The sequence below is a fragment of the Gossypium hirsutum genome, chromosome A08 (genome assembly GCF_007990345.1).
Source record: "Gossypium hirsutum isolate 1008001.06 chromosome A08, Gossypium_hirsutum_v2.1, whole genome shotgun sequence".
Taxonomy (NCBI): domain Eukaryota; kingdom Viridiplantae; phylum Streptophyta; class Magnoliopsida; order Malvales; family Malvaceae; genus Gossypium; species Gossypium hirsutum.
This window is the reverse complement of record NC_053431.1, coordinates 12,718,597-12,789,250: the sequence shown is the minus strand read 5'-3', so window position 1 is coordinate 12,789,250 and position 70,654 is coordinate 12,718,597. Positions and strand designations below refer to the sequence as shown.

Here is a 70,654-nt window from a genome sequence, read left to right as displayed (position 1 = left end):
GTAAATCGAAATATTTTATTAAAATGATCAAATTATTAGATGATCCGATCACACCTCAAAAAATCAGTGGCGACTCCATTTTCATTTTTAAATAAAAGTTGACAACCTCTTTTCAAAATATAAGGTTTCCACAGCTTAGCGACTCTATTGGGGAAATTTGAGAGTCAAGCCATAAATTGATTAATTTTTATCTTTTTGTTGAAATTGAAAATCTATTTTAAATTCGCGATTGCTCCATTGCATTTTATCCATCACTTTCGTGGTTTTTATCATAATATGCTTGCTTTAGTAGTTTAAATCTTTTGATGTATCTTTGCATATTACATCTCATAAGTTGGTTGATTTTACCCTTTTAAGTGGGAGTGAGAAACTATTCCTTCGTGAGGTCTTCACCTCCGTATAGGATAGTGGATTGCTTTCGGAATAGATCCGAACCTACGTCTTCGTGAGATTTTCATCTCCGTATAGCCGTAGGGAAATGTATTCCCCTAAACTAAACTCGGTCCGTATGAGCTTATAATGGGTGAGGATCGAGGAATCTGCTGGTTCAGGTACCTTTACTTTAGAACCAAACCACATGTAATGAGCCCTAAGAGCCTACCCTAGGTATAACCACGCCAAACCCTAGTGGTTACCCGAATACGTTTTTGATTATTACCTGTTTGCTTTGAGTTCTATTTTTTGTACATAATACTAACTTGTTGTGTTTTGCTGTTATTGCATGGCATTCCATCATAAAAAGATGTTGATTCATTTTTGGTTACTAAATAGAGAGCTTAGCATGGAAAAGAGGTTTCTTGATAGAGTGGAGGATAATGGGGCCGTCTGAATATGGTCCGAGAGGACGCAGCAAGAAAAGGTGATAGTCTGACCGAGGGATACGTATTAGAGTTGTGGGATTTCACCCGCATCAGTACGACTCAAAATAACCTGCAAGAATTAAAAGAGATATGAGACCAATGGGACGACGAGATCAAGCAGCTATTTCACTGTAATTACGGCGACTTGCTCTATCTACTCGATTTAAAGGTGGACAAACATTTGTTCTGAGCCCTCATCCAATTTTAGAATCCCGCCTACAATTGCTTCACTTTTGAGAGAGTCGATTTGGTACCCACTGTGGAAGAGTACATGGCCTTACTTCGTTGCTCGAAGATTCAAGTCGACAAAGCATATTCGCGAGCCGCTAATGTCCCAGCCTTTTTGAAGAAATTAATGAGCATTACAGGGATGAGTGAACTGTGGGTTGTATCCTAGATCAAGCAAAAAAGAGATAGTAAGTGCATCCCTTGGAAGAAATTGAGAGATTTAATTCTAGCACATCCGGATATGAAGAAAAGGGTTGACGTTTTCGCTTTAAGCATCTACGGTTTGGTCATCTTCCCCAAGGCATTAGGGCACGTAGATGAAGTAGTCTCAGACCTATTTGATCGACTTGACAAATGGGTCACACTCGTCCCTACGATTTTAGCTGAAACTTTTAGGTCTTTAAACGCGTGCCGGAAAGAGGGAGAGGGCAAATTTATAGGGTGTGCACAGCTGTTGTTAACATGGTTCCATAGCCATTTTTGGAAGGTAGAAAAAGTTTCTTATCGAGTTTTTACCTAGAACTACTCCCCGTTGAAGGAAGTAGTGGCTACACTGAGGCGAGACGACATTTCAGAAAAGAAATGGATGGCGATTCTCCAGAATCTACAAGTCGAAGATGTCGAATGGAAGACTCCATGGATGATCCCTGATGAGATCTTGTATCGCTATGGAGATTTTGATTGGGTTCTCCTACTTGGGATATGGGGAGCCGTTAGATATGTTCCACTTCTCGTGTTAAGGCAGCATCGATCAAAGCAGTTCATACTAGCGACACAAGTGTTGGCTCAATGCGAGTTCACTTACAAGGGAGATAATTATAGAAAGAAGGTTCATGAAATATTGAACGCTTGGAACCAAACCCGTAAAATAAAAGGATTCGTCGCAGGTCCGATGACGACCCTTGAGTATGATTGGTGGTGGGGTACAAGAATCAAGAACATCTCAATTCCAAGTCAAGAAAGCGCTCGCCCAATAGAGAAGCACTTACAAGTAATCCCGTCTGAATTAGAGATCATCAAGCAAGATTTTGAGAAAAGGAGTTGGGAATTAGAAAAGAAAATAGAGCAGTTAGAGAAGGAAAAGATACGGCTAGGACTAGACGTCGACATCCACAAGCTAGAGGCCGAGAAATTAAGAAAAGGCAAAAACAAGGCCGAAGAATATTTGGATATTTTGAAGCCGGATTACAAGAAGCTGCGTATGTCAATAAGAACTGTTGGTTTGGGTAAAACATTAGAGCAATGGTGGCAAGAAATCAAGGAAGAAAAGACTAGAGCTGATCAATTGGAGAAGAAGTTTCAAGATGCTCGAGTACAAGAGGATACTCTCAAAAAGAGTCTATTGGAAAGCCAAAATAAAAAGAGAGGCTAGGAGCTCGGGTAGTAGAGTTAGAAAAGTCACTACATCAGCATCGTAGTCGCAATTCTGTAATCGAATTAAAGGCTAGCCTAAACAAGATTAAGAAGTTGAAAGGAAGGATAGAAAATCTTGAGACCGTACTGCGAAATGGTGAAGTTCGAGTTGAACTTCTTGAGGCAAACAATGAACATTGGAAAAAACAGCTCCACCGCTCTCAAGATCAGATCAGAGATAGAGATTATATCATGGGCGAGGCTGTGGCTCAAGTGCGAGAGGTGTCTGACCATCTGCAAAACTTGGCAGTTTAGGCTGATGTACTAAGTGTAAAATATGAGTCGAAATCAGATCGGTGTCGAGAGTTAGCTTGGCTTCTTAGGAAAGTTAAGGCTTTGGGTATTAGGGCGAAGTCGCATATGTAATCTATTTTTTGTAACGAAATTTATTTTCTAGCAGAGTTATTCTAATGAAATTGAATCAGAATCAACACTTTTCTTTGCATTCATTCATCTGTATGACATTTCATCATATGTATTAAGTTTCATGAAAAGACCCTAATTAATTAAAATTATGACAGTTACCCTGGAAACCAACGAAAATCCACCAACTAAATATCACTACCGTACCCACCGCAAGACGAAAATAATGGTTCAAATAATGGAAAGATTAGAACAGTTGCAAAGAAATATGCAAGATCAACTGCAGGCATAGATGTAAGAACAACTAGCCAACATTCAACAAGATATGAGGGATCATATGTTAGAATCTCAAAGATGTTTGATAAGCCAATTAAAGCAGTTATTGGCTGTAGGGCATGATAAAGGGAAGAACCCTATGGTCAGTTCTGGAGATGATCATGAAGACCTCGCTTATCCTCCAGGCTTCGCCCCGACAAACGCCCAAACGTAACCAGATTTGTACCCACAAAGGGTACCTGTTACCGTCAGATCCCAATATCAGGCTGGTGTCTCAGCACAGATGAACTTTCCAATAGGCTTAGGTTCTAATCCGGGGGATAATCCAACTAACCTCATCGTCCCTGATCTTAATGATGTGGCAGAAATGGAAAAGACAAAAGTAGATCTGCCAGAATAACTTGAGGACCAGTGCAAATGGCTAGAAGAGAAGTTCAAGGTAATGAAAAATGCTGACTACCATTGCGGGGTTGACGCCAAGGACTTGAGCTTAGTCCTAGACCTAGTACTCCCACCAAAGTTCAAAACTCTGGAGTTTGAGAAATACAATGGGACTAGCTGCCTGCAGCTCACACTACGATGTTCTGTCGTAGGATGACAGGATACATCAATAATGATCAACTATTAATTCACTGATTTCAAGACAATCTGATCGAGTCTGCAGAAAAATGGTACAACCAGTTAAGCCGTGCCCAAATGAATTCGTGGAAGGATTTGGCATAGGCTTTCATGAAGCAATATGTCCATGTGGCAAACATAGCGCCCGATAGAATCATACTACAAAATATAGAAAAAGGTCAAGTGAGAGCTTTAGGCAGTATGCCCAGAAGTGGAGAGGGGTAGTAACACAAGCCCAGCCACCTCTTCTAGAGAAGGAAACGACTATGCTTTTTACCAATACTTTGAAGGCTCCATTCATCAACCACATGTTGAGAAGTACTACTAAAAGCTTTTCAAACATAGTGATGTTTGGAGAAATGATAAAAAATGCAATAAGATGCGGGAATATAGAAGCAGAGGAAAGCGCCAAAAGACCAGCCCCAAGAAAGAAGGAGCACGGAGTAAATAATGCAAGTATATATAAAAAAAAGGCTATTTTAAACCAATCACGGTAGGTCAACCAAGGACAGTAACCACTAGCCATCAGGGCCCTTCAAAGCAAGAATCCAATGCAAGGCCAAATATGGAAAGGCTCCAGTTTTTGCCCATCCCAATGACGTTTGGGGAGCTATACCAGAATCTATTCAATGCACATGTGGTATCCCTATTCTATCTAAAACCCATACAACCCCCGTTCCTAAAATGGTATGACGCAAATGCCCAATGTAAATACCATGCGGAGATAGCAAGGCACTCGATCGAGAACTGCACTGCGTTTAAAAAGTTGATCGAAAGATTCATTAAGATGGGGATCATAAAGTTCGATGACCCATCAAGACCTAACATAGTAGGAAATCTGTTACCCAATCATTCTAATAAAGGGCTAAACATGATAATCGAGAGTGGGGGCAAAAGAATCAAAGTTGACATAGTTGAAGTAAAAAGTCCACTGAGATAGGTTTGGGAACAAATGGTAAATGGAGGTTTAATCACATAAGATTCAAAGGAAAGGCCCAAAAGAGTAGGAAAATACTATGAGTTCCGTGCCAATGAGGGTCATAACATTCAAGAATGCTCCAAGTTCAGATCCACAGTGCAAAATCTAATGGACAATAAAGAGATGAATTTTATGAAGAGATTAAATGATCAGAAGAAGGAGAGGTTTATGCCTTGGAGGAGGGATCAACAGAAAGGGTCCAAAAAGTTAATTACCCGGTAGTAATCATTTCGTGACTAAAGAACAATGAAGCAGGAATACGAAGGTACCGAGAATGATAATCGAAAAACCTGTATCCTTTCCCTACAAGAATAGCAAAAGGGTTCCTTGGAACTATGACTGCAACGTGACAATCCCAAAGGAGGAAAACCTGGTTAGTGCTTCAGAAGAGGGCAAAGATGTAGGCTTCTACACGCGTAGTGGGAAACACTACGATCCAGCAAGTTCAAGAGAAAAATCCATAAAAGAAAAGGCATTAGCGGTGGAACAAGAAAAAGAAAAGACGGCTAAAATTGAATCACTTATTAATGAGCCGGTAAATGAGAAAGAAGCTAAGGAATTCTTGAAATTCCTTAAGCACAGCGAGTATAACATCGTAGAATAACTACACAAACAGCAGGCTCACATATCGATACTGGCTTTACTCTTGAGTTCAGAAACATATTGTACCGCACTGATGAAAGTGTTAAACGAAACCTATGTCGTTGATGATATCTCCGTGAACAAGCTAGATCGTCTTGTCAACAACATAAGTGCCGACAATTTCATTTTCTTTAATGACAATGAGATACCGTCAGGGGGTATGAGATCAACTAAAGCTCTACAAATCACCACCCACTCCAAGGGGTATACACTGCCAGGGGTATTAATTGATAATGGATCGGCCCTAAATGTCTTACCCTTATCTACACAGAACAAGTTGTCCGTAGATAGCTCTCACATGAAGACATGTCAAAACATAGTAAGGACATTTGATGGCACCGAAAGGAGAGTAATTGGAATAATCGAAATACCCCTTCTGATCGGCCCAAACACGTACAAGGTGGACTTCTTTGTGATGGACATTAAGCCCTCTTACAATTGCTTGTTGGGGAGGCCTTAGATTCACTCAGCGGGAGTAGTGCCATCGTCATTACACCAAAATTTAAAATCGGTAATTGAGGGTAGACTGGTAATGATAAACGCAGAGGAATGCATTATTGCATCCGTTACCAGCGACGCACTATACATAAGGGCGGACGACGAAGCGATAGAATGCTCCTTTCAATTACTGGAATTTATCAACACAACATTCATTGTCGAAGGGAATAGGATCCCAATGCCCAAAATATCCAATACTACAAAGATGGGTCTGCGATTAACAATTGGAAAGGGAGCCTTGTCGGGAAGAAGACTCGAAAGATATCTCCAAGGAAGGTCGAGGCACCGATGTTGAAAGATAAACGAGACCATTTTGGCTTAAGATTCAAGCCAGATGCAAGGTAAAAGAAAAAAAAAGCAAGAGAAGAAACAGGAAATGAGAAGAGTGCGTTTAAGTGCGGGAGAGGTCAAATGGGAGCCAATGACTTTTCCTCATATATCTAGAAAGTTTGTGTCAAGAGGAATAATCTACCCCGAATAGAAGATTACAATAAAGGAGTCTGCCGAATAAATGTTAGAAAATTTGAACATTAACACCATATCTGAGGAAGAAATAAAAGAAGAAAATCTATCAGCATTTGCCCATATGTACCTGGGAGCGTTTTGAATAATTGGACCGCGGAGGAGATCCCTGTAACTTTTGCAATTAATTCAGAGTAATGTTCAAAACAAGCTTATTACTCTAAGCCTAGGGGTAATAAAAATCCTTTTGTTAAATAGGCATATGTCCAAATATCTTTATTTCAATAAAATGCGTCTTGGTGTCTCATTCTGAGCAAGTATTCTTTTATTCTTTTCATTTCATTCATAACCAAAATATTCTTTTATTCTTTCTATTTCATTCATAACCAATCATATGGATATTTATTCTTAAATTCTTTTGTTCTTTGGGTCTTCTTTCATATCTATAACAGGCTCCTAAATATCAATGATATAAGCGATGCTGCTACTGACTCAGAGTCTCCTTTTGAGCAAGATGTAGGTATGGAGGATTCTCAGGATTATGAAGATGATCAAGACTGTAACCTATATCCTGATTTGATAAGGATGGTAGGGAAAGATGAGAAACAAATCCTACCTCACAAAGAGTTAGTAGAAATTGTGAGCTTAGGAGAGGGAAAAGAGGTGAAGATTGGAGCTTGTATCATCCTAGAGACAAAACGAGGCCTTATTGAGTTACTCCAAGAATTCAAGGATATCTTCGCATGGTCATATCAAGATATGCCCTGGTTAAATACTGATATCGTGGTACATCAACTCCCCAAAAAGGAAGAGTGTAAGCCAGTTCAACAGAAACTCCGAAGGATGAGGCCCGACATTTTGTTGAAAATAAAAAAAAAGGAGGTCAATAAGAAACTCGGTGCTAGTTTTTTACAAGTGGTTAAGTACTCAAAATGGGTAGCTAATATTGTCCCCGTTCCAAAAAAAGATGAGGAAGTACGAATGTGCGTAGACTATCGGGATTTGAACGAAGCCAGCCCAAAAGACAATTTCCCATTGCCTCACATTGATACCTTAGTGGATAACACGGCAGGTTACTCAGTTTTCTCCTTCATGGACGGTTTCTCAGGATACAACCAAATAAAGATGTATCTTGAAGACATGGAAAAGGCCACATTCATAACCATGTGGGGAACATTTTGCTATAAGGTGATGCCATTTAGGCTAAAAAATGTAGGAGCGACATATTAGAGGGCCATGATAACCCTCTTCCATGATATGATGCACAAAGAAATTGAAGTTTATGTCGATGATATGATCACAAAGTCCTGAATAGAAAATGAGCATGTGCAAGTTCTGAAAAACTGTTCTTAAGGTTAAAAAAGTACCAGTTAAAGCTTAACCCAGCAAAATGCACCTTCGGGGCTAGGTCAAGGAAGCTGCTAGGATTCGTAGTCAGTGAAAAGGGGATAGAGATTAAACCAGACAAAGTCAAGGCTATATAAGAATTACCTGCACCGCGCATTCAAAAAGAAGTTCAAGGTTTCCTAAGAAGACTAAATTACATTACCCGGTTCATTTCACAACTAACTAAGAAATGTGACCCCATATTTCGTCTCCTTAAGAAACACAATCCAGGTGTATGACCTGAGGAGTACCAGAAAACTTTTGATAAGGTCAAGCATTACTTGTCCAATGTCCCAGTGGTAATGTCACCTTGCCTAGATAAGCCACTGATACTATACTTGGCAGTATTCGAAAATTCTAAGGGGTTCATGCTAGGCCAACATGATAAGTCGGGAAGAAAAGAAAGAGCAATATACTATCTCAGCAAGAAGTTCACTAAATGTGAGACAAGATATTTGCCAATTGAGAAGTTGTGTTGCGCCTTGATTTGGATGACCCAAAAACTGAGACAGTACATGTTGTACCATACAACTTGGCTCATTTCGAAACTAGACCCTCTGAAGTCAACTGCTTTGAATAGAAGAATGGCTCGATGGTAAATTTTGCTTTTTGAATTTGACATAGTCTACGTGAACCAGACAGCTGTAAAAGGGAGTGCAATAGCAAATTTTCTAGCCAGTATAGCTCTAGAAGATTACGAGCCTTTGAGCTTTCATTTCCCGAATGAAGATCTAATGTATGTTGCAATCACTAAAGAAGACTCTCAAGAAGGCCATCCTTGGAAACTAAACTTCAACGGAGCCTCAAACACTGTGGGCAACGAAATCGGGGTAGTTTTGGTATACCCAAATGGAGATCATTACCCCTTTACTAGTAAATTGGATTTTGATTGCACAAACAACATGGCGGAATACGAAACATGCATCATGGGTATCCATGCAGCCATTGAACGCAAAATTAAAGTGCTAGAAGTATATAGGGATTCTACACTAGTGATCATTAGACGTTATGAATTCAGACTCAGTCAAAAAATACTTCACCTAAAAAAAAAGGAGAGGCTAAGGCGAAAACCCGCAAAAGGCGCTTTGAAATCAAAGAGGTTTTGAGTTGAAAACCCAAAAATGGGCAATTCAAATTTTGATCAAAGGTGGGGCATGCGGTAGTCTCGCTATTCTTGAATTAACAAGAAGGAAGGATGCTACATTTAAGGGCATCAACGAAGTACTCTGGATCTTTTAAGCACGCGTCAAATTCAAAGGGTCCTCAAAGCGTTTGTGTAGAGAAGCTCATACTACGATCTTTGGGGCACTTATTTTTATTTTTTGTATCTTAGAAAAATTTGCTATCTTGATTAACTTATTTCGAGCTTTGATATCAATAAAATTTCATCTTGTCTATTATGATAGTGTTTTTCAAGCATGTTTCATTGAAATAACGATTAGTGGACTAATAATATTCAAGCAAAAGGAGTTTTTCATATTACTCTGGAAAGTTTAAAATAGTACAAGGACCTGACGCAGGACCACTAGTCAGAACTAACCAAATCCGAGAGTTGGAAACATTGGGGAAAGAATAGCCCAAATTGTGATTATTCTTCGAGTTCTTTGTTAGAGATATCAGAAGAAGACAAAGTAAAACGTCAGTGATAAAACCTTGATGAACAATGAGAAATGGCAACCCAAACATTAAGACGGGATCATTCTCATGACATTCTACATTCATGCAAATATCATTCATACACATCTAGTTAGAAGCATTTGATTCATTCTGATCATAACATCCAAATCACTCGGCATAAAGATAGGCCCATGAAATGGATTCTACAGGTCATGTTCCCCAAAGAATGACGTAACAGACCAGAGAAACCAAAAATCTTATACCCTTGAGAATGTAGTGGGATTGATTGAAATCACCATGGCGAATCTTATTTCTCTGAAGTTGCAGTGGAGCATATTGAAGCCACTAATCTTATCTCCCTAGAGTTGCAGGGAGCAAATTGAAGCCACTAATCTTATCTCCCTAAAGTTGCAGTGGAGTAAATTGAAGTTACTGGTCTTATCCCCCTAGAGTTGCAGTGGAGTAGATTGAAGATAGTAAACCTTATCTCCCTGAAGTTGCAGTGGGGCAAGTTGAAGTCAAGAGTCTTATCTCCCTAGAGTTGTAGTGGAGTAGATTGAAGTTACAGATCTGATCCCCCTGGAGCTGCAGTGGAGTAGATCGAAGATAGCAAACCTTATCCCCCTAAAGTTGCAGTGGGACAGGTTGAAGTTAAGAGTCTTATCTCCCTGTAGTTGCAGTGGAGCAGACTGAAGATAGCAAATCTTATCTTCCTGAAGTTGCATTGGAGTAGATTAAAGCAACAAATCCTATACCTCTGAAGTTGAAAAAGGTCGGATTAAATCTACCATAGCAAGTCTTATCTCCCTGAAGTTGCAGTGGAGTGGATCAAAGCAACAATTCCTATACCCTTGAAGATGTAGTAGGATGGAATAAGGCTACTTAAAGAAAAGAAGCACCAAAAAGTCAAGATTCAACAAAACCAAGAAAAATTGACCCTTGTTAAAGTCTTTGCTCCAATCACGCTACACGTCAACGAGCAAAGAGGGGTAGTTGTAATAGGCCAATTTTGGCTAGGGCTAGATTACAAAAACCAAACCAAATAAATAAAAAGAGTCCAAAATTAATGGTCCATTTACAAACCAAGTAACCTAAACTAAGACCAAAGTCCAAGCAGATGACCCAAACTAAAACCCAAACCAAACTAAACCAACCCAAAGTTAAAACCCAATTACAAACCCAATAACCTAGAAACCCTAGCCCACGACAAATAAAAAAAAACAACAACAAGAAAAACCCTAGTCCCCTAAGAGCTTTAGCCGTTGCGCCTCTTCACGCGCGTCACCACTGCCGTACGCCAGCCTTCGCACGCCCTTGACACCTGCAGAAAAAAATTAAATGCAATGGTAGAGAGGAACACGCAGGCAACAGTAGTAAATAGCAAAACAACAAAAATTAGAAACTAAAGAGTTGTAAAATTCGGCTATAAAAACCCAAACTCCGTCTTTGTATCTTTTTTACGAATAGACAAGATTAAATACAAAAAAGATTAAAAATCCATAAATCTTCTAAAGGTGATTTTTGTTTCATGTTTTGATATTTATTTTGCTCTAAGTTTTTTTATTTTTTGTTTCATATAAGAAAATATAAAAAGAGAAGGAAAACTTACCGGAGTCCGCGTCCTCTTCGTTGGGAGCTCCCCCTCCGGCATCTAAATCGGCCCAAAGAGAGGGTGGAGAGTCCCTTTCTCTTGATGTTCTCGGACTAGGAAAGCTTTGCTTTCAGATCCATTTTAAAAATAGCCGAAAATTTGATTTTTGCGTGGCTCAAACTACAATCCACGGTGGAGCCACGATGGTGCTGCGACGGACGCCGGGAAACCCATCGGCCTGACCTAGACCAAGGGAGGGGAGAGTTAAAGAGAGTTGAGTTTTTTTTTTAAGAGAATGGGTTAAAATAAATTTTTTAAAAAAATTTGGACTTAAATAGTGCCTTGAAACGACACCGTTTCAATTTACCCCCCAAGTGCCAAAAAGGCGTCGTTTTGGGGGGGAACCTGCGACTCGACCCGATTTGTGAGGGATGCGCATGTTTTTAAGGACCAAATAGGCTGTTTGCTATTTTAATCCTTCTGTTTTTCTTGTACATTTCAATCTGATCCCATGATAGTTTGATATTTTTGAGATTTTCCCACATAATTAATTTTTTATTGCATTTGGGTCATGTATTGAAACACTACGCACAGGGGTTGGGGAATAATTACCCAGTTAACCCCTGTTCCTTCGCACGTGTTCTATTTTAGGCCCTGTTTCTTTTTTTCTTTTTTTTTTTGATGAGGCCCATAATTTTAGCCTTTTCAATTCAATCCTTAACCCTTTAACATCAAATTGTTTTATATATTTTACTTATTATTTTATATATATAAATATTTCATTTTAACCAGTTTTACATATTATTTATTTTAAATATTTTTATATGTTATTTACTTTAAACTATTTTATATATATTATCTATTTTAAATTTTATATGTTATTTAGTCATACTGTTTTATATGTTAACTGATTTAAATTCTTTTTTATTATTTATTGTAAACCTTTTATTATTTATTTTAAGATTTCATATATTACTTATATTAAACTGTTTTATATATGTATATATATATTTATATATTATTTATTTTAAATTTATTTTTCACATATTATTTATTTTGAACTTTTTATTTGTTATTTTAAATTGTTTTATAAATTATTTATTTTAAGTTGCTCTATATATTATTTTATTATTTTGTATATTAATGATTTTAAATTGTTTTATACTATTTACTTTAAATTGCTTTTTATAGTATCCATTTTAAACTTGTTTTTCTATATATTATTCATTTAAAATTGTCTTATTATTTATTTTAAATTTGTTTTACATATTATTTATTTGAAATTGTTTTATATTATTGACTTCAAATTGTTTTATATAATATTTTGTTGCATATTCTTCGTTTGTTAGTATTGCCATTAAAATAATATACATTGTGTGAATATTATCATTACATGTTCTAGAAATTATTTATTAACATCTTCGTATCGTGGACATTCATTAACATTGCATCTAATTCGTGTATTATTATTCCATGTTCTATGTTACTTTTTTTTATTTAGTTTAAATCACATCGTGTATTAAGCTCTAACGTATTTGTCTAATATCGACCAATTTTTTTTGCTCCAAACAAAATAAACGTGCATCATTAAATGCTATACTTTGTATTATTCAAAAATAAAAAATTTTCAAAATAAAGCAATATTTCGCGTTTTGGGAATTCAAGAAATCGTACCCTAACTTACGGGGTTTTGATTTTCTTGTTAAACCTAAATAGCCAAATGTCTTTTTAGATTCCAAAATACATGAAGTTTTGGAAAATTTAAAGGCAAACTTGTTATCGAATGTTCGAACGTCACATCCTAACTTACGGGATGAGGCATTTCATTATCTCGGAACGAGTGGGCCTTTTATGTTCGTTTTAATTTAATTCAAGTTTTTTTAAAAAAAAACATACGTTAATAAAAAGGGATCGTACCTTAAAATCTTTTCAAATTTCAACTCTCGACATTAAGACATTAATTAATTAAATTTGATACCAATTTTGGGCGTGACGAGGGTGCTAATCCTTCCTCGCACGTAATTGACTCCTGAACCTGTTTCTCAAATTTCGTAGACCAAAACTGCTGTTTTAGTAAATCGAAATATTTTATTAAAATGATCAAATTATTAAGTGATCCGATCACACCTAAAAAAAATCAGTGGCGACTCCATTTTCGTTTTTAAATAAAAGTCGACGACCTCTTTTCAAAAAATAAGGTTTCGATAGAAATTATTAAATAAATTGAGTCGAAAACGGGGTACTGAGACCTCGGTTTGATAAAAACAAGTCGAAAATATTTTTATAAATATTTATGCAGTGTTAGTAATGTGGTATTAAAATTTCATTAGAAATTTTAACGTTTGGGTGGTCAATTAAATAAAAAGGACTAAATTGAAAAAGGTGTAAAAGTTGCTAGAATGATTAAATAGCTCAATTTTCAAATAAGGAAGGACCCAAAGTGTAAATAACCCCAAGGGAGATATTTTGGGCGGCACAATCAAAGAAAATCAGAAAAATTGAGGAAATAAGGGCAAAATTGGAAAATTACAAAATTAACCAAATAAAGATAAGACTAAAGTGGAAATATCTAGATTTCTCTTTATTTTCTTCATTCTCATCAGCAAAAAATGCCATAGGAGGGTTTTCTAAGCTGGTTTTTCATAATTTTTGCATCAAGTGAGTAAATTCTTGCCTTTTTTCTTGTAATTTTTGTGTTTTTAAGACTTTTACAACTAGGTCCTATTATCTAATTCATTAGTTTTTGATTCTATGGATGATTTCAGAAGTTTCCAGGGATGAGTTCTAAAATTTTATGATGAATTAGCATGAAATTGAAGCTTTAATTTGGTAGTGAGATGATTTTTTAAAGTAATTTCAATAGAAATTGATGTTTAGGACCTAATTATGAAAAATGTTGAAATTAGGGTTTGATGATTAAAATTTTGATTTCCAAAGGTTATGAAGTAGTTTAAAGTGATAGAATAAATGTTAATTGAGAAAAATCATCTCAATTGAGAGGTTAATGAAGCACAGACTAAATTGCAAAAATTGTAAAATTTGAGGTAAAAGTGTAATTTCAAAAATTGAAGGGCATAAAGCATGAATTGAATTGAGATAAATGCTAATGAGTAAATAATTTTATATTTTAGATCAAGAATCTGAAGATAAATAAGGAAAAGGAAAAGTTACTGATTAGTCCCTAAAATAGTACAACTTTTACAAATTGGCCCAGGTAAGTTCATATGGTTGAACTTGTATAATTTTTTTGTTAATTTGAGAATGATATAATGTTTTATTTCATATATTGCTATTGAATTATTAATATTGGAAATAATGTGAAAAATTGAGTTAAAAGTCAAATTGAGAAAGACGCAGGATTGAGTACGTTCGTGTTGTGACAAGTGATGAATTGACAGATAAGACCATGGCTGATCCATGGCAAAGTGTGAAACGTATGTATGGTATTTCAATAAAGAAAACCATACTGAGTTATGAAACATAGGTATGGCATTTCCCATACTGAGTTGTGAAACGTAAGTATGGCATTTCCATACTGAGTTGTGAATTGTGGCACTGAGCAAACGACGTACTCAAATTCGTAAGACGTCCCTTAATTTGACAAGTGTTGGTAAGTGATAGTTGAAATTAAGTGTTGAAATATGATAGTATATTTGATATTGAGCTTAATTGTATGGACTCATCATTTGAGATTGTATTTGGTAGGAATTGATTGTATAATATTGTTTAATGAATTGTTTGTGATTTTTTGGTAAGGTTGTTATTAAGAGCCTATGAACTTACTAAGCTTTCTCAAGCTTACTTTGTGTGTTAATTGCTTCTGTAGATTTACGTGGTATCGGTGGATCGGAAAAACACATTGGGAAGCATTATCCAGAGTTCCACTGGTAGATTTTGAATACAACTTTTGATTTATATGGCATGTATAGGACAGGGTTGAAAGATGTAGTTTTGAAATATTGATATTTGTATGTTTGAATATCTATGTTTTGAAGTTTTTTTGGTAAGGTAATGAATGAAACCTTTTTGACAAATTAGGATAAAGTAGTATTATGGTATGTTGGTAGATGAAAAACTTGTGTTTTGGGTGATTTGGTTGATTGGTTTGGACATATTTGTGTATTTGAAGGTTGTGTGCAGGTAGATTTTAAAAAGGGTAAGAAATGTGGTCTTAAAATGGCCTATTTATGTATTTGAAGGTTGTGTGCAGGTAGATTTTAAAAAGGGTAAGAAATGTGGTCTTAAAATGGCTTATTTTCGTCTACACGGGTAGACACACGAGCGTGTGTCTAGGCTGTGTGTGACACACGGTCCGCCCCATAGGCGTGTGAACCGGTCATGTGTCCCCTGTATCTTAATTTAGCAAAACAGAATGTCCAGAATTGGCCATACAGGCTGAGACACAGTCGTGTGTCTTGGCTGTGTGAGTGACACGGCCTTAGACATGGGCATGTGCCCTGGCCGTGTGAAGTTTGCATCTGATTATGAAAAATAATGAAAATAAAATCGACCACACGATCTCGCACACGGGCGTGTGACTTGGCCGTGTGGCTACTATTTGATGCTGACGTCATAAACAGAATGCACCCTAAAATTGACACGGCTTTAACACATGGGCGTGTGACATGCCACACGGGCATGTCCATTGTCCCATACGGGCGTGTGTCCCTAAAACTTCAAAATATTTCTAAGTTTCATAAAATTTTCCCAAGACCTCGGTTTAGTCCCAAACCGTTTCTAATGTATGTTTTGGGCCTTATAGGCCCAATTAAGGGACAATATGAATATTGTGAAAAATTCTTAATTTAGATGCAAGTTTTTTTTACTCGAAAATGTATGTATGTTGTGATATAAATTCGGTAATGCCTTGTACCCTGTTCTGGCGTCGAATATAGTTAGGGGTGTTGCATCATTGGTACCACAAGTATATATAGATTTATATCAAAACATAACATCAATTCAACCTTTCAATTCATTCAAGATATCACCTATCAATACCAACTCAAACATACCATATCTTAGCTACTTAACAACCAATTCATCACATACTCTTTTAACCATTCCAACAAGTATCAAATGGCCATACTAACATATATCGATAAGACACCAAAAGTACCAAAAGAAAATCAACCAAAGCAATTTGCACAACCAAATTCATACTTAACTATTTACATATCCAAAACATTAGTTTTATCGTTCAACCTATTACATGTCATGTAATCTAAAATAAACGTTTCAAAAGCTACCGAATTAAGCTGGATAGTGTGACTTAAATGCTGATCCGGTCATCCAACCTACAAGAACAAAGTTTAACACAAGTAAGCTCAATGAAGCTTAGTAAGTTTGACATATTAAATCGATAAATCTTACCGAAGTGAATACAACAATTCAAAAAGTAATATAACAACCATGAAAGTTTTCTGTCATCCACAATCCCAATTGGTAATTCATAATTAATCAATTCAAACCCCCAAGTATATATGGAAAATTCATCAAAGTTACTCAACAAGTATATGGAAGAACGACTTACGGATAGAAGTACATCATCAGTCAGTCCAGCAAAACACACCAATGCTCATAAGAGCTAATCCCACTCTCACACCAGTGCTCATAAGAGCTAAACCAACCATCACACCAATGCCCATAAAAGCTAATCCAACCAGCATACCAAACAGAAAGTATAACACGAGAGTTCGCAACAAATGTAAAACCTCAGTTTACTTGGGTAATATGCAAATATCTCCCTCAATACCATCTCCACTCCAAACCACCGTAACGTACCAAATCCCAACTGTACACTATCCCGCGTTCAAATTAAGTCGTGTATCAAGTTCAATATTAAACTTCAAATTACCATTCATCATCAACAATTAAAATAAATACATAAATTGTATCATGTTAGACTACTCAATAATTCATTTGAATGTTAAATTCTAAACCATACAACTTACCTAGACCAAATTGTAGAAGTTGCAAAAGTGTAAGGACTATTCTGTAATTTTTCCTTTTTCACGAGTATTTATAGGATCTTAATATATAATGTAAAACTCTTTATTTATCAGCATATATTTCATTTCCAAACTATTTTACAATTAATACCCTTTTATTTTTCAAAAGTACACAATTACCCTAAACTTTTACAATTTTTGTAATTTAATCCCTTAACCCTAGATTCATCAAATTAACCACTTTTCTCAAGTAAATATTTTATCCAAATATACTAGGCCCTTAAATAGTCCCTAATAATCACTAAATTAACTATTAAACCCTGAAATTTTGACATTTTCATAATTTAATCCTAAAATCAAAATCTAACAAACATCACTTTACAAATTCATCAAATAGCATAATCAAAGCTCCAAATACATGGTATTCATCAACAAAATTCAATATTCATCAATGAAAACTTCCAAAATTTTTAACAAAATAAAAAATAAATGTACGGGCTAGCTGAACTTAGTTGCAAAGATCTCAAAAACATAAAAATTATAAGAAATAAGTAGAAATTGAACTCACATGCATAAATATGAAGAAACCGGACTTAAAGCTTCCTCCTATGGTGATTTCGGCCAATGTTGAAGAAAATTGAATAGGAAACTTTAATTTTCAATTTGTTTTGTCTTAATTTCAACTAATTTACAATTTTGCCATTATAATTACCTTATTTTATCATTTTCCATTAACTTGTCGTCCCACTATATTATTTAGGGCATAATTATTACTTAAGTCCTTCCTAAACTATTAATTAAATCCGTCACCACTGAAAATCAGTTTGTTATAAGGATCATATTAGAAGAACAGATATATCCCAAAGAGAGATTAAGGATATCACACTTATGACAAGGTCATTAGACAAGTATTGACCAATTTGCTTTCTTAATGATTTGCTATTAGGGAGAGCTTAGTCACGATACTATAGTGGAATGACTTCGTGACTAAATAAGTTTATAATTGATAGGCAAAAAGCTAGAGCTTAATCATAAACCATTTGCGCCCTAATTATATATATCCACTCGGTTCCTCCGCTAGCTCGTTGAAATCGAAAATGAATTGCATGTTGAATCAAATGAACAGAAATGGATAGAAATTGTAAAGTTGGAGAAATGAGAAACATTCAAAAATGAATGTGGTTTTCTCACTAAATGGAAATGACCTGGAAAATTAATTTATGATTTTTCAAATTATTATTTAATTAATTAAATAATTGAAGTTTAAAAATAAAATTAATTTAATTGGTTATTGTGAATTCGCTAATTGTAGAAATATTAAATATATTTTTCATATATTCTTTTAGAGTAAAGTTATCATCATTTTAACGGAATTAGAATTGGATTAAGAAAATTATTTAATTGAAAAATTTATTTATTTAAACTAATTTATGATGTTTATTTTAAAAAATAGAAAAACATGCATTGGGTTGGATTACATTTATAAAGTGTTGGGTCAAAAGTCCATGAAACACTTATAACTGAACTTGATACGTGAGAGGCCTAAAAGCCCTTCATGTTAATACATGGGATGACAAACCCTACTATATTTAACTAGGGTAGTCGCCCTTTTCTCTCCTAGTTGAATTAGGATTTTGTTTTTCCTTTGAAATAAATTTCTACTAATTTAACAAGGATTTCACTTCTTTTCCAATTGAACCAGTAAGGCTAAACACACAATAAGTTTTACACAACTTTGAGATGTTGTTATTTTACTTGATAATAGTGAGAATTTATTTTTTAAGTATAAATTCTATTTTGCCGAATAAAAATTCTACTGGTTTCTATTAAAAAGAGAAATTTTCTTTCCTATTGAAAGTAAAGGAAATATTTCTAATTCTGTGTTTGATTCGAAATTGTTCGAACCCACACTTGAAGTAGTTCATGGTATGAGAATAACAGAGAAGGTCGTTCGGTTGAAATCCAGTAGCGAAAAGGATTTATCTAGTAAAAAACACATGTGTGATTTCGGTAAAGGATTTATTGCTACAAATATCACAAACCAACTTAGCTTTCAAAATTTTAATTTTTCACTCTGCAAGAAAGTCGTTTTCAAACCGAATTTTTTCCAACACTGTAGTGCATCAAATATTCACCCTTGATTAAAATGGTAAGGTTGAAAGTTTAAAAGCCACAATATTTTATGCTCAAGTCGCACCATGTGTGAGTTTTTAATGTTTTATATACAAATATAATAAGATAAAAACATTTTTATAATAATATAATTTATTTTGTAAAAAAATGAATTTTTGATAATTTCACAATTGAGTTAGTACCCAGTTGACTCATGATACAAATTTAGTTAAAAGTTTTAAGTATAGTATAGATTTAATATATATATTTTTACATTCTCTTAATTTCTATCATGTTAGTGTCGGTTGCACATCTTAAATGCAACTCCAATTGCAACTGAAAAATTATGCAACTTGCCATATGTATTGGCATTCTTTTGACAGAAAAATCTTTGACCTAATATTTCATAACTTCGAGGATTTTAAGCAACAATTGATTGGATTAAGATTTTGTTGAATATTAATTAATTAAGGACACCTTTGAAGTCTAAAAAGCTTTGGTGAATCAAATTTTACCCAAAAAATGTAAATTGGTAACAGAAAATCATTTTTAAAAGATGAGGAAGGATAGAAAAAAAATTGACACAATGATTTATAATGGTTTAGTCTCAATTTCCTACCTCTACTATTTTAGCTCATTTTGTTAAGGATTTTTCTCATTTCTCTCTTTTAAAATTGATATCTCTCAAGGAATATTAATAACGTTTTCTACTCTTTATCTTAAACAAAATCTAAGATAGAAACTTTTCCCATAATATTTTACACTCGCTGAGATAGAACCACTCTAGCATTTATGTCACAACTAGAAAGCATCCCCCTTTTACAAAGGAAATTTGGTGTAAACAAAGAAACTTCTCAAATATGGGTTTCTACAAAATGTAAGCTTTCTCAAAGAATGAATAAAACCAATAAAAAAAATAGCACTGAAAAACTCCAAGTTTATGTACATGAGAAATAATGTATGAAAATAAATATCTCTTGTATTTTTATTTCATTTTATGCTTGAATATTAATCTATTATTTCTTGGAGTATACTTGAGATGTATTTATATAAAAAAAAATCACACAATTTCTTGTGAACCTTAAAACAAATCGGGTAAATAGACAATGACTACCCTAATTCTAATTCTAATGTTATGATGAATTGTAGCACCAACTTAGTCCAACTGAAACAATAATAAAAAAATCCCCAATTTCTTATGAACCCTAAAACAAATCAGCTAAATATATGCTTACCTAAAAATCTGAGCAACAATAATACCTTATGCCTGGGTTTAGATCGCTCCACGATGTCTTTCTCGGAGCTAACTTGTTACAAAAACATATTCTTTTCTCTTCATCATAAATGAACTGTAACACCCCTAACCTTTATCCGTCGCCGGAATAGGGTTACAGAGCATTACTGAACTTTTCAGTTTAATTACGAACATTACGTATCATTTGACAAATATATTGTAAATAAATCATATAGTCCCTTCTATGAGCCCTTGAGGCCCAAAATATGTGTTAGAAACAAATTAGGACTAAACCGGGTACTCATGAATTTTTTTTGAAAACTTCAAAAATTTTCAAAGAAATAGGGGACACACGCCCGTATGTCCAGGCCGTGTAGTTCAAAATGAACCTTAAACATCAAGTTTACCATTCCTTGCAATCTTGGACACCAAGCAACTCAAAAACCAATCGTTCAACCAATTCAAAATACGATCAAATACATTTAAAACATGTCAAATTACTCAACATAGATGTCTGTCTAATGTTTCTCCATAAATTCCATATTTCAATTATCAAAACATAACATCAAAACTTCAATTTAATCAAAATTATAAGCATACTAATTTCAATCAAAACTTATCCTATTCATGAACATTTATACTCTAATATAAAACACACACCATATTATAGTTTTGATATAACGCATACTCATAAGTATAAAATTAACCAAAATCAACTTATAAATCTTATTTACAATCAACCCATATAATTCTTAACGTTTAGACACCCTAGGTACATGCCGACACAAAAAGAAATATACTTCACAACATTTCGAGTTTGTGATCGTTGATGGATGTTGAATCGACGATCAACTTAAGTATCTAACCTGTGCACAGAAAACAAAACGTACGCTGAGTATAAACTCAATGATATTTCTATAATCAGAATATTTAAAGTAAAATAATATAACATACATGTTTAATGATACAATATCAATAACCATTCAAATAATCAATTCATAACAAATCATTCATAACTTATTCATTATTCATCACTTACTATCTCAAATAACTTTTCACAATTCATATTTCTCATTTCCAATTCACATTCAATGCTTTTCAATACTATTCACAGTATCATTTCATTTAATTACTCTTATTAACACGACTCGAACTCGAACGGATACATGGATCCAACCAAAACACACCAGTTTGGCACATAGTGCCTAATCGGATAATTCGAAGTAATAATTTGACATCCAGTGTCTCATCAATTAAACCGAAGTAAATTGGTACCTAGTAACTCATAGAATTAATCTGAAGTAATAGATTGACACCATGTCTCATCGACTCGAGGTCAAAGTAATCCCTGAACTCTTCCAATCCTATGGTATGCCATTTATATCCGACTTAACCCGATACAATTAATAGGGTTTCAATTCACTTTTCAAATGCCACAATTATCCAATATTCAAATGCCACATTAATCACAAATTCACATACATTCAATTCAATATCAAAATGCTAATTACTCACCTCATTCACTTACCATAAACATTAAATAAAAAACACAACAATTAATATTTAGATTCGGATTATAGAAATACAAACCAGAACTTTCGAGCTACTCCTCGTTGACTTTATTTTTTCCCTTCTTAGTCGAGGTTTCCGGCACAACGTTAGCTACGGAATTGAAACAATTAAAATTCATCAATACAATAAAATTCAATTTCACATTGAATATTTCAATTTTTATTCAACATTTACTTAAATTTCAATTTAATCCCTAAACTGAGACTAATTTTATTTCTTCACAATTAATTCTATATTTTCATTCAATTTCTACTTTAAACTAAATTCAACTCTCTAATTTCACTTAAATCCATAAATTTCAAAATTTTCAAAATTTAGTCCCTAATACTTAAAATTTACAATTTATTCCACAATTCAATCCTTTTTCAATTCTAACTTAAAAATCTATCAATTTAGTCCCTTGTACTCTAATTATTCAACATAGACAACATTTAAAAACTCAATATTTTCAAAAATTTTGACACAGGTTAAGCAATATTTAATACCAGGATTTCAAGAACATAAATATTACAAGAAAAAAAACTAAATTGACTTACCAATTAAACTTTGAACTTTGAAATCCCTAACTTTTCTCCTTTTATTTCTCTTTTTCCTTTCTTTCTTTTTCTTCTCTTTTTCGTTTTAACTTTGCTTCTTTTTCTATTCTTTTTCTTTTATTTGTTTTATTTATATAATATAATATAATATAATATAATATAATATAATATAATATAATATAATATAATATAATATAATATATTCTTAAGTATTAAGTAGTATAATTTATTATTTTAGATATATGAATACTATTTTTACAAATGTAAACACCAACTCCATACACTTGTTAAAAATAGGTTAAATTTTTTATTTAGCCCCTTTTATTTTCTTTAATCTATAATTCAACTTCCAAACTATATGCAATTTAGTCCCTATTCCTAATTACTCTTAATTCATGCAAATTCACTAACCAAGACCTAATTAACCACACTACTAACTTTGTAAATATTTTTAATAAAAATTTATGAATCCATTTTATGGAAACGGAGACCCGAAAATACACTTTCTGATACTTGTGACTATTGGGTCATTACACGAACTCCCTCGTGATGATGAAACCATCTTCGAATAAGGCAACTTCTCCATTGATGGCTTCCAATCACTTTTTTCAAACAATATTTTCGATTCTTTTACAAACCCACAAAATTTCAAGCTTCAAATTCTAAATAATTTCAATGGAGAGAGAGGGGATTTGAGGGTTGGGGTTCTTCATTTAGGAGCTGCTAATTTTTTTTAACTCTACCCGTGTGTGTTAGTTAGGGTTTTTTTAAAATTTTTTTAAATTTTAATTACTTTTTAAGTTTAAATTCATTTGTTGACGTGGCATTATTTTCTCTTATATGCCACATAAGCATCTACATATGTGTGAGCCTAGGTGGAAAAAACAATTCCACATCAGCGCCATTAGTCCCTTAAAGGAAACATCAGCAAGACTGTTAAAAAATGAACCAATTTGACCAAAAAAACAAAAGTTATGAATGAAAGTGCTCAAAAAAAAACCTTAAGGGCCAAAGTAACCCAACACCCAAACGTTAGGGGCTAATTTTGTCATTATGCTATTATTTTATTAATATGTTTTTGAGTAACTTAAAGTCTTAAGAATGTTCAATGATAAGGTTTTTGATAGTATTTCGGGTTTAGGTTGGATAGGTTTGGGTTGTTTGCTTTTCATGGTTAAATAAGATTGGATCTAGTTTTGGTTCAAGTTGATTGGATTGAGTTTCAAATGTGGATCAAAATTGACAGGTCTAAATAACAATTCTTAACCACGTATTCTTAACCACGTTTATAGAGTTAAAAAACTTAACTACCATTAGGGTTAGCAAAACTCAACTTGATTTGAATTTTTTTTCGAGTTTCAAATTAATCGAATCAAGTTATTTGGTTTTTTGGATCAACTTGAATAAGTAATTTAGTTTTTTGAGTTTGAATTGAGATGAATTTTACAACTCAAATAATTCGAAGAACAAATTGATGTAAATATCCTTTGAGTCCTTAACAATTTTAAAAATGTTCAAATTAGTCCCTCTCAAAAAAATAAAAATTCATAATAATATTCTAAAAATCAAAATATTTTTGAATTAATCTTTTTCCAAAATTTTATTAACATATATTCAAAAAATAAAAAAATATAAAAAAGGCTAAATTATAATTTTAAAAAAATATAAAATGATAAATTTGAGGCCTTAAATAAGTAAATTATGAAATCAAGTTTATCATACTAACTATCTAGATTTCTTTTTCTTTTCTTTTGTTTTGGAAGAGTTTTCAAATATATACATGGCATTTATGTTGTTTAACTATCAACAATAGTTCAATTTAATTTTTTTCAATTTAACTCGAAGAAATTTATTTGACTCAACTTGAATTTCACTCAATTCGGTTCGAAAAAATTTAAAATCGATTTAAGATGATAAAATATGACTCATCAGCTCAACTAACTCAAATTTTTTCATTCAATTCGAGCTAATGATCACCCCTGTCCATCATTGTCTTAAATAATAATCCTTATATTTATACTTCGGGAGGGATCCACTTAAGCGGTTTTACACCATTTTATAATTTTTTATACGATTAATATTTTAATAATTTAATTGTCAAATTTCATGATCCATTCATGTATATCACGTATGTCAAGTTTGACATAAATTAAAAAATTTTAACTATTCATTTATTGTAAAAAAGACTTTCAATCGTTAAATAATATAAACAATATTTTAAATCGATTAAAAAATTTACATATAATGAATACAAATATATTAATAAATTCAATAATCAAATTATAAAATATTAATTATATAAAAAATTACAAAAATATATTCAACTATTTAAACTTTACACTAAATTTTACAGTGAACTTTTGCGGATATTACTTTCCCACAAGTCACAAAATTAAAACCAAGACCTAATAAAGGTTTGCCCCAAATGTAGACAAAGGCCTGAGCCCTAAATCCTCTCTCTCGCATCGCAGAGTAAAACCAGACAGCAAAAATCAAAGTCACAAACGGGCAAACAGCTCCATCTCTCTCCTGCTTCCTTTCACAGTTCAACAACTGCTGCCTCTCTTTCTCACATTTTTGCTTCAATCATTACCGCTCCTCATCATGAAGCTCGTCAGGTCACTGAAATCTATTTCATTCTTTTCTCTGTTTTTAACAAAGTGACGAGCAAACGATCTTTTTAGATTCTTAATATATTGGCTTTGATTTGAAAATTTATGAGCAGGTTTTTGATGAAGTTGAACAATGAAACGGTGTCGATTGAGCTCAAGAATGGAACCGTTGTTCACGGCACCATCACAGGTTCCTCTATTTCCCTTTTCATTTTTTTTGCCCCAGCATTAGCGTTTTTGATAAACCCTAGCCCTTCGTTTTAGTGCAGTTGTAAAAGCTTGAGATTGTTTGTAGAAACTGACATACGTATTAGGGTTTATTGTTTTCATGAGTAATGAGTAATGAGTAATGTTACTTGTAAGAATGGACTCGGATTCGGAAATCTGAACTTAGTTTGCTATTTACCTGAATCATGGTTCGATTGGGAAAATCTTCTTAGGTTCAATATTTGGCTTGAAATATGGTCGTTCTGGATATGCCAGTGTTTGTTTTTTTGTTAAGTGTTAAATAATTAGTAATTAACTTGCCTATACGATGTTTTATTCTTCCTTGGTAACTCTTGCTAGATGAAATTAAGCCATTCCCAATCTCGCTTTTATGTGGTTAACCAATTACTTCCACCTTTTTATAGGGTGACTTTGTATAAAAGAAAATGGTTATTTATTTTATTTACTGTTATTGTTTCTAACCTGGTCTGCTGAATATTGGAAAAGTTGTACAAAACCCAATTCTTATTGGATAGCTACACCCTTTTATTAACACCAGATTGCATTGAATGATTTACTTGTTTCCTGGTTTCATTAACAAGGGGACTTGAACTACATATATATGTGCGAAGTTTTTAACTCATTGTTCTTTTGGAAAATATGCGAAGTTTCTTTGCCTGTATTGGTCATTTAAGGCACATTAAGCTCATGATGGCTTAAGTAGGTGGATAGATAGTGATAATACCTCCCAAAGTGGAAGCAATAATTTGTAAGAGCATGTACTTGGATACACTAGCATAAACATCTTTGCTTCTTTTGCTTGAAGTTGTGTATACTCAAGATCCCATTTTCTGGACGCTAGTGGCTGTCATGCATTTGGTTGGCTTCTTTGCTGGAGTGCTTTTCATTCTTTATTATTCTGTATGTCTATCTCATCACTATTTCTTTATGGCGAAATTGGCTTTTAGTCGTTTCCAGAGCGAACAGACAACAGCATGTTGGTATGCTACTTTTTTGAGTGCTTTGCTCGTTTGTTTCAGGTGTGGATATCAGTATGAACACCCATCTCAAAACTGTGAAACTTACACTGAAGGGAAAAAATCCAGTGACTATGGATCACCTCAGTGTTAGGGGTAACAATATTCGCTACTATATCCTGCCTGACAGCTTAAATCTTGAGACATTGCTGGTTGAAGAGACACCTAGGGTGAAACCAAAGAAGCCAACAGCTGGTATCACCATTTCATTCCCCCTCCTCCCCCCCCCACCTTTTTTAGAGTGTCCTAACTGTATCAGCTTTATCTTATCTTAGTATTGATCTTCCTAATGCATTTCCAAATTCAGGGAAGCCATTGGGACGTGGTCGGGGTCATGGGCGTGGACGCGGGCGAGGTCGAGGCCGTTAAATATGCTGCCATGCCTCCAAATTTTCGTAACAGCTGGATGTGTAGACAACTTTGTTGTGGGGAGAATTTATGGGTGAAGTTACTAATATTAAAAGGAATTGTATTGATATTTTACTTTTCTATATGATTATTAGCCTTGGTTGTACGGCTTAATCATGGATCCTGAGATTCCCGACTAGCAGATATTTTAATACCCCTATCGATTATGTTGTAAAATGAAGGAATGCGGTTCATTGCCTTCGAAATATATTTAGCACGTAATGAGGTTTCTAAAAAATTTGCCTCACTTTTTACCTATGCAGAACGGGCACTTTTTGTTTTTTTTTTTGTTACCGTGTCTCGAAGTTGTTTCATCCTCTTTATTTTAATGGTTTTTTTCTAGATAATCCTTTTAAATTAGAATCATGACCGTTCACCAAAAACATCATTGTTAGGTGGGACCCACAGGTTGCTTAGCCCAGTCCCGTTCATTTTGTGCGAGGTGTTTATATATAAACATAGGTAACAATAACAACAGCCAAATTACTATTAGTCCCCAAAAAAGAACATAAAAATCAGAGAATCAGGAAAAAGAAAGAGGAAAGGAAGAAAATGGGGAAATCAACTCCTGTGAAACAAGCGGCGGTGGTTTTGGGAGCGCTAGCTTTCGGGTGGATGGCTATAGAGATGGCGTTTAAACCTTTACTGGACAAGGCTCGCTCCGCCATGGACAACTCCGACCCTGATCGGGAGCCCGACGACATCGACTCCGCTCGCAAGGACGACTCCGACTCCGACTCCGATCGGAAGCCTATCTCTTATGCTGATGCCGTCGCCAAGAACATAGCGGGTGCAAGTTAGGGGCGAGATTCTTGTGTTTGGTCCAGTCCAAGTAATCATGAAAGTAGGGTTCCTTTTTATGATAAATGGAATTATGGTGTTATCTTATTTTAGATTTCTTGCTGCTGCTTTTCTAGGTTAGCCTTAAGAATTAATGTTGAGAGAAGAGTTAATTGGTGCTATTTTTCTGTTTCTACATTATTATGATTATTAGATAAAGGCAGAGCCGAGTTTCCTACTTTGGCTTTTGTGATTGAGAAATGAAAATGGTGTCCTTTTCTGGAAACAATTTTGAATCGTGCCTGTAGATAAGGAGGCATTATCAATATATCTTGTATCTTGATTTCTTTAAGGCCCAAGATGTTTTTTTCCTTTTTAAAATAATAATGCATTTTTTTTATTTTTATAATATTTTGATGAGTTTTTTTAAAAAGAAAATTGTAAGTACATTTCAAGATACACAATCTTAAGGTGTGACCGTTGACATTTCGAGCAAGATTTTTCATTTTTATTTAGGCGACGAGTATATTTGTTTCAATCAAAATAATTTCAAATTTCAAATTTTATAAAGAATTTAAATAAAAGAGCCAAAATTCATTTTTTAAATTTTACTCAAAGAGGGGGGTTCATACAAATTTTCTTGTTATAAAGTAAAAGAGAATGCCTTTAGGTTTTATTTTATTTTTTAAATTTTATATTGTTAAATGTCATTTTTCATCCTAACAATTGTAAAAAGTTTATAATTTTTAATTATTTTGTTAGAAGGAAGATTCTTTAATAGGAAATTTGGATTATTGGAATTTAAAGTAATTATAGAAAAGAAACTATAATATATATATTAATGGATAAAAGTATACTATGTGTATCATTAAATATATACAAATATGTAAATTTTAATGGAACTGATCTTTGCTTCTCGTTTCATAAAAATATTTAAATATTATTGATAAACTAAAAAAAAAAACTAAAAGAAAACTAGAGTTTTTTTTTTGGAAGGTATATATTAGAATTAAATAAAATGATATTTTGCACTTAATGTTTTATAACGAGTTTGTGTGAATTAAAAGAAAGAATATGTCGAGAAATATAAATTTAAATTAAGAATTTGAGTTGTTATAAACTTCTTTTGAGATTCTTTGTGAATTTTCAAAATTCTTAATTACAATCCATCATTCAAAACACACAGATTGAAGTGGGAAAGCTAATTTGTATATGTATATATAAGCACATCCCACAGTAAACAGGCCTTTAATGGTCCTATCTTTTCCTTGTGGGCTTTAATGCTTGCTTGAGATGTTTTTCATTTTAGTCGCATCATCTTGAACATGATGCAAACAGAAGTTGGTCAGTCAAAAGTGAATGGGGTTGGAGTAGAGGTGGTCATGGGCTGGGCCGGGCCGGGCCGGGCCGGATTTGGGCTGGATTCAACTAAAAATCAAGCCCATTTATTGTGTTCGGGCCGGGTTGGGCCCAAAAAAATGGGCTTAACATTTTATCCAAGCCTGACCCGAATAAAAATACTAAAACCCGGACCCAGCCCGGCCCTCCCGTATTAATTTTTATATTATTTTTAAATATATATAATACATCAAAAATACAAAAAATATCAAAATAAATATTTTCCAACAAATTAAAAATAAATTTTAAAAAATATGTAGACTTAAATAACACTAAGATAAATGCAACTTAACAAGCAAATGCTTCTAAAATAATAAAAAAATTAACAAATGCCTTTAAAATAATAAGAAAATTAACAATAAAATAAATTTTATACAATATCCAAACAATAACAATAAAATAATAGCAACATAATAGTAAAATAGTAGCAAAATAGGGAGAAAACAACAAGAAAATAACAATCAAAAATAAAAAATATGCAGATTTTTTTTGTCCTTTAGTGATTCAGGCCGGGCCGGGCAGGACCCGGGCTAAAAATACCTTACCCGAGGCCCGGCCCATTTTTTAAACGGGCCTTTTTTTTGTCCAAGCCCATTTTTCGGGCTTATATTTTTGCCCAAACCCTCCCACATTTCGGGCGGGCCTTCGGGCCAGGCCGAGTAGCCCGGCCCATGCACACCTCTAGGTTGGAGTTTATGCTATCAAATTATTGTGATAGGTGGCTAATATTTTAGAGTGATAGATTCAGAAAGTTTTGTCTTGGAATTCAGGTCACCTAATGTTTTCTTCTCCACCTCACCCTTGTTTTCATGCTTCCCATGTCATTTTCTTGAAACAGCTCCAAATGATTTCTTTAAGTGTTAAGTCTTTCTGCTCATTGCTCAATTATTCTTCTAGACTAGTGGTAGTAGTTGTGTCCATTAACGTTAAAAACAAAAAAAAGAGATTAGACTCAACGAATCATTCAATTTCAAGGTGATTTAACTGGAACCGGCGTATTACTTTTATTGGAGACTTAACTGGAAGGAACCAAATAGGAGACTGCCTACTTAGCCCAGTAAGGATTCAATATGTAATGTGAACGGAAAGCTCAATGACAAAGCATAAAAGGATCCTTGGCTTTCAAGTTTGTGGATTATAAATGCACAGTTTAATGCTTCAGAGCTCCATTTCTAGTGGCCCAGGGAGGTGCTCCATGAGGAGCTCGAAAAGGTGTTAGGATGACTCTGTCCCTAAGATTGAACTTTCCAGCAGTGGGTTAATGCAGATGTGCTAGTTTTTAACACTAGTCACTGGTGGAGTCGGCAAAGGTACAAACTGCTAATTATCATTAATGATTTTGCTCGGTTTATTCTGTCTTTCCATCATTCATTTCGTGTTCATTTCATATTGTTTCTACTTGATGTTCGAACATGGAAGGTTATCTTTTGTTTTATGCATTTTCTAGTATTAGCAAGATGGATATGAATATCAAGTATTAGTATCACTATATATCTTTCCCTCTTAGAAAATACATAATACCCTATTTGATCAAAAGAGATAAGGGATAAGACTGAAATTCATTGCATTTTTAGTGGAAACAATTGATTAGATCCTAAAAAAGTTGAAAAGAAATGTAAATAAAATAACATAAACTAAACGCCAACATATGATTTCCACATTAGGCTAATGTTGTGGAGGTACAATCTATCCCTAAATAAGCTGAAACATTGTTGACATTTGTGTCATACAGGGTACTAATGTTGGTTTGATGTAACAAAGGTGGTACCGGAGCAATGGTGGACACTGTCACCGAATTAAATTCAAAAGCATGCTGAGATAGAGGTTAGAAAGTGATGAAAACAATGGATGTGACTCCCACCACGTATCGCAGATGAACAAGATGGCCTAATATTTTTTGTGTCAGGTTGGGTGACAAAAATAAAGAGAAGATAGTAGCCACTAGTGCTCGCCTATACATCCTCACTTTCCATTTTCATGATATAAAATTTCCTAGATATAATGTCCTATAATTCACCATAGCACACACAAGTTAAGTGGCCAAGAATATTGTATAACCAAGGGTGTAGCCAAGGCAGCGGCCTATTCCTAAAATAGAAAATTGTATTTCCCCCCTAAAAATAATAAAATTTTGATTTAATCTTTTAAAAATTATAAAGATATGAGATATTCAAATGATGAATTACATTTTTTCTATAATAAAAATTAAAATTTAATTTCGCCCAAAAAAAAGTTTCTACCTTCGCCCTGTACAACAAAAATCACATTTTCTCAAACAAAACATCCATTTTCTTGTCTATTTTTCTGGGGTACCAAAGCATTGAAAGGGTTTGTTGCAGTCTGTATTTGCAGGAATTATAACAAATGGATAAGGTTTCAGTTTGTTTAGTCATTGGTTGATGATGTTGGATTTTGAAATAAGTTTTAATACTTAAATTGCAAGGGAAGAAATATTTTGGACTGCCAACTTAAATGAATAATGAATGTTTAGGGATGATAAAACTCAAGCTGTCCGATTGATTTCGATTTAATCTGTTCTAAATAAAGTGGATTTTTGTTTGAAAAGTGGATATAGGGTAGAATGGGATGAATTTTTTCTTTTAGATAGTAGGTATGAAACGGTTATAGTAATTACTCATTTCTTCTTGACCCGCTTCACTGTATAAAATTATCCTTTTATCCTTATTTATAAACTATTACAAGAGTAAAAATATAATAATATAATATAAAAAAATCATATATTTTATGTTTATTTTTAAAGAATTATGGTTAAATATTTACTTGATTTTAAAAGGATTGAAAAAAATTAAAGTTAAATAGCAAAAATTACATTGAAACAGAACGGACTGAGGTAGGGAGAAGATGAATACATCCAGTATTTATGGAGCTAATAATAATTTTTAAAATTATATATCAATAATAAAATGCGATGGATAATAAAATACAACATATTAATTATAAGCGATAATTAATATAACAATATTTGCTCTCCCTATTTCATAACCTTCTCTACGAATGGAGGTTGTTATTAATGTTTGAATATTGAATTATTAACCATAATATCATTATAAGGAAATTGGTCATACCCAATTGTAGAGTACATCAATTAATAATGGAGCACCAAGCCAGACCTATTCGATTTTGACAGGTACCAAACATGAATGTGTACGACCAGCCGAGCAAGTAGTACAAGCTTATAGTTACAAGCCTAATCACCATATAATATACATTCATTTTTTTAAATGTCCGTTAATGCCTATTTAAAAAATAATAAGTTTAAAAAATAAGTTTAGTAAAAAAATAAGATTCGTTTAAAAAATAAATTGGGCTTTGAGTAAGATTGTTTTAGTTCATATCTAGCCCGAATTAACAAAAGGATAAAAAAACCTGTTATTTTCTTGCTGTTTTAGTTCTATTTTCTTGCTGTTTTTTAATTGCTTTGCTACCATTTCACTATTATGTTATTACTATTTTGTTGTTATTATTTATATATTGTATAACTCTTATTTTATTGTTAATTTTATTACTATTTTAGAGACATTTACTTATTTACACATATTTTATAACTCTTATTTTATTGTTAATTTTTTAATGAAAAAATTGAATAAAATCAACTACACAAGACAACCATTATCTTTATCTTCCAGTAACAAATCAATAACTTCCTTGGGAGCTTCATCAAAAACTTGTAAGTTTGATTTTCAACTCACGCCAAATTTAGCAAGACGATTAGCCACCAAATTCCAATTTCTTGGAATATGTTTAATCTTCCACTTTCCTTCTGCCCTCATGATGCGATGAGTCCTTCTGAGAACAGTAATCCCGGATTCCTCCAAATCCAAGTCAGATAAGACTTGAGCAACTTCAAGATTATCAGACAAGATCGAGATTTGCCTGTAACCCTTATTGTTAATTTTACAACTATTTTAGAGGCATTTGCTTATTTACACATATTTTAGTGTTATTTAAGTATAAATATTATTTTAATTTGTTTTCAATTTGTTGGGAAAGATTTATTTGAATATTTTTAGTATTTTTGATATATTATATTTTAAAAAATTATTATATAAAAAATAATATAAAAAATTAATTTGAGCGAGCCAAGCAATATTCGAGTTTTAACATTTTTATCTGAATCGGGCTTGAGCAAAATTTTAGGCACATTTTTTGAGCCAGATTGGGCCTAGCAAGCGGGCCTAAAATTTTATCAAGGCCTAATTCGAACCTAGCCCGGTCCATAGACATGTCTATTCGTTCCTTTTCTCATTATAACTGGTGCTACATCATTAAATTAAATAAATTAATTTAAATTATGTTTGATAAATCATTGAAAATAATTTATTTTAATATTAAATATTTTATATGTGTTTGATAATTATATTAATTTTTTATTAATATAAAATTTTCAAAATAAAGTGTTTAATAAAATAAATAGGTAGATAACCTATGTTAAAATTATTAAGTTGATTTTTAAAATATATATAAAATAAATTATCTTTTCTAAGAGATTTAGTTTCATCAATCAACAAAATCTTTTTAGATACTTTAATTTTATTAATTTACCAACAATTTAGCATTACTAATAATTGAGATTAAATTTTTTTATTTGTCGACCTTAGTTCATATACTAGTAAAAAAATATAAATAAATTCAAACTTCCTCGAGTTAATTTTTTTCCTCCTTGAAAATTTATATGAATTTTTTTTAGTGATGTGGAAATATGTTTTCGGAAAAGCCACATAAAATCCAAGTCATTTGATGAATAAAATAAAAAATAAAAAAAGAAATTGCTAAATTAAAGACTTCACTCGATTAACTACAAACAAAATGTTGTAAAAATAGAATGGGTGTTGTGTTTCTTTTTCTTGAAAAATAACAGACAATAATTATATTAAATTAAATTGAGCAAAAACACTACTAATTTTATTTTGCTATAGAAACTTTAAAATTTTATTTTGGGTATCGTAAAAAATTTATAGATTTGGCTTCCATACTAAACTCAACTTGATCAAGAAATCAATTATGAAATTATTTTCTTTAGGAACATTTTTAATCTGTCATTGCCTTTCAACTCTTATAACCCGTTGGATCCTTTATCTCTCAAAATAAAATAGATGTTTTTTTAAAACATTAAGTGGAAAAAAATTAAAATAACTTACCAATTCATTTAAAACTTAAATCTCTTGTTTTTGTTTTTATTTTGCAAACCTAATTGCCTTGTTTTACCTTCTCTCAAGTGATTTTGATTTTCAAAGGGTTTCAAGTTTCCATAAGTGAATTTAGTTATTTTTATTATGCTGGTTTTCTTTCTCTATTATAAATTTCCACGTCATTCGTTTTAAAAAAAAAATTATTTCAAGGGTAGCACCCTTAAAATTTAACATTATTTATATCTTTTTACGGTACAAAAGTTAAATTCATCATTTAATTAACAATGGAGAAATTAATTTGAGTCAAATCTAGAGTTACTTTCACCAAATAAATATATTATTTATTTGATTTTTTTTTTGGAAAATTTCATTTCAAAATTCTTTGTATATATAGCCAGTCAAATATGGGCTTATATATGGTATATGATCATATATGTACATTACAATATGCTAATAGTTAGCTTGAATTATCAACTGTTTTCATGAAAACCTCCAAGTTGTCCAAGTTCTTCCACTTCTTTTGCCAATTCTTCCAACTTTTCTACCATCTTCATCAATGAATGTACAAAGCTTGCAAATCCGAGCCCATCACTATTCTCTAAACAGGTCTCAAGTGCAAAAGGGTTCACAATGGCACTTACCTCTATCCTTACTGGTTTCATTTTAGGCACAATCATTTCTTCGTATCGACATTTACTCATCTCTTTTATGCTTTCTCCAAGTTCCTTTATGGTCCATGCAAGTGATGCTATGATTCCTTCACATGCTTCTTTAACTGATTCTTCAAGTATTTCTGATGACTGATCATGACAACCTTTAAGTGAAAGGATGATTATAGCCAAATCTCTTAGATCCTCTCCTATTTTTAGGTATTTTCCCCAAGGGTAAGAAAACCCAAATTTCCCATGCCATGGTTCCCATCTTGCAAAGTTTACCTGCACGATTGCCATTGCATATCAAGCATTAGGAATAATTTTGGACTATGTGTATTATTTATATTTCTCATGTATATATAGTGACTTTATGACATAGAAAGAAATGAAATTATACCAATGATTCATCCTTTGCCTTGGAGTGTAGGATTGATTTGCATTTACTACTAAAATTAGCACTCGACTTCTTCTCTCTGTGGTTGTCATTTTCAAAATATTCCTTAGAGAACCCTATAATAATGAAACATAAAAAGGTCCCAATTAATTTATAGTTAGACAATAAATAGGATACTAATCCAGAGGGGTTTTTAATATACTAATATTAAAAGCATTAGTTGTGCATGCAAAATGAACCCTTAAAAGACTATGCATTAATGTAGAGTTATATTTATACCTTCCAAAGAGAGCGCGAGGTCTTCAAATCGGGAGATTAAAGAGTGATGAAGCTCATCACCAGCCCAGATGGGGAAGACCAGCAAACTAATAAAAATGCAGATAGCGAATCCCATGACAATGGTTGCGAGACGGTCTCGGGCCAATTCCAAGACTTGGTCAGCACGTAAACCCGACACCACAACCAGATTGAACGTCAATATAAATATTAGAGCTCCGTAATCATATTTCTTTTTAATGTTCGGGATTTGTCGAGTGTATGTTGCGCCAGCACCTGAAAGCAAAACAAAAGGTTTTGATTCCACTTTAAAACCAATTCTAATGATGTAAGAAAACTTTGAATCTTGAGCTCAAAAGAAGTGGGAGTCCTTTTTTATTTTTTTATTTTTTTATTTTTTATAAAAGTGTTACCGAAAATGAAGACGGCAATGCCCACAACTATCGCTTTGCCAACACCACCCACGGCTTGCGCAAAAGCTGCACCTAAACATCCCAGTCCACCTCCTAGTACTGTCCCAATCCCACGATTCAAGCCCTTGCTTAGTGTAGCCCCTGACATCATTACCAAATAATATAAATCACAATTATATCCTAAAACTAAGCACAGACATATGTATATATGTTTGTATATACAAACCTGCAAAGAACTCAAAGATGACCACGACGGTCATTATGGCCCACATGGCATTTTCTCCGACTCGTTTATACAAAGGACCGAGCAGGTAGAGAAGAGAAACTAAAACGAGAGCTACACCAACCTTGACACTGTGAATCAGTTTTCTCATGTCATGCCCATTCGTTGGTTTTTGGTTAAGAATCGAAGCTATGGTTTGACAATAAAATCTATCAAGTTTCTTCTTTTGTGATTTGCTGCTGTCGGGAGGAGCAAGTGCAACCCTTTCTCTATCTACATTAATAGCTATAACAGTACTCGAGGCCATTGCTAGGATTCTGTATTAAGTTGGAAATTCAATTGCTAGTTCGGGTGAGGAGGAAGCGAGCTTATATAAGCATAGGAGAGGTGATGGGAACAAAGCATGAAACGGGAACAAGTGTGACTGCTGAGCTTCAAAAGTGGACACAGACTAATACTACCACTTTGTGTAGCCATGAAGCATGAAAAATACATATATGTTTGCAATGTTTTAAGGTTTTATCGTTTCATTTATGAACTTAGTGGAACACATAGCTTGGCACTACATAGCTTTGATAAATTGAAGGTCAGGTATACATATCCTACATCCACTACTAAAAAGGTGCTCATTTGGTAAGTTTAGCTTGATAAAAATCATAATGGAATTATGATAAATCATTTATTAATCCAACACCTCATGACATGCCCACTTAATTCAACTAAAAATAATATATTTTGGGAGCTAATGAAGGAAATTATTACATGAACATGGCTTTTGACATGACACACCCTAAATCTCAGTATTAATATAAACTAATTATACTATTACCGCAACTTACCTCATAGTCGGTCAATTCTCATTGGTAATGGCATTTTCCTTTTCCTGCTCACCGCTTACTTTTACAACTGTTTTCAATTCCAGCACTATTAACATTTTATTACAAAAGGTGTTAAACTTCTTAAAATTTTCTCTCCGATATTTATATTTCACAAAAAATTATCCATTGTAGTTATTTGCAATCAATCGAATAGGGAGTTTGCAATCACTACGGCTCTAAAAATATATTTGAATATTTCTTTTTTTGGGTTTTATATATGGATTACATTTTTTTTATTTTCTTAATCATATCAAAATTTTTAATTATATAGATATGTAAGAGAAATTATTTTATGTACCATTTCCACCATATCATCTATAGTCTCTTTTCAATTATTTAATGACATTTCAGTAACTTTTTCTATGTTATTGACACATAATTTTAATAAATTTTTTACATTGAATCCTAAATCTTAGACACCAAATCCCAAAACCTTAAACTCTAAACCCAAATCCGAACATTGAACTCTAAGCTCAAACCTCGAACCCTAAAATTCAAGGTTCAAGATTCGTGTTTGGAGTTTAAAATTTAATATTTGAGGTTCAGTGTTTATAATTTATGATTCAAGGTTTGAAGTTTGAGTTTAGAGTTTGAAATCTAAAATTTAAGTTTAGATATGAAATTCGAAATTTAAAATTCAAAATTTAGTGTTTAATTATCATTTAATATTTTTCAACTATATGTTTCATTATCTAGATAAATCATTTATCATGCTCATCATGCTAAAAACACTTTAGCCTTTTTTATGTGTAATAAAAATGGAAAAAAATAAAATGTCTAAACGGGTAAAGCCAACAAATTGAGAAATTGGTTAAGTCAAAAGGTAAAGCAATATTAATGTTTAAACAACTAAAAACAAATCCAAAAGCTACCAAAAAAAGGTTATAAACTATAATTTTTCCCTTTACCGGATGTTTAAGTATACCAATTTCTCCATTTAAGATTTGTGGTTGAGAGGTAATCATTTTTCTACTGTTGAAATTTAATTGAGATTTTAACACTGGTTGAGAAATTTGGTTAGAAAGTACAGATAAACTATAGGCAAATATACATACTTCATTGAGATGAAAAATCTAACTCGTAAAGCTTGTGAACTCAATGTAATAGAGAAGTCTCTATCGTTAATTATTTATTTTAAAAAAAAACTATACAAGCTTTTAAGAGAGTGGAAAAATTGCCAAATCACAACAGGTTTTTTATTAATTTATTTATTTATGTAATGAGTTTTTTTACGCAATTAGTAATGGTTTTGGGTACCATCAGTATATAATCATGATATACCACATCCGCGGGCCTCACACATGTTCCTTCCAGGTGAATTTCATATTGGACGAACCTCCAATATTAGACAACTTCAAAATGAATTCAAAGGACCTCTGTATAATAGCACCTTTGCCTAGGACGTGTGGAACTTTGTGCTCATTAATTATTCATCGTTTTAAGACATCAATTCATCGCCTCTGTAAGAGGACAAAATGTGATCTTTTTGCTAATGAGATCTTAACAAGTGGCATCTTAGTCTCATATGTATATATATAAGCTAGCTCACTACAGCATTGAAGGGGTCATGAAAAACACATCAAAAAGTACTAGAAACACCCTGGACTCCTATTTCTTTCTCCTTTAATCACCTTCTCCACCTTTCTCCCATCACTAAACATCGCGACTCTCCACCCTACCAAGGTGAATCGTTGTTATCACCACCCTACATTCCTCATTGTCGATTTATCCTATCAACAAATTCCATTTTGCCTATAGCCTGTCGAGCTCCGATAAATGAATTACAGAAGTATGGTGCTACTAAATTCTTGGGAGTAGCAGGGGTTGTTCCTTCGACAGCTGAGATATGGTTGGAATTAACGAATCAAGTACTACAACAACTTGAATGCACACCTTGTGAATGTGTTACGTGTTTTATTTCTCTCTTGCAAGGGGAAGCTTATACTTGGTGGCAGAATGTTACACGATGTCACACTCAATTTTTCGTTAAGTTTGGAATTTAGAAATAATTAGGGGTTAAATTGAAAGAAACTGATAGTTGATGGTTTCTATTGAAAAATCAGGAAAAGTTAGTGGTTGATTTGGACATAGTTGATTTCCAATTCTGGTTTGGTTGGATGAGAACTAACTGGTTCATTAATGGGAGACAAAATGATTACTAATGGATAGTTTTTATAAGGTTGAAGACCGTACGTGAAGCGCTATAAATATCTGAGAAGTGAATTCCCAAGGTGAATTCTTCTCCATTATTCTGTTTATTTTCTCCTCTTTTTCATCCTATTGGTTGCTCTGAAAAAGAGATAATTATAAGAAGCTCTGCATTGAGCAATGATCGTGGGTTTTAAGTCGAAAAAGTAGAAAATTCGGTGAGCTAGTAAGGTTCCAAGTCTTTCGGTGTTCGTAAATTTAAGAAATAAAGTTAAAAAATTTCAAAAACTTTGAAAGTTTTTGCAAGTTTCTAGAAACTGAGTTTGTAAGTTAGAATTTATAACTTTGGTTGTAATACTTAGTTTCCAGGAGAATGGAAGCTCTGACATTCGAAAAAGTTAAGCTGATAAGGCAAAGATGAATCAGGTGAGTTTCTATACTCCATACATAGATGTGCTTTGAGTGCTACGCAGGCATAAGGATGAGTAGGTATATGAGTATCTACAAGTGTGTCTGTATGAATGAAATGGTTATGGTACGATATATATATAATTAGTGTACTCCTCGCTGTTATGTCCTATAATAATATGTCTGTAACTGCGTGTTAATGAATTGCAGAGTAATGAGGGAAGTTATTAAAGGGATGAATAGGAAAAAATGATTTTCCGTTAGATTCCTCCATCCGATGTTGCTAGGTGCAAACCATCAAATGTGAAGCTCTAAGCCTTGCAGATGAGACATTATGATCTTCAAGCATCAATGTTAAAAGTGGAAAAATAGAGGAATGGGCAGATAGATAAGGAAATAGAATTTTCGTTAGAATCTGCAATCTAGTGTTACTGTATGCAAACTAAGATACGCGAAGCTTCGGGCCTTACGGAGGGTGTAACACCCTAAACCCGGCCTAGACGTTATGGCCAAATCTGGTGATGTTACAAGGATTGAGTTTTGAAAATGGAGCTGTTTCGATAAATCATCCAAGTTTTATAAGTATTACTGAAAATGTTATTTAATTAATTCATTTACCAAAACCTTATTTACAACAGAGGTCTTAAAACCGTTATATCTTGAAAATCCAGTTCGTACTATTGGAAAAAACCTTTGGTTTTGTAAAATCGTGATTTTAGTCAAACACAACAATACACATTAAAACATAACCCAAACCAAAACAAAATTCAAACAGTCCAGAATGTCCAATAATTACAAAACTCCCAGAAATAATCCGAAATTAAATAAAACCATTATTTAAAGTCAATTCACAAACTTATGGTTACTGAGGGACTTTGCCACACCGATTCGCCTAAGTTTGTAACCCAACAAAATTAGGCATGCAAACATACAGATTATAAACACAATCAGAAGTAGATACAGTTTTAGATTCGGAATCAGATCTAGAAGTAGACATGCAAAAATCCTACCCCCATCCTCTACACACCATCTCTAGCCATTCCATCACACCATGTGGGGTTAAAAAAACCCACCCATCCCTACATACCAACTTGTGCCATTAAGACACATATCAGAATATATGCAGCCATGCTGCCAGAGTATAGGCGATTAACGCCGATCAGAATACTTCCTCCTCAAATACAAGACCCACCTCAAATCAGAGACAGAAAATCAGATATAGAATTATCAGATTAAACATGCTCGACATGCTTTTAAATAAATAACAGATATACATATAGTAGTACAGTCAGGCATATATTTAGTATCCTATTCAAATCAGTCTATCAGAATATCATAACATTCAAAATAGGGTTTAAAAAACCTTTATCGATCTTACAGTAGGCCCATAGTCGATCGAAGAGACTCGTGCTGTAACACCCCTCACCTGTATCCGACGCTAGGATAGGGTTCACGGTACTACCTGCTTGAAACTCAACGAACTGAATAAAATTGGACCGTGACATCTCAAACAATTTAAAAACTTCTCTTTTCACAAGCAATCTATCTCGTATACGAGCTTATGAGGCCCAAAACATAGATCCGGGGTGATTCGGAACTCAACCGGAACCTTATGAAAAACTTAGAAAATTTCATACATCAAGGCTCCACACGCCCGTGCGGGTATAGAACGCACTACTGTGTGTTAGGGACACGCCCATGTCCCGAACCCGTGTCTAAAAACCTGGGCATTCTGCCAAATCTACACGGCCCAAGCACACACCCGTGCCCTATAACCGTGTCCTTCACATGGCCGAGACAGATGGCCGTGTCTCTTACCTGTGTATCACTAGCATGCATACTGACTTTATGACACGGTATGGGCACACACCCGTGTGGCCTGCCCGTGTACTAAAATGTCTTTAAAATTTTAAGTGCAGGGGATGCACGGCCATGACACACACCCATGGGTGTGATCCGTGTGTCACACACCTCCTAGACACACGCCCGTGTGTCTTATCCGTGTGGACAAACTAGGCTATTTACCAAGCTATTTTGTCACCCATCTTGCAGAACCTACACAAAATCATGTCAATATACAAATTTCATCACAATGGACACCAATTTATCCATAGAAAGAACGTTATATGTATTTATCAAAATGAATAATAGCCATTATTCTAGACTTAATACAAAATGAAGGGCTTTTGACTTGAGTCAAAATACATGAATGATTCTCTTAATACAACATCCTAGTCTAGCCCTATACATGCCACCTTCAAAAATATAAATCAAACTATACCGAGTGCTGCGGCAGATAGTATGATCGATATCTCTGACTTTAGGGGATCCTTAAGCTAGTTTGGCGATACTGAAATAAGAGGGAAAGGAAAAGGGGTAAGCATAAAGCTTAGTAAGTTGCATATAAATAAATATACAATAACAATCTCACCATTTACCATCATGCTTATAGCTCCAAGGTAACCATAACTTAACTTACTCATTATCATCTACTCGAGACTCATTTTCTAAATTAAGCTGGTTACTCATGCTTATCATATAGGTACCTGTAACATTCACAACATGATCATCCTTTCTTTATCAAATTGAACTATAACTTTCACCACTGAACTGTTTGGAATACTACTCGATATTCTATGAACCTTCAACATGGGATATATTGCCGATGCCATGTCCCAGACATGGTCTTACACTGGCTCTCATATATGCATGCTGATGCATGTCCTAGACATGTCTTACACTAGCACAACTCTTAGCCGATGCGTGTCCCAGACACGTTTTACACTGGCTATCTCTGTTGAGGCTGATGCATGTCCTAGACATGTCTTACTCTAGCATTCATCTCTGTGTCGATGCCATGTCCCAGACATGGTCTTACACTGGCTCTCATTTATGTGTGCTGATGCATGTCCTAGACATGTCTTACACTAGCACAACTATTAGCCGATGTGTGTCCCAGACACGTCTTACACTAGCTCACAATTCACCCAATGTCTTGACACGAATATCCAGTTCATATCCTAAGGTTTCAATGGGATATTTCTACTATCTCAAATCTTACAAGGCATTATCAATTTATAACTTAACAACTCGTACAATATCAATTTAATGACAATATGAATACAAGTATTAACAGTGTAGTTGTATTGTTTACATACAACTTACCTCGGATTGCAAAAGTGCTTGACTAGACGGCTTAATCGTATTGCTTGGCTTTGCCTCGATCTAGGCTCGGTCTTGGAAAATATTGATCTATATTAACAATATACATCCTTTTAGTCACTAAACACAATTAAGCATTCATAAATTCACAACTTTGATAAAATGACCATTTTGCCCTTAGGCCTTACTATGCCCGAAAATTAATTTTTATCGAATTTCTTCGTATTTCAAGCCTAGATAAACTATTTTTACTACTATAGCAATCCCAAATTCTCACTATTTCACACACTAACCACCTATTTTGCAACCTACGCAAAATAGTCCTTTTAGGTGTTTTCATGCTAACACCTTTCACAAAAGTTGTTTATAACACAAGTAGGACTTATATTCTTCCATAAAAACTCAGAAAACATCACAAATCCTTTCATGACAACTCCCTAAACTTTCAATCATTATGCAAAATAGACCCTTCATTTGAAAGTCCATGATACAAACATACTAAAAATGTAAAAATCATCAAGAAAATCATCAAGATAACTTACATTATGAGAGGAATAAGTTGCTTTAAGTTTTTAGCTTTCAAAACTCCATTTTTTCTGATATTTTCGATGGATAAAGAAGATGATGAAGAAGAAAATGATAGCTAGGCTTTTAGGCATTATTTAATCACCAAATCATGACATCATCCACCTAATACTTTGACCATTTGTTTAAAATCTATCACATGGCAGGCCAACACTATTAAAAGGGTGTAATTGCCCTTTAAAAGCCCTCAATTTTTATTCTCTAGCTATTTAACACATTTGGGGTACTAAAATGTAACTTTGGCCTTTTATGCGATTTAGTCATTTTTCGCAATCGGGCTTGAAAACATTAAAATTAACTCACCAAATTTTTCATGCACTAATAATATCGTACTATAACCTCATATAAATAAATACATAAATAAATAAATAAATAATTTTTCTATCTTTGGATTCGTGGTCCCGAGACCACTGTTCTGACTAGGCCCTAAATCAGGTTGTTACATTTCTCCCCTCTTAGGAATTTTCGTCCTCGAAAATCTTACCGGTGAATAAGTTTAGATACTGCTCTCTCAGAGACTCTTCAGGTTCCCTGTGGCTTCCTTGATTCCATGTCTATGCCACAAAACCTTCACAAGTGGTATATTCTTATTTCTTAACTGTTTGACCTCTCGAGCTAAAATCTTGACTTGTTCTTCACCATAAGTCATATCTTGAAGAATCTCAACTTCAGTTGGCGCAATTACGTGCGAAGGGTATGATCTGTATCGGCGTAACATAGACACGTGAAACACATCGTGAATCTTTTCTATTTCTGGCGGCAATTCCAAACGGTAGGCAATAGGCCCTACTCTCTCGGTAACCTCATAAGGTCCTATAAAACGAGGACTCAACTTGCCTTTTCTACCAAATCTGAGGACTTTCCTCCACGGGGAAACTTTCAAAAATACCTTATCCCCGACTTCAAACTCAATTTCCCTTCGTTTCAAATCCACATCGGATTTTTGTCTATCCGAGGCGGCCTTTAAACAATCACGAATCACTTTAACTTTTTCCTTAGCCTCTTTAATCAAATCAACCCCGTGAATCTGACTCTCTCTCAACTCAGTCCAAAATAGGGGCGTTGGGCACTTTCGTCCATACAAAGCCTTATAAGGCGCCATTTTCAGACTCGATTGGTAGCTATTGTTGTAGGCGAATTCAACCAATGGTAAGTATTTTTCCAACTTCCTTGAAATTTGAGAATACAACACCTCAACATGTCCTCTACGATCTGTATTACTCTTTCCGACTGTCCGTCAGTTTGTGGATGAAATGCCGTGCTAAAACTCAACTTAGTTCCTAAAGCTTCTTGTAACTTCTTCCAAAACCTCAAGGTGAACCTTGGGTCTCGATCAGATACAATCGATAATGGCACACCATGAAGCCTCACAATCTTAGAAACATACAAGTCGGCTAACTTTTCAAGGGAATAGTCGACACTCACTGGTATAAAGGGTGCTGACTTAGTGAGTCTATCGACAATAACCCATACTGCATCTTTCTTTCTCGGGGTTAGAGGTAAATTGGTCACGAAATCCATGGTGAGACGATCCCATTTCCACTCGGGAATCGTAATAGCCTGAAGTAAACCCGAAGGCACTTAATGTTCAGCCTTTACTTGTTGACACACTAGACACTTGGAAACGAACTCTGAAATGTCTCTTTTCATACCCGACCACTAATACATTTTCTTAAGATCATTGTACATCTTCACACTACCCGGGTGAACTGACGAACAACCACTGTGTGCCTCTCACAAAATTTTCTGAATGAGCTCACTATCTTTGGGTACACAGATTCTATCTTTGAACATTATACACCCATCAGTACTAATACGAAAATTTGACTCAATCTCTGATTCACACTGAATTCTCTTAACTTGTAGTTTCTCGTCATCTTTCTGAGCTTCACGAATTTCATAAAGAAAAGTCAGTCTGGTTTTCAACTCTACTAGGATCGAACCATCATTAGATACGGTCAACTGAGCGTTCAAAGCTCTCAAAACAAACAACTACTTTCTACTCAAAGCGTCGACGACTACATTCGACTTTCCCGAATGATAGTCGATAATCAACTCATAATCTTTTATTAGATCTAACCATCGTCGTTGCCTCAAATTCAACTCTTTTTGAGTCATTAGATACTTTAAACTCTTGTTATCGGTAAATACTCGGCATCTCTCACCATATAAATGATGTCGCCAAATCTTCAGTGCGAACACCACAGCTGCTAGCTCTAAATCATGGGTTGGATAATTCTTCTCATAAAGTTTTAGCTGTCTTGAGGCATAAGCTATAACCTTGCCTTCTTGCATTAGCACACACCCTAAACCGTTTAGGGAGGTGTCACTAAAAACTACAAATTCCTTGCCTGGCTCAGGTTGCACTAAAATTGGGGCTTCGATCAGCAAAGCCTTTAATTTCTTAAAGCTCTGTTGGCACTCTTTTGTCCATTCGAACTTGACATCTTTTTACAGTAGCCATGTTATCGAGGTGGCTATCATAGAAAATCCATTTAAAAATCGTTTATAGTATCCTGCTAGCCCCAGAAAACTGCGGACCTCAGTCAGATTCCTCGGTGGTTTCCATTCTATAATAGCTGAGATCTTATTCGGATCAACTCTGATCCCATCTCCCGACATAATGTGTCCTAGAAATCCAACTTTCTTAAGCCAAAACTCACTCTTACTAAACTTAGCATAGAGCCGTTTATCCTTCAAAGTCCGTAACACAGTTCTCAAATGTTCTGCATGCTCTCTCTTATCACGCGAATAAATCAATATATCGTTGATAAAAATGAAAACGGACTTATCCAAGTACGACCAGAAGATGCGGTTCATCAAGTCCATAAATACTATCGGGGCATTTATTAACCGAAAAGGCAAAATAAGAAACTCATAATGCCCATATCTCATCCGAAAAATAGTCTTCGAAACATCTTGTTCCTTGACTCTTAACTGGTAGTAACCTGACCTCAAATCTATTTTGGAAAATACAGTGGCTCTTCTCAGTTGATCGAAGAGATCATCAATCCTCGGCAAAGGATACTTGTTCTTCACTGTCACCTTGTTAAGCTATCTATAGTCGATACATAACCTCATTGACGCGTCCTTCTTTTTCACAAAAAGTACCGGAGCACCCCATGGTGAATGACTCGGTCTAGCAAAACCTTTATCTGTTAACTCTTGCAACTGTACTTTCAACTCCTTTAACTCGGTGGGGGCCATCCTATAAGGTGCAATCAAGATTGGCATCGTACCAGAAGCCAACTCGATACCAAACTCAACCTCTTTCTCTGGGGGTAACCCTGGTTACTCCTCCGAAAAGACATCTATAAATTCACAAACCACTGGTATTGTCTCAATCTTCGACTCGGACACTTGGGTATTCAGTACAAAAGCTAGATAAGCTTCATAACCTTTTCTTAAATATCTTTCGGCTGCCAAAGACGATATTACCACAGACAAATTATCTGACTTATCTGGCCCAACTCGTAGAACATTTCCATCCTCACATCTTAACTGAATTACTTTTTTCCTACAGTCTATTACAGTGCCATGGGAGGTCAACCAATCCATCCCAAGAATTACATCGAATTCATTAAATGGAAATAACATCAAGTTAGCCGGAAAACAGTGACCTCTAATCATCAAAGGACAATTTCTACATACTTGGTCCACTAATACATGCTTGCCTAACGGGTTAGACACTTTTATTACAAACTTAATGGACTCTACTAACATGTTTATACGAGGCATCAAATCCATACATATGTAAGAGTGGGTAGATCCTGGGTCAATTAAAGAGACAACAATTATATCGTGAATATAAAAGGTACCCATGATCACGTCTGGAGACTCTGCCTCTTCTTGGGCTCGTATAGCATAGGTCTTCGCAGACGCTCTGCCCTCGGACCTCGCCACTGCATCTCTAGTCGCGCCTCTACTGTTAGCTCCATTGCCCGTATTCCTTTGGGGTCTACCCTTCAAAGGAGCACCACTCGCCCTCATCTCTTGATTTTTCTCCCTGTCATTTATTTCAGGACAATCTCGGATGAAGTGGTCTAACGACCCACACTTGAAATAGCCTCTCTCGTTTACTCGACATTCACCCAAAGTGGCGTCTCCCACATTGCAGACACTCTTGCTTATTTGGCTGTATACTACCGGTACTAGCAACCGAAGTAGTTTGGGCTTTAGATGCCATGTTCTGTTGATTCTTGTTTCTCTGTGAAAATCCCATTAAAGCGTTCGATCGAGTATTAATTTCTTTCGAACTCTTGGAGGAGGACTGATGCGTCTTCCCCATTTGTCTTCTCTTTAAATCTCGCGACTCAATAACCGCTTTTCTCCTCTCTTTCACCAGCTCTTCTGTTTTACATGCTTTCTTAATGAGCACCACAAATTCTCTTAACTTTAAGATGCCCACAAACACTCGAATGTCTTCATTGAGGCCATCCTCAAACCTCTTACATATAGTAGCTTCAGTGGATACACATTCTCGCCCATACTTGCTGAGTTTCACAAACTCCCGCTCATACTCATTCACAATCTTATTACCTTGCTTCAACTTTAGGAATTCCTTCCTCTTTTGGTCCATAAACCTCTGGCTAATATACTTCTTTCAAAACTTTTCTTAGAAGAATTCCCAAGTTACTCTTTCTCTTGGTACTACAGACATGAGAGTGTTCCACCACTGATAAGCTGAGTCTCGTAGAAGTGACACGGCACACTTCACGCACTCATCGGATGTGCATGATAGCTCAACAAATACCCTCATGGTATTCTCTTGCCAAAACTCCGCTCTCTCTGGGTCATCATCTACACTAGCCCAAAATTCTTCGGCCCCTTGCTTCTGGATCTTGTTTACTGGAGGCTTTCCTCTCCTGAACACGTCTGCACTTTGAGAAGCCACCAGGGCGTACTGAGGAATCAGAGGAGGTGGGAGAGGTGGAGTGTTCGAGTTTGCACGAACGGACTCTGTATACCAAGCATCCATCACCTGGAGGTTGGCTTCCCTAGCCCCTCCACCTTGGCCCATACTTACGGGCTCACTCTCTATCGGCACGATCCCTACTACGGAGCCAGTGCATTACTTTCCACGTCATCCACTATGGTTCTATCAGGATCCATTACTATAATAAATAAAATTTATAATCGTCAGGAATCGTAACACTATCAATATGCATATACGTGGCATGTATAGCTAGACTCGTACTCTGACTAGTTTAGTCCTAGAATCGACTAAACCATGCTCTGATACCAACAAATGTAACACCCCTCACCCGTATCCGACGCTAGGATAGGGTTCGCGGTGCTGCTTGCCTTAAACTCAACGAACTTAATAAAATTGGACCGTGAAATCTCAAATAATTTAAAAACTTCTCTTTTCACAAGTAATTTATCTCGTATACGGGCTTATGAGGCCCAAAACATAGATCCAGGGTGATTCGAAACCCAACCGGGACCTTATGAAAAACTTAGAAAATTTCATCCATCAAGGCTCCACATGCCCGTGTGGGTATAGTATGCACGATCGTGTGCTAGGGACACGCCCATGTCCCGAACCCATGTCTAAAACCTGGGCATTCTGCCAAATCTACACGGCCCAAGCACACACCCATGCCCTATAACCGTGTCCTTCACACGGCCGAGACACACGACCGTGTCTCTTGCCCGTGTACCACTAGCATGTATACTGACTTTATAACACTGCATGGGCACACACCCGTATGGCCTGCCCGTGTAATAAAATGTCTTTAAAATTTTAAGTGCAGGGGACGCACGGCCATGACACACACCCATGGGTGTGACCCGTGTGTCACACACCGCCTAGACACACGCCCGTGTGTCTTATCCGTGTGGACAAACTAGGCTATTTCCCAAGCCATTTTGTCACGCATCTTGCACAACCTACACAAGATCATGTCAGTACACAAATTTTATCACAATGGACACCAATTTATCCATAGAAAGAACGTTATATGGATTTATCAAAATAAATAATAGCCATTATACTAGACTTAATACAAAATGAAGGGCTTTTGACTTGAGTCAAAATACATGAATGATTCTCTTAATACAACATCCGAGTCTAGCCCTATACATGCCACCTTTAAAAATATAAATCAAACTATACCGAGTGTTGCGGCTGATAGTGTGATCGATATCTCTGACTTTAGGGGATCCTTAAGCTAGCCTGGCGATACTGAAATAAGAGGGAAAGGAAAGGAGGTAAGCATAAAGCTTAGTAAGTTGCATATAAATAAATATACAACAACAATCTCACCATTTACCATCATGCTTATAGCTCCAAGGTAACCATAACTGAACTTACTCATTATCATCTACTCGAGACTCATTTTCTAAATTAAGCTCATTACTCATGGTTATCATATAGGTACCTGTAACACTCACAATATGATCATCCTTTCTTTATCAAATTGGATGATAAATTTTACCACTGAACCGTTTGGAATACTACTGGATATTCTATGAACTTTCAACATGGGATATATTGCCAATGCCATGTCCCAGACATGGTCTTACACTGGCTCTTATATATGCGTGCTGATGCATGTCCTAGACATGTCTTACACTAGCACAACTCTTAGCCGATGCGTGTCCCAGACACGTCTTACACTGGCTATCTCTGTTGAGGCCGATGCTTGTCCCAGACATGTCTTACTTTGGCACTCATCTTTGTGCCGATTGCATGTCCCAGACATGATCTTACACTGGCTCTCATTTATGTGTGCTGATACATGCCCCAGACATGTCTTACACTAGCACAACTCTTAGCCGATGCGTGTCCCAGACACGTCTTACACTGGCGCACAATTCACCCAATGTCTTGGCACTAATATCCAGTTCATATCCTAAGGCTTCAACGGGATATTTCTACTATCTCAAATCTTACAAGACATTCTCAATTTATAACTTAACAACTCGTACAATATCAATTTAATGACAATATGAATACAAGTATTAACAGTGTAGTTGTATTATTTACATACAACTTACCTTGGATTACAAAAAGTGCTTGACTAGAGGCTTAATCGGATTGCATGGCTTTGCTTCGATTTTGGCTCGGTCTTGGCAAATATTGATTTATATTAACAATATACATCCTTTTAGTCACTAAACACAATTAAGCATTAATAAATTCTCAACTTTGATAAAATGACCATTTTGGCCTTAGACCTTGGGAAAATGACCATTTTACCCTTATGCTCGAAAATCAATTTTTATCGAATTTATTCGTATTTCAAGCCTAGATAAACTCTTTTTACTACTAGATCAATCCCAAATTCTCACTATTTCACACACTAACCACCTATTTTAAGACCTATGCAAAATAGTCCTTTTAGGTGTTTTCATGCTAACGCCTTTCACAAAAGTTGTTTATAACACAATTAGGACTCATATTCTTCCATAAAAACTCAGAAAACATCACAAATCCTTTCATGGCAACTTCCTAAACTTTCAATCATTATGCAAAATAGACCCCTCATTTGAAAGCCCATGAAACAAGCATACTAAAAATGTAAAAATCATCAAGAAAATCATCAAGATCACTTACATTATAAGAGGAGTAAGTTGTTGTAAGTTTTCATCTTTCAAAAATCCATTTTTATTGATATTTTCGATGGAGAAAGAAGATGAAGAAGAAGGAAATGATAGCTAGGCTTTTAGGCATTATTTAATCACCAAATAATGACATCATCCACCTAATACTTTGACTATTTGTTTAAAATCTATCTAATGGCTAGCCAACACTATTAAAAGGGTGTAATTGCCTTTTAAAAGCTCTCAATTTTGATTCTCTAGCTATTTAACATATTTGGGTACTAAAATGTAACTTTTGCCTCTTATGCGATTTAGTCCTTTTTCGCAATAGGGCTTGAAAACATAAAATTATCTCACCAAATTTTTCATGCACTAATAATATCGTACTATAACCTCATAGAAATATATAAATAATAAAATGGAAAAATAATTTTTCTATCTTCGGATCCGTGGTCCCGAGACCACTGTTCCGACTAGGCCCTAAATCGGGTTGTTACACATGCGACCCTAAGAAGAATTTCAGAATTATGGGCTGATCGTGTGATTTTGTGATAGGTTTTAAATATTTATAACTACTCGTTCTTGAACTAACTATTATTGCAATGTAGGCAAGTGTACCTATCGAAAAGTAGTATTGTTTTAGCAAGACCGGATTGTCGAATCTAAAGGAACTAAAAGTACTAGTAATGACTGTCTTTTTATGATCTAGCCTAAGAATAATGGGGTTTTTGTTTTAACTAACTAATTATCTAAACTAAGAACTCATAGAGAAAAGAATTGAGGAATTTCTTTTCGAAAAAATCGATTGGCTTAAGACAATACCTAAGGAAAAATCCACCTAGAGTTTACTTGTTATTCTGGCTCTGAATTCGGATGATTTATTCATTCAACTTGTTCCGTAGAGATCTCTAAGTTATCTTATTATCCCTATTCAAGACTAATAACATCTAATCCCTAGATTGAATAACCGAGACTTTTCTATAATTAACACTCTAGGGTTGCATTAACTCAATCTATGGATCCCTTTATTAGGTTTCACCCTAATCCGGCAAAATCTTGTCACCCTATGTCTAGGCGCGCAATCAACTCCACTTAATTATGACAAATGTACTCTTAGACAGGGTCTATTCCTCCTCTGAATGAGAGCATGTCTTGAATCAGTATCCTGGGATATCAAAACAAGAATTAAGAACACATAATTAAGAACAAGTTAAATATTTATCATACGATTCAGAAAATGATAACACGATTCGTATTAGGTTTCATTCCCCTTAGGTATTTAGGGGTTTTAGTTCATAACTAAATAAGAAAACATCTCAGAAGAATAAATAATACAAAACATAAAGAAAACCCAAAACTCCTGAAGGGAAATTGAGGAGAGATATTTAGTCTTGATGATGAATCTGGCTTTTGAGATGGACCAATCAGCTTCCTTGTAGTAATTCCTTACTCCCCCTTCTCCATCTCCTCTGTTCTTCCTTCTCTAGGGTGTATTTATAAGCTTTAGAATGCGTAAAAACTCTCAAAATTGGCCTTTTTCGAATTGGACTCAACTTGGGCTCGGTAGGGACACGTCCGTGGCACACGCCCGTGTTCGATTACTCTAGGCCATGTTCGAGCCTGCCAAATTGACATGGCCGTGTGGTCTGCCCGTGTGAGGAGGTCTAGGCTGTGTTGATTTCGTACTTTGGCCCATTTCTCGTTCCTTTTGCTCTCCTATGCTCTCCTAAGTATAAAACATGAAATTAAAGCATTAGGAGTATCGAATTCACCAATTCTAATGAGAAATCATCCATAAAATGCATTAAACATAGGGTAAAATATGTATAATTTATGGTTTATCAAATACCCCCACACTTAAGCATTTTCTTGTCCTCAAGCAAAATTCTCAACTCATAATCAAAATAAATTCTTCTCAACTTATAATTTCTATCAATAATATCTCACATTAATCCATAAGTAATCATACATTTAGAATTGAACTAAAAGAACATAAAAGTTCCAAACATTCCAAGTTGATCATTTTATTCATGGAAACATAGGTGTCTCCCCTCATATAAGTAATTACCTTTGATTCAAAATATCACAGAGTTTTACATCCTCACTAAAGATTTACTCAAGTCACTCAAGGTGTTTAAGGACAATAAATGAAGCACTCAATAGTCAATAATGAAAAGTCATTACCATAGGCTTGCATGGAAATCAAATCTCCATCACTATAATTTAAGATGATATATCAATCAAAAGGTCTTTAGAGGGTTGTAATGAGGCTTGGTTAGGAGGTGTGGTCACAAGCTGAAAGAAAGGGTTAGAATTAAGATTGAATTGAAAAATTACCTAACTTAAAAAAGAGTTAATCTTCACTTGCGTACAACAGAGCTGCTTCTCAGAATATGAAATTACAGATTATACATATTTTTTTTAAGAACAAGTTAAAATAATATAGACTAACTATTAAGAACAAAACATAGCTAAGCAATCCATTCAACTCAAATCTCGACAAAAATAGGGATTAATTTAGAGTATTTCAATAATAATGGATTAAAGGTTAATATTGACGTTAATATAAGGAATGACTTGTTAGGCTCAAATGGGTTTATTAAGGGTTAATCGTGGAGGTAGGCTTTTCATGGCATGAGTGGGTTAATCCTAAGTGCCTTAATCATTTTGATATATCAAATCAAATGGTGTGGTCTCGACATGCATAATCAAGCAAGTTCTAGAATAACAGTTCAATACTGACGCACTCAAAGCAATAATAAAAGTGAGCATGAAAAGATTAATAGATGCTCAAAAGGCTCAAAAATCTCACAAAAATTATGGCTTTTTGATGTTTAGACTCGTGAATTCCAATTCAAAGTAATACCTAGACTTGGGGAAACAACCTATAATTTTAAATTCTTAAAAATAAACTTATCATGCTTGATTCTCTAATGTCTTAAAGTTTAAAAAATCAATGCATAAATCCCTATGTTTTAATTCAAGATATATCAATCAAAATCATAAATCAATTAAAATTTATCCTAAATATGATATGAGAGCTTTTCAAGAGAACAAGGTAATTATTCAGGGATTTTTCTGATAATGAAATAAATATTCCCCCCACACTTAAGACGTACATTGCCCTCAATGTACAAAGATAGATATTAAAGTATAAAAATAAGATAGGGAGAGGAGTGAAACTTCTTGTATGATGAATTCCTCGAACTAGAGTTTTAGAGAGTAATCGGTTTGAGAGTGGAGAAGGATACTTCGGCGGTCGTTGAGGTTCATTAGGCCATAAGTCCTGCGCCAAAAGGATATTATCTTTAGTGGTTACAATGATCGTGGTCGATCAGGACATGGCAGTCGTGGAGAACCTTTCTCGGTGGAGTTTTAGTTCCTATGTGACGATGAGCTTAAGAGTTCTATATAACTATGATAAAATCAGGAACTTTTTAAGAGATATTAGGAAGTATAATTACTCAAAAAAGAAATAACCGATATTAATAATTAAAAATAAAATTTCTAAAGTCTAATAAAAATAAAAAGTAGTTTCAATAAAAATTAAAAACATAAAATAATAAATAAATATTTTTAAACATCTTCATCGTTGGATGGTTCGTGAGGTGGGACTGACAATGAGATGGGGAGGTGCTGACAAATCTGTTATAGAGTAGCATCAATGTTGTCAAATCGTTTAAAACACTGTTGCTCGAATCGAGTGAGGCGCTCAGAGATGTCAACATATGAAGCCACCGCATGAACTGGATGAAAAGGTGGTGATGGCTGAGTCAGTGGGTCCTCGTGCTGTGGGGGGACATCATCATGAATGTCCTCGTAGGCCTCCTCCCCGGTAGATTAGGCGAGACAATACTGGGAGGGTAGGTTCCTCAGTGCCTCTCAATCATCCTCTCGCTAAGCATGCTCGAGATGCTTTGTGGAGACATCTGGCCGATGTGGGTAAGGGATGATTCTTAGGCTGCGGTGTTGAGGAGCTCGAAGTGTCTCGCCCGCTGAGTCACGTAGGGGCCAATGGAGATGACTCCCTTCCAATGTAGCTCTGTCTAGTACTGAATCATGAGGGCGATGAAATAGGCAAGGTCGATGACGTGCCCGTGCGACATGCACCATAAGAAGTAGGCGTCGTGGGTGTTGACGACGCCAGTGCTCTCTCGTCTCCCTGTAATCGTGTGAGCTAAAATAGCGTGTAAGTACCTCAGGGATGGCAGGAGAACTGATGCCTTGGAGCGGCTAGGATTGTAGGAGGTCGCAAGGGCCAAAGTGTGCCAGCACTTCGAGGGAGAGAAATGTATGTGGCCACTGAGAGCATGTAGTTCATTCTCCTCCTTGAACTCCTCCGTATATAAGCCTAGTGCAGCACTAAACTCTAGGACGCTTAGCTGATGGATTAATCTGCCTAGGCAAAATTGAATCGTGCCGGGATCATCGTAGTTCGTCATTATGATTTAAAAATGAAACGTTGAGCATAGTTCCATCGTGAGCTCGAGATACGTCAGCTCGATAATCTCAAAGAATAGCTCCCAGGGGTTGGTGGTTAGGAGGGCCCGAATCGCATCAGCTATCTAAACTTGTTCTACGGTAGCCCAGTTATTGCAGTGGCCCGCAATTAAGGGTCGGGCCCGAAGTATTTGGACAAGGTCTTCTTGAGGCCCTCGGGGGAATTGCAGGAGAGGGTGAAGAATTTTCGTGGTTGGACTCGTGGAAGAGGACTCTCCCTTCCTCTTCTTCGAGGTAGGTATGGGAACCTTTTTACCACGTGAAGATTACATGGTACCTGCGTTTATAATTATCAAGTCATCTTGATGAGTGGTCAAAGTAAAAGGAATACAATTTTCAAATAAAAAGCAGAATTTCAGCCACAACCAAACATAACTAATCTAATAATTTCATGACCTTATCATTGTATGAAAATGGGCGTAGTAATGGCATGCGTAGGACAAAAGAGTGAGGCTTTTCTAACAACATAATTAAAAAATGCAAATTGAATGATAGACATTGGAATGGAAATATCATGAGAATGAGCATGGTAAAGTCATGGGTATGAGGTTTCCCTAATAACTTGATTTAACACGCAATGTATAATAACTAACCTAAGAATGCAAACTAAATGATAAAATAATGAGCAAAATGACAAATAGTTCAAAAGCAATGAAGATTTTGCTAACAATAAGCATTAGTAATAAGTAAAATAGAAGTGAAAGGAGTATACAAACGCTAAGGGAGAGGGATTGAGCGTTAAAAACAAAGTTGGAGATGGTGCACGGGCGTGGCAGGGAGGCCGTGTGGAGTTGTAGTGGCTAGGGTTAAGGTTTTTGAATGGGGAAGAAAGTGAATAGTCTAGGGTATTTATAGATTTTGGGCCACACGGCTAGGGCACACGTCCGTATTCCCCAATTTCAGCCCGTGTGATTCGCAAATTTCAAATTTGGGCGTGTATGAGATTTAGTACATGCCAGTGTTCGTCGAGCGTGTGGGTTCACACGGATGTGTTGCATGGTCGTGTCTAGCTTCGTTCGCTTCTCCCACGTCCGTGTGTGCAAGCCCCACGCCCGTGTTAATTTAACAGGTTCAACTACGGGTGTTCCATACGGGCGTGTCGAACGCCCGTGCTACTTTAACAGGTTCGCCCATGGTTCTTCCACACAAGCATGTCACACACCCGTGTTGTTTTGGCAGGCTCGACCATGGCCATATCGCACGACTGTGGTGTTTAATTGTAGCCCGTGTTGGGGAAATCTTTTGCCCTGTTTTCACAAGGCCCTAAGCACGCCCGTGTGCTTGGCCGTGTCTCTGTGGAAACACCTGTATTCAAGATTTCTATTAAAAATTTAGGAGTTAAATACCAAAATTTAAAGAAATTAATATTGTTAGTGCTCGGGTTGCATCCTGAGAAGCGCTTATTTATAGTCTAAGCTCGACTTACCTCTCCAGTGAATGGTCATGGTGGTTTGAGGAGTTTATTCTCCTCATTCTTGCTATCAATTTCATCAAAATAAGATTTTAATCGGGTGTTGTTTACCTTAAAAGTATCGAACTTGGGATGACTCACCTCCATCATACCGAATGGAAAAATACTGAGTACCATAAGAGGGATTTCCTCATTCGGTATGGTAGTGACAATGTGGGGATCTACAGCATCTAATAAGACCTTATCACCAACCTTAAGTTGATTTGGAGAGGTATCGGGCTCGTTTTGGCATAGTTTCGGTTTGTCGAGTGTTCTTGGTTTGTGCATCCGCCATTCATCGAGTTTCTCGATTTGTAATCTTTGATCTTCATGAACAGGTCCTCTACTGGTGCTTGAGAATGACTCGTGTGCTTCCTTCAGACTCATTTTCTGCAAAGTAGGTTGCACCACATTGTTAGTTTTAGCAGAATGATTTAAATGATCACCTTCAATTCTTGATGTGTTTCCAGAATTGCGAGCTTGACGAGTGATTGTTTTGTCTCCCATCCGGAGTGTAAGTTCACTTGTGCTAACATCGATGATGGTTTTAGCAGTTGCTAAAAAGGGCCTTCCTAGAATTAAGGGAGTGTTGATATCCTCTTCTATGTCTAGAATAATAAAGTCAACAGGAAATATAAATTTATCGATTTTAACTAGCACATCTTCAATAATACCTCTAGGGAATCTTATAGTTTTATCTGCTAATTGAATGCTCATCCTAGTCTGTTTGGGTTTCCCGAGACCTAGTTGGTTAAACATTTTGTAAGGCATGACGTTGATACTAGCCCCTAGATCAGCTAATGCTTGATTAACATCTAAACTACCAATTAAGCAAGGAATAGTAAAGCTCCCTGGGTCTTTTAGTATGTTGGGTAGTTTATTTTAGAGAATGGCTGAGCAAACTGCGTTTAGCACCACATGCGATACCTCGTCCAACTTTCACTTATTTGCTAAAAGCTCCTTTAAAAATTTCATTGCGTTTGGCATTTGCGATAGAGCTTCAATAAACGGTAAGTTAATATGTACTTTTTTAAGAGTTTAAGGAATTTACCAAATTGTTCATCCGAGCGGTCTTTCCTTGTCGCGTTGGGGTATGGAACACGAGGTTTATTTTCGATAGTCACTGGTTTGTTTGTATTTTGATCTACCTCACCTTGACCTTTGCTTACCACAGTTTCTTGCCTCGGTTCTAGTTCAGGCTCAATGACTCCTTCGTCATCTTGCATATTAATTGCGTTGAGTTGTTCCCTTTGGTTAGGTTCAGTATTACTTGGCAAACTACCTTGTGGTCGTTTAGAGATTAGTTTAGAAAGTTGGCCTATCTGAGTTTCGAGCCCTTGGATCAACGCTTGTTGATTTTTAAGTGCTGTCTCGGTGTTCTGAAAATGCGTTTCTAACACTGATATAAACTTTGAGAGCATCTCTTCAAGGTTTGGCTTCTTTTCCTGTCGGTAGGGTGGTTGTTGGTAGCCCGGAGGATGTTGTGGTCTTTGATTTCCTTGACCCCCCCACGAAAAATTGGGGTGGTTCCTCTAACCTGCATTATAAGTGTTACTATATGGATTATTTTGAGGTCGAGGAATATTACCCATGTAGTTTAATTGCTCGTTATCCATGTTGTGTCCATAAGGTTGGTATTCCGAATGGTTTGTTCCACCTCCACTTACTTCGCACTGTATTACTGAGTGAACCAGTGAAGAATTAAGAAAACCATCAATCTTTTTATTCAAGAGTTCTACCTGATTAGAGAGCATGGTAACCGAATCGATGTTATAAACGCCGTCTGTTTTCATTGGCTTTGTCCTTATGACTTGCCACTGATAGTTATTCAGTGACATCTCCTCTATAATCTCATAGGCATCTTCCGGTGTTTTATTGTTGATGGTTCCACCTACCACTGCGTCAATCATTTGCCGAGTCGAAAGATTCAGACCATTGTGAAATGTTTGTACTTGGAGCCAAAGTGGTAACCCATGGTGGGGGCATCTTTTCAAAAGGTCCTTGTATCTCTCCCATGTATCGTAGAGTGTTTCTAAATCCATCTGCACAAAAAAAGAGATATCATTACGTAATTTAGCCGTTTTTTCGGCGGAAAATATTTTAGTAAAAATTTTTCAGTCATTTGTTCCCAAGTAGTAATTGACCCTCGTGGTAATGAGTTCAACCACTGTTTAGCTTTGTTCCTCAATGAAAAGGGAAACAACCAAAGACGTATGGCGTCATCAGAAACGCCGTTAATTTTAAATGTATTGCATAGTTCTAAGAACTTGGCTAAATGAGCGTTGGGATCTTCATCCTGCAAACTATCAAATTGAACAAATTGTTGTATAATTTGAATAGTGTTAGGTTTTAATTCAAAAGTATTTGCAGCTACAGCAGGTCTAACTATGCTTGATTCAGTTCCTGTTAAAGAAGGTTTAGCATAATCATATATAGTGCGTGGAGTAGGATTTTGATTAATCACAATTACAGGAGGTAGCTAATTGCCTTAGTTTTCAGCCATCTCTTCAGTTGGGGGTTGAGTATCGTCTTCTTGCTCGTTCTCCGTGTATCTTAAGCTGCGCCTTATTTGTCTTTGGTTTCTACGAACTGTACGATCGATTTCTTCGTCAAAAAGTAATGGCCCTGACGGGTTTCTTATAGTCATAAACTATAAAAACCTGCCAAGCGAAAGAAATAGTAGGTTAATAAATAATAATAATAAAAAAATTAAATTAAATTGCAAGGAAAATAAATGGCTAAAGTAATAAAAATTAAGCGTTCCTAATATCGTAGTTCCCTGGCAACGGTGCCAAAAACTTGATCGCGTGATTTCGTGATAGGTTTTAAATATTTATAATTACTTGTTCTTGAACTAACTATAATCACGATGTAGGCAAGTGTACCTATCGAACAGTAGTATAGTTTTAGCAAGACCGGATTGTCGAACCCAAAGGAACTAAAAGTACTAGTAATGACTGTCTTTTTATTCTCTAGCCTAAGAATAATGGGGTTTTGTTTTAACTAACTAATTATCTAAACTAAGAACTCACAGAGAAAAGTATTGGGGAATTACTTTTGGGAAAAATCGATTGACTTAAGACAATACCTAAGGAAAAATCCACCTAGACTTTACTTGTTATTCTGGCTCCGAATCGGACGATTTATTCATTCAACTTGTTCCATAGAGATCCTTAAGTTATGTTATTATCCCTATTCAAAACTAATAACGCCTAATCCCTAGATTGAATAACCGAGACTTTTCTCTAATTAACACTCTAGGGTTGCATTAACTCGATATATGGATCCCCTTATTAGGTTTCACCCTAATCCGGCAAAATCTTGTCACCCTATGTCTAGGCGCGCAATCAACTCCGCTTAATTATGACAAATGTACTCTTAGACAGGGTCTATCCTCCTCTGAATAAGAGCATGTCTTGAATCAGATCTTGGGATATCAAAACAAGAAGTAAGAACACATAATTAAGAACAAGTTAAATATTTATCATACGATTCAGAAAATAATAACAAGATTCGTATTAGGTTTCATTCCCTTAGGTATTTAGGGGTTTTAGTTCATAATTAAATAAGAAAACATCTCAGAAGAATAAATAATACAAAACATAAAGAAAACCCAAAACTCCTGAAGGGAAATTGAGGAGAGATCTTCAGACTTAATGATGAATCTGGCTATTGAGATGGACTAATCGGCTTCCTTAGAGTAATTCCTTACTCCCCCTTCTCCGTCTCTTCTTTTCTTCCTTCTCTAGGGTGTATTTATAAGCTTTGGAATGCCTAAAAACCCTCAAAATTAGCCTTTTCTAAGTTAGACTCAACTTGGGCTAGGCAGGGATAAGCCCGTGGCACACGCCCGTGTTCGATTACTTTAGGTAGTGTTCGAGCCTGCCAAATTGACACGGTCGTGTGGTCTGCCCGTGTGAGGAGGTCCTGGCCGTGTTGATTTCGTACTTTGGCCCATATTCTCTGTTTGTGGCCCGTTTCTTGTTCCTTTCGCTCTCCTATGCTCTCCTAAGTATAAAACATGAAATTAAAGCATTAGGAGCATCGAATTCACCAATTCTAATGAGAAACCATCCATAAAATTCATTAAACATGGGGTAAAAATATGTATAATTTATGGTTTATCATGAGCCTACATGCCTGTATGGGCCCACACGTCCAGATTGGCGTTTGCCCATATGGCCCACACGGCCTGACTTAAAATTTACACGCCCCTGTTATATGCCGTATAGGCCCAGCCGCCCCACTTGGCCATGCCTGTGTGGCCCATAGGCCACACTTGAGCCACCACATGGCTGTGTGCTGTGCATGGCTGTGTCTTCATCGACCACATGGTCGTGTCTCACACACGGACATCCACACGGGAGACCACACACTTGTGTGATGTCGACAGATTCATTTTTTTGGCTTTTTTCAAAGCCTCGTTTTCTGTGTTTAGGATAGACACCTGGTATCGATTTGATGTGAAAAAACTCTCGAGATCACTAGAACCTAAAATGGACCAATTTCACCCCGAATTAATCACTTAAAACAGTACTAAACCAAACTAAACTGTAATGGATAACCCTTTAAGCAACGAAAATCTTTAAACTATACCGTAATGGATAACCCTTTAAGCAACGAAAATCTTTACCTTAGAATGAACAACGATGATCTCTCACAATTAAGGTGCATATTGGAAACCTCCAGCACCTTGATCTTCCCCTAAACACAAAACGAACTCCATTAACCACCGATTCATCAGCCAAAGCAAGAGATGCACCTACCAAACTTACCGGTAACGTACAACACCGAAATAATGAGATACAAGAGTTCAACCACAGATAGGAAAATAGAACAAAATCATTGGAAATGAGAGGAAGGAGAAACGACAGGAAGTAGAAGAGAAGAGGAATTAACGTCAGATTCTTTTTTGGGGATTTTAGGAGAGAGAGAAAATTTAGAAAAATAAAAAGAAAAGAAAATAAAATCAGATAATTATCAGGAATCCCTCAAATTCCTCTCCACTATCCCACTATCAACCACCTCTCAGAATCCCAACTCCACCAGAATTCTATCAAATAATAGAGCAAAAATATAACATCCATGCTCGCGCAGGGATTCAAACATTGGATCCCCAACACACCAGCTCCCTTACCACTTGAATCAGTAGGCTCATTCTGATACAAAATTACAAGCAATTAAATATAAGCCCACTGAGCAAAGATAAGGCTTGGATCCAAAAATAACAAAAATTAATAAAGGTAAGACTTGAACTTGAGACCTCTCACACACCCCTAAAACTCTTAACTACCGAAGCAAATACACAATTGTGCGAAAATTTTACAAAAGCATACATAAGAAAAGTAGGGCGTTACAACTCTACCCCTAAAAGAAATTTCGACCTCAAAATTTACCTGATCAGAACAAATGAGGATACTGCTGATGCATCGAGTCTTCAGGTTCCCACGTGGCCTCCTCAGTGCCATGATTCTACTACAGAACCTTCACTAAAGGGATGGGCTTCCTCCTCAAAATCTTAACGTCTCGATCCAGAATCTGACCGGCTCCTTTTCAAAAGTCAAATCTAGCCTAACATCGATCTCCTTAATGGAAACAACATGAGAAGGATCAGACCGATATCGCCTCAACATCGAGGCGTAGAAGACATCGTGGGTACTGTCCAATTCTGGAGGTAACTCCAATTGACAAGCATCTGGTTCCACATGCTTCAGAATCCAGTACGGCTCAATAAACCTATGGCTCAACTTGACCTTACGGCCGAATCTCAGAACTTTCTTCCATGGAGAAACCTTAAAAAAAATAAAGTCCCCCACAGAGTACTCAATATCACGCCTCTTCAGGTCTGCATAGGATTTTTGTCTATCAGAGGCTATCTTCAGATGATCCCAAACTAGTCTAACCTTTTCTTCAGTCTCAGAAACCAACTCAGGACCCAAAACCCGATGTTCACCCAACTCAGTCCAACACAGCAAAATATGACACTTATGACCATATAACGCCTCTTAAGGTGCCATTTGAATGCTAGACTAGAAGCTGTTACTGTAGGCGAACTCGGCTAGCAGCAGATAATCCTCTCAACTACCTTGAAAATAAATCACGCAATTCTAAAGCATGTCCTTTAGTATTTGAATCACCTTTTTAGATTGACCATCGGTCTAAGGATGGAACACAGTACTGAAGTCCAACCTCAAACCCAGAGCCTCATGCAACTTCTTCCAGAATTGAGATGTGAAGTGAGGATCTCTATCGGAAATGAACTAAACAGGAACTCATGCAGTTTCACAATCTCGAAAATGTAGAGTTTCGTTAACTTCTACAGAGAATAGTCCACCAGAACCGGGATAAAGTGAGCAGACTTGGTTAATTGATCCACAGTGACCCAAACTGAATCCTTCTTAGTGGGTGTCAAGGGTAACCCACTAATGAAGTCCATCGTCACATGTCTCATTTCCATAAGGGAATTTTAACTGGCTGTAAAAAACCTAAAGACAACTGGTGTTCAGCCTTAACCTGCTGGTACATTAGACATCGAGCCACAAAATATGTAACCTCACGCTTCAAACCTGACTACCAGTACAACTCACAGAGATCGCGGTACATCTTATTACTACCATGATGTATAGCATAAGAGCTACGCCTCCCTCATAAGCGACTGTTTCAAATCTGAATCATTCGGCAAACAAATACGTCCTCGGAAACACAGAACACCATCATTATTCAACCCAAAATCTGAAGTGCTGCCACTCTCAACTTGACGAAACTGTAAACCCAGATACTCATCCCCTATCTGCTTATCTCGAATTTGATCAATCCAAGTTGGCTTAACTTGTAACTCGACTAACAGACTCCCATCATCGAATAGACTAAGACGAGTGAACATCGCTCTCAGATCAGTCATCGCTCTACGACTTAGAGCATTTGTCATCACATTGGCTCTACCAAGATGGTACTCTATCGTGCAATCATAATCCTTGAGCAGCTCAATCCATTGACGCCGCCTAAGGTTCAACTCCTTCTGAGTGAAGAGGTACTTGAGGCTCTTGTGATTGGTGTAGATGATACACCTCTCGCCATACAGATAGTGCCTCCAGATTTTCAACGCAAAGACCACAGCAACCAACTCGAGGTCATGCGTCAGATAATTCCCTTCGTGAGTCTTAAGCTGATAGGAAGCATGAGCCAAAACCTTTTTATCTTGCAACAATACACATCCCAAATCGACATGTGATGTATCACTGTAAACCACAAATTCCTTACCAGATTTAGACTGTATCAGAATAGGAGCCTGAGTTGGAACAGACTTGAGCTTCTCAAAGCTTGATTGTTTCGCATCAACCCAAACAAACAAAACACCCTTATGCATAAGCTTAGTCAATGGAGCTGCAATCAGAGAGAACCCCTCGAAGAACCGCCAATAATATCCACCAAATCCAAAAAGCTACGGATCTTAGATACGTTCTTAGGCTATTTCCAATCCAGCAGAACCTTTGTCTTCCTCGGATCAACATAGAACCCCTCAGTAGACATCACATACCCCAAGAAGTTACCTCTCGTAACCAGAACACGCACTTACTCAACTTAGCGTAAAGCTATTTTTCACGAAAAATCTGAAGCACCACTCGGAGATGCTAATCATGCTCATTCTTACTCTTAAAGTAAACTAGAATGTCGTTGATAAAGACCACGAGGAATTGATCTAGATAAGGCTGAAATACTCGGTTTATCAAATCCATGAATGCCACTGGAGCATTCGTCAGACCAAAAAGGTATCACTAGGAACTCGCAATGTCCATAACGAGTCCTAAATGCAGTATTATGAACATCCACCTCATTAACCCTCAACTGATGATATCCAGAACGAAGATCAATCTTCAAAAACATCAAAGCCCCTTGAAACTGATCAGACAAGTCATCGATCATCGGAAGTGGATACTTATTTTTCACAGTCAACTTATTCAACTATCGATAATCAATGCACATCCTCATGGTCCCATCCTTCTTCTTAACAAGCAAAACTGACATCTTCCCATGAAGACACACTAGGATGAATGAAACCACTGTCCAGAAATTCTTGTAGCTGAATCTTAAGCTCTGTAAACTCCTTCGGTGCCATTCGGTATGGAGTGATCGACATCAGAGTTGTACCTGGTAGAAGCTCAATTTCGAACTCAACTTTCCAATTTGGAGGTAAACCCAGTAACTCTTCAAGAAAGACTTCCAGAAAATCTCTTACTGTTCTGATATCCCAAACATAAGAGTCTCTAGAATCAAAAACACTGAGTAAGCCAAGTACGTCTCACACCCTTTTCGAACCAATTTTTAGCCACAAGAGCAGATATCACATTGGACAAATAATCTCGAAGCTCGCCAATCACAACCACCTCCATATCATCCTTGGTCCTCAAAACGACCTTCTTAGATGCACAGTTCAAACTGACTCGATGCTCAACCAACTAGTCCATACCCAGAATTAAATCAAACTCCCCAATCAGAAGCTCCATTAGATTGGCTAGAAAGATAGCCCCGTGTGCCACTAATGGAACATCCCTATAGAGTTTACTAACCTGAATTGACTGCTTCAACGGACTTAGTATAGTAACCTCACTAGTAGTGCTCTCAATAGAAATTCTCAGGTTTTCAGATACAGTACTAGCTACATAGGAGTGAGTAGAACCTATGTCTATCAAAGCAGTATAAGGCACATAAAATATAAGGAATGTACCGGTGATGACATCAGGAGCATCTCTATCCTTTCGGCGTTGTGCAGCATCAACCATACAGGCTACCTCACCTCAATCTGACTAGCACCTCTGCCTGGTGCTCTCTGCCCACGACCCATACTATTACCACCCTTAGCCTATCTATGGCCCCTAGGTGGCTGCTGAATTGCCCTTTGAAGTTGCACAAAACCTGGTCCCGAATCTTGCATTTGATCAGCCTTTTATGGACACTCTCGAATATGGTACTCCAATGAACCACACCATAGACAAGCCTCTATCCTCCTCAAACACTAGTCCGGATGGCACCTACCACAATCCCCGTACAGCTGATTCCTAGTAGGAGCAACAGGAGTCCCTACTCTAACCGGCCCATTAGATCTGGCCTTTTTCTTAGGCCTCTAAACAGAACTAGAGGGTTTCGAATCCCTTTTATTCTTACCTCTCTCTCGATCCCTATTCTGGCGCTCCACGTGCTTAATGTCTTCGGTGATCTTCGCTTTCTCAACCAGAACTGCAAACTGCCGCTCCCTCTGTGAAGCAATCAGCACCTGCAGATTATCCCTTAAGCCATCCTCAAATCGGACATACCTCTCATACTCAGTCACCACTACGCTTCGAGCGTAGCGGCTCAGCCTCAAAAACTCAGCCTCATACTCAGCCACAGATCTATCGCCTTGCGTGAGATTCATGAACTCACACCTACGAGCATCCACATAGCTCGCTCCTATATACTTGCTCTAAAAGGTAGTCTTAAAGAAATCCCAACTCATACGATCAGGCTGAGTATCCTCCTCAACCGTTAACCACCACTGATAAGCCTCATCGCGAAGCAGATAGACTCCTCTGTTCAGTTTTTGCTCAGGAGTACAGTCTAGATCATTCATGATCCTCTCGGTGGCCTCCATCCAATACTCAACCACATTAGGGGCGAATCAAGTGACACCCCTAAACAACTCAGCAGCATTGAACCGGAGTTGTTCAGTTATCGACCCTCGGCCTCCACTCCCGAATGGGGTCCGGTGACTTTTTCCAAGATTCTCAATATAGCTTGGGACAGTGCGTCGTCTCCAGTCGAGCGACTTTGAGACGCAGTCTCAGTAGCAGGTGAAATTGGTGTCTCACTCGTATCCAAGTTCGACATACTGGCCAGAGAGGAATACTCAGCTCGAGCCCCCTATGGCCTCCAGCACAGCCTTGAACACCACGTCCGTGAGTTCTACGAGCACTCATCGTATAATTCATGTTTTATCTACATTATAAATTTTTATGCATCAGTTCTAGTATTTATTAACATATGTTTTCTGTATAAATTATCATAAGTTCAGAATTGTTTTCAGAAATTTCAGTCTCTAGCTAACTCAATAAAGTTTCAAAAGATACTATCCATAATGTTTCAGAGTAGTTCTAACCAAGTTTCAGAAATACTTACAGGATCAGTGTCGAAGATGCGGTGTTCCATATACCACTTTTTTTTCAAATTATTCAAGCTCTTTGAAAACCAATTCTTTTTAAAACAAAATTTTGGATGTAATAGCCTGATTTTGGGCTTATTCAGAATAGTGGTTTTGGGACCACTAATCTGAGGGCAGAGAAATTATTTTTTAATATTATTTTATGTGTTGTGTCATGATTAGATGAGAGTACAAAAATTTTGGTGAGTTAATTTTAGCGATTTCATGCTTAATTGTGAAAAAGGACTAAATCGCATAAAGTGCAAAAGTCCTATTTTGATAGCTAAGGGTGTTAAATAGCTAGAGAACCAAAATTGGAGGTCTTTAAAGGGTAAATAGACCTTTGGATAGGTGATGGCCGGCCACAGGGGACAAGAGATGGAGAAAGTCAAAATTAGGTAGAAATTTTGTAAATTATTTGAGCAAAAGGAAATAAAATAAAGAAGAAAAGGTGTCATCTTTTTCTCCCCTTCTTCACCACCAAAAATACCAGCAAAAATATAGGTTTAGAAGCTTGAAAAATTTCAGCCACTCTTTACCTTCACAAGTAAGTGATTTTGATAGTTTTTCTTGACAATTTTTATATTTTTGGACCCCTTGTAGCACGAGCTTTCAAATGAGGGGACTATTTTGCTAAATGGTTGAAAGTTTAGGGTTTTTCCATGATAGTAAACATGTTTTTTTCTGAAATTTTATGGAAGAATATGAGTCATGGTTGTGTAATAAACAAGTTTTGTAAAGTAGTTTTCAAGGAAACCTTAACTAGGGACCCTTTTGCATAAGTTGAAAATTAGAAGATAGATGTGAGAAATAATGAAAATTTTGGGTTGCTATAAGATTAAAAAGGGTTCGGCTAGGCTTAAGATATGAAGAAATTTGATAGAAATCACTTTTCGAACCTAGGGGTAAAATGGTCATTTTGTAAAAGTATAGGGGAAAAAATGGTTATTTTGCCCAATTATAAATTTTTGAGTACCTAGATCATTAAAATGATTAAATTTGTAAATTTTTATCATTATAGAGCAAGAATCGCAAAATCTGGACCCAGGACGGGGAAAAGCAAAGCAAGTGGACTAAGCCAAACGAGTAGCCTACATTTTGTATACCGAGGTAAATTGTATGTAATTAATAGAATTACATTGTATTTATATGTATTTGAATTGATATAGCATAAATTGCTTGTTTGTGGAAATGATCATGTATGATGAATCTTGAGATAGTAGATCTTCCGGGTAAACCTTAGGAATAAATCGGATATTCATGCCATGACATTTGGGTTAATTGTGTGCTAGTGTACGACATGTCTGGGACATGCATCGGCCACATTACAAGAGCCAGTGTAAGACCATGTCTGGGACATGGCATCAGCATTGAAACGAGAGCTAGTGTAAGGCATGTCTGGGACATGCATCGGCCTCGAGATGTAAGTCAGTGTAAGACATGTCTTGGATATGCATCAGCTACAAGATATGTCAGTGTAAGACCATGTCTGGGACATGGCATCGGCACAAATATGTTAAAGTCAGTGTAAGACCATGTCTGGGATATGGCTTCGGCATTATACCTCATGTTTAAGGTTTAATGAATATCCGATAGCATTCTGAATGGTTCAACAGGGAGAGCCACAGGTTAAGTTAAACAAGGAAAGTATAACCATGTTGTGAGTGGTACAGGTACCTATTTGGAAATGTATGAGATGTGAGCTCAACATATGCTATGTGAAATGTATTGGCTAGTGATGAGTAAGTTGTGCTTATGCCTACTTAAGTACTATGAGTATGATGATGAATGGTAAAGTTGTTGTTATATTATTACATGCAACTTACTAAGCTTTATGCTTACCCTATTCCTTTCCATTTTCTTATAGTGCCGCCTAAATAGCTCGAGGACCAACGGACGTCGGAGCCAACAATCACACTATCAGCCGAAGCACTCGGTATAGTTAGATTACTTGTTTTGAGTATGACATGTATAGGGCTTAGGCTTTAATGTTTTGTGTCATTAGGTATTGGCCAAATGTGTTAGCTTGGGCTAAAACCCTTTATTTTGTATAAAACCTTGAATGAGGGCTAATATTCATTTTGTTATATATACATAAAAGATGTTATTTTCATGGATAAGTATATTGCATATGTGAAATGTTGTCTATTGTGGTTGTTTAGTTATGTGGATCATTCTTGTATTGGTGCTGATTGATTTGTGCAGGTTATATGAGTAAGGGTGACAAGGAGAATTGGTAGATAGCCTTATTTTTCCCCACACAGGTAGACACACGGGCCGTGTGTGACACACGGTATGCCCCACTGGTGTGTGATCCAGCCGTGTGTCCCTTGCACATAAAATTTGTAAATGAGTATGCATGGTAGTAAACGCACGAACAGAGGCACGGCCGTGTGTCTCAGCCTTGTGAAGGACATGGCCTAGCGCACGGGCGTGTACCTTGGCCGTGTGATCCTTAAGAATTGCTGACGCCAGAAACAGAATGTCCAGGTTTTTGCACACTGGCTAAGACACGGGCATGTCAAGGCCGTGTGAGGGACACGGGCCATAGACACAGGAGTGTGCCAGGTCATGTGAAAACCCCTGTAGGTTTGAAATTAAAATTAATTTTACACGGGTAAAGGACACGGGCATGTCCCTGTATGCTTAGGCCATGTGAGCCACACGAGCCAACAGCACGACCATGTCAAAGTGGTCACTCGGGCGTGTGCCCCTATGTCTAGTGTTATTTTTCGGAGTTCGTTGAAGGACCCGAATTGATCCCGATTGGTTTCTAAATAAACGTTTGGAGTCTTTTAGGCCATATTGAAGAAGTTTCGACAAAGTTTTAAATTTGACCAGGTCTTGATGATTCAGAAATGTAGGAATTCATGAGTTCAAGGTAAGTAACGTCTCGTATTCCGTCCTAACGCAGGGTACGGGTGTGAGGTGTTATATATAATGGTATCAGAGCATGGTTTAGTTGGTTCTAGGACTAACCTAGCGTGAGTATGAGTTTAGCTAGACATGCAATAACTGTATATTAATAGTGTAACGACTCCTGACGAGATAAATTGTGTTTTATTCATATAGTAAATGGATCCTGACGTAGCTACGGCGGATGATGTGAAGAGCAATGCTCCGGCTCCCACTGAAGGGACTGCCCTAGTAGATAGCGAGCCTGTAACGATGAGTCAGGGCGGAGGAGCTAGTGAAGCTTACCTCCACATGATGGATGCATGGTACTCGGAGTTTATTTGGGCGAATCTGAATACTCCACCTCCCCTACCTCCTCTGATTCCTCAGTATGCCTCTGTAGCTCCACAAAGAGTGGATGTGGTTAGGAGAGAGAGACCCTCGGTAAATAAGGTATGAAAGCAAGGGGCCGAAGAATTTCAGGCCAAGATTGATGATGCCCCGGAGAGAGTAGAATTTTGGTTAGAAAATACCATTCGGGTATTTGGAAACACGAAAATTTACGCATTTTTACATACCTTTTTTAGCTTAAAATCATAACGTTTCGATTAAATTCTTGTTGAAAAATAATTAATTTTTATAAAATAATTAAACTATACTTAAAATATGAACATGATGAATTTTAGTTAATTTTATAACTAATTTTAAATAATTTTGGTTATTTTCGACAGAATTGCGCAAAAGGCGAAAATGGCTTGGCAGACACTACTTGAAGCACAAAACTGAGAAAAAATTTGAAGTATCAAGGTAAATTAATTTCTAGCCTAATATGGTCCAATTATGTGTATTAATTCATAATATAATTAATTTTAATTTATACGCAATTTAATTTGGGTAAATAAATTAATATTAATTAATTATGAAAAAAGTGGTCCAGTTGAACCGAGCCGATTGGTGTGAACCGGCTAAAGATTGGGCAGCCCAAAACCAGCCATATGTTGATCGAAATCAGCTTATTAG

At 35.9% G+C, this 70,654-nt stretch overlaps 3 protein-coding genes and 1 non-coding gene across 4 annotated transcripts; 3 read left to right on the top strand and 1 right to left on the bottom strand.

Annotated features, from left to right (window-relative positions):
• Positions 1 to 24,689: 24,689 nt before the first annotated feature.
• Positions 24,690 to 26,857, top strand: LOC107949107 (small nuclear ribonucleoprotein SmD1a). The gene is made up of 4 exons (XM_016883827.2): positions 24,690 to 24,953; positions 25,061 to 25,137; positions 26,195 to 26,386; positions 26,499 to 26,857. Exons 1-4 carry the CDS (start codon positions 24,940 to 24,942, stop codon positions 26,558 to 26,560), a joined length of 345 nt encoding a protein of 114 aa, XP_016739316.1. The 5' UTR covers positions 24,690 to 24,939; the 3' UTR covers positions 26,561 to 26,857.
• Positions 26,858 to 27,151: 294 nt separating this feature from the next.
• Positions 27,152 to 27,731, top strand: LOC107949114 (outer envelope membrane protein 7). The gene has a single exon (XM_016883840.2). It carries the CDS (start codon positions 27,152 to 27,154, stop codon positions 27,398 to 27,400), a length of 249 nt encoding a protein of 82 aa, XP_016739329.1. The 3' UTR covers positions 27,401 to 27,731.
• A 6,570-nt stretch (positions 27,732 to 34,301) lies between these two features.
• Positions 34,302 to 36,348, bottom strand: LOC107885928 (aluminum-activated malate transporter 8). Its single transcript, XM_016809725.2, has 5 exons — positions 35,890 to 36,348; positions 35,664 to 35,804; positions 35,254 to 35,526; positions 34,978 to 35,090; positions 34,302 to 34,862 (listed from the first exon to the last, which is right to left on the bottom strand). The coding sequence occupies exons 1-5, from the start codon at positions 36,191 to 36,193 to the stop codon at positions 34,398 to 34,400; spliced, it is 1,296 nt and encodes a 431-aa protein (XP_016665214.2). The 5' UTR covers positions 36,194 to 36,348; the 3' UTR covers positions 34,302 to 34,397.
• Positions 36,349 to 58,533: 22,185 nt separating this feature from the next.
• On the top strand, positions 58,534 to 58,640 carry LOC121205807 (small nucleolar RNA R71). Its single transcript, XR_005900880.1, has one exon. It is a non-coding gene; the product is annotated as a small nucleolar RNA R71 (small nucleolar RNA).
• Positions 58,641 to 70,654: the final 12,014 nt, after the last annotated feature.

What these genes read in the sequence shown, in the direction of transcription:
- LOC107949107 (XM_016883827.2), top strand. An exon ending in TGTTCACGGCACCATCACAG is followed by an intron (nt 25,138 to 26,194) that starts GTTCCTCTATTT and finishes CGTTTGTTTCAG; the next exon opens with GTGTGGATATCAGTATGAAC. An exon ending in ACCAAAGAAGCCAACAGCTG is followed by an intron (nt 26,387 to 26,498) that starts GTATCACCATTT and finishes TTCCAAATTCAG; the next exon opens with GGAAGCCATTGGGACGTGGT.
- LOC107949114 (XM_016883840.2), top strand. Translation starts at nt 27,152, where the DNA reads ATGGGGAAATCAACTCCTGTGAAACAAGCGGCGGTGGTTTTGGGAGCG.
- LOC107885928 (XM_016809725.2), bottom strand. Translation starts at nt 36,193, where the DNA reads ATGGCCTCGAGTACTGTTATAGCTATTAATGTAGATAGAGAAAGGGTT. An exon ending in CATCTTTGAGTTCTTTGCAG is followed by an intron (nt 35,805 to 35,889) that starts GTTTGTATATAC and finishes TAATGATGTCAG; the next exon opens with GGGCTACACTAAGCAAGGGC. An exon ending in AGGCAAAGGATGAATCATTG is followed by an intron (nt 34,863 to 34,977) that starts GTATAATTTCAT and finishes GCAATCGTGCAG; the next exon opens with GTAAACTTTGCAAGATGGGA.